The sequence below is a fragment of the Tinamus guttatus genome, unplaced genomic scaffold (assembly GCF_059628265.1).
Source record: "Tinamus guttatus ecotype Peru unplaced genomic scaffold, ASM5962826v1 Tinamus_guttatus_pri_ptg000140l, whole genome shotgun sequence".
Classification (NCBI taxonomy): domain Eukaryota; kingdom Metazoa; phylum Chordata; class Aves; order Tinamiformes; family Tinamidae; genus Tinamus; species Tinamus guttatus.
The window spans coordinates 900668-972756 of record NW_028288674.1 but is presented as its reverse complement, the minus strand read 5'-3'; the positions used below and the strand labels follow the sequence as shown (position 1 = coordinate 972756).

Sequence of the window (72089 nt, the reverse complement as noted above, 5' to 3'; positions counted from 1 at the left end):
TGGGAACACGTGCTCTGCCCTCGCTTTGGCAAACATCACCACAAATGTCATTCGTGGCCATAAAATTACCTGCCCGTTGAAAGGAATCCAAGCGTGGCACATGTGCTGGGGACTTCCCAAGGCCACGGATTCCCATGACTGATTGCACAGCGTTGCCAGCACTGGCTCCTGTTTGCCCTGAATTCATCGGCACCAGGCGCGATCGTGTGGGCATCGGATGTGAGCGGGGTCCACCCTGCCATGGCAGCTCTGTGCAGGTAGCGCTGCGGGGCTGTCATGTGCCTGTGAGTGCACCCTGCACATAAACCAAGGGTCAATGGCCAGAAACATGATGCCCTTTCTAATCTCCCATCTAGAGGCAATTCTGAGGTGATCCTTGGCACAAGAACCTTGGTGCCAGGGAACCTCCGTACTAGGGGCTGAAATGGTTGATTAAGTTCCAGCACAGGCCACAGGAATGCACCTCACTCGGAGACCTTGACCTGCACCAACAGCTTCAAGGTCAGAGGTGCTAAAGCCTCCTTGCCCCGTCTGTCCTGGGCTTCATCGCAGCCTGGCAGCCTGGGCCATTATTTGTACATCAAGTTCCTTAAGTTACCTACACAGTCATCTACTTATTCCCACTGCATGTTTTTATTCCTTTCATGCATCCTGCTGAAATGTGTGTGCTCTGCTACTGCACAGGGCAAGGCCTTGTCCTGGCCTGGCTTCTATCCCATAATCTGATATTTGAGGGATACCACCACCCCTAAATTCCTACTTTAGAAATTTTCCTGAGATAGAAAATTGTCCTATCTGAACAAGCTGTTCAAAAATAGCGGCAAAAAATGGCAAAAATTTACCATTTAAAGCAAAACAAATAAAACAATGAAAAAACAAACAAACAAACAAACAAAACCTTCTTGGTCTGCTTTACCCTTACTCCATCGTCAGAAAAGCAGATAATTTACTACAATTTACTGCAGAAGTGATAAGCCTATCTTGCTGTCTAAGGAATGCATTAGCTAAGTGCAGTTTAATAGTTGATGACTCAAGTATCCCTAGTTTCCTAGTTTCTCCATTTTATATGGGGCTATCGATACAAAAAGATTCATTACAGAAGATAGTGCAGAATATGATAGTCTACCATATTTTCATGTTCAGACTGCTGGCCCAAGGTAATAATTACATTAAGTCAGGGAGTTTCGGAATAGATATGATACTTACAAATTGGACTCCATCTTATTTCAGAGAAGTTTTCTTAGGTGACAAGGTTCCTATAAAAGGACTGAGAAACGGAAAAAGCAGTGTTACTACAGAACTATATTTCAACACAATCTGTCAGTTACCAAACTGGTAAGAGAGCTGACAAGAAGTGTGATAAAGATCACTGTGCTAGTAGCATCCCTTTTTAAGAACTTTATCATCTGCTTTTTCAGGGATCACAATGAGCAAAGAAAGGACCTGCAATGATCAGTAAAGCATTTCTGTAAGTTGGGATTTTTCAGGATGCCACAAAAGCAGCATCACTATAAAGTTTCCACATACTGACATCATCACAAATTTCACCCTTAAATTCCTGCATGATTTGTTCTCTGAAAGAAAGCAGTTAATTACAGTCTTGTACCGATATCCAGACACCATGTAACTCTTGACACAGTTGGATCAATTCATTGGAATCTCCTCTGTCAGATTCTAAATGTATGGAAAGCAATTATCATTTAAGCATCTTTGCTTCATCTTTGCGTGATTTCCTCGCTCTCACACATACCATCTCTCAGCAGGCTTCCCCACTTAGAAATGTCACCATCCTTTCTCCGTCCTCCACATGGAGGTCGCTTCTTTGAACAAAGCTGATACACATTTTAAGGGCCAATTTTCCAAGTGGCTATTTATCATGAGTAGTACTTTCCTGCACCGATGGATTCATAGTAAGTCAGATTCATTGCATCCCACAGGTCTGAGTATGGAATGACATGCCTGTACAATGCTGAAAAGTGGCACTGATTGGGCAATAGTGGAGCCTGGGTGTATTTCTGCTACTGGCCTGAATTTTAGCTGGGGTAAACTGGCACACCCAAGTGAAGTTAATGATGGATTTATACCAATTAGCATCAGCCTGTAGCCCCTAAAGTACTTTGACATTTCACGTTCTTCTTTACAGTGTGTGATAAAGATATTTGCAAATAGCTTAAGAATTTGTGCGAAAGGCTCACTGTAACTTGTGATCATTTAATGAGCATTTTAAAAGAATACCTCTATTTAAAATGTAAATGGCCTCAAGTCGGGATCGTTTTGTGCTTAAACCCTATTAATGTCAGAAGTGTGTCCTTTCCAGGTAGCAGCAGATTCTAAGCAGTGAAAATTTCAAGTTATTGACTGGACTTTGTTTTTTAGCTTCTCTATCATTGACAGTATAGAAAATTTCATACAAGCAAAATACCATTTCCAATTTAGAAAGGAAAATACAGGTAGAATGTACATTTTTTGGTGCTTGAGAACACTTTACCTCACAGTGATTTTCCGTGAAAGATTACAGCTGCATTCATAGTAATGAATTGTCACTCTGTGTATGCATTTTTAAAAAAACTATTGAAATCAGGTGTCTACTACTTACTTCAGCTGCTTTCTGTAGGACTTCTATCTAGTTTTGAGTCTTTTGAACCTGGAACAAAATCATACCTAGCATTTCAGTGAAGGCCCGGTCTTCTTTACACACACATACACAACTAACAAAAAGCAACATACCCATGCATTCCTGGAAAAGCAGCCACGTTTTTCAAACAACATGAATATATACTTCATCAAACGTTTAAGTGAAATCTTCATTCACTGCAGGGTATCTGAGATCCTCAAAAATTCTCTTGAAAAATGGATAGGCTGAGTGGAGTACAAAACATTAGACAACATTTTTATTTGAATTATGGAAGATTAGTATTAAGTATTAAAATCTTAAATGGCAAAGAGCACAGGACTTGCACATGACCACGAATGTCCTAAGAAGGGAGTGTGTCTAACTGGGATGCATCGATGAGTTAGTCTAGAGAGAATGGAAGAAGTGCCAGACTTCTGCCACATACGCAAGAAATGAATTAGGCCCAATGTTCTGCAACAACCAGGCTTTACAGTAACTATGAGAATTCAAAATGCTTCCCCAAGGCTAAAAGTGGCTGACCTCTTCCTGTAAATAATAGTAAAGAGAAAACCATTGGACAACACAGTTCTTTTGCTGTTAAAAACAAACAGAAAGAAAAATGAACTGATCTCTTGGCCAACTCACTGGCTTAACATTAAGTGGCATTTCAAACAGGAAAGGAGCTAATTCTCAAGATGGGAGTGAAAAGGCAGACAGAACTGCCAGTTCATGCTGCATTGCTGCCTACAGGGCAGTTTTAAAGCTTTATTCTGCTGGCTGGTATGAAATTTCCATTACTCTCCCCTGGGCAACTCCTGAATGGCACAACACATCTTGCTGGCATAAAGAGCTTTGTAATGCTCAGCTGGTGTTTTCCCTTTCCTAATTACACCTTGGTGCTCCATGAGGAATGATTTCTCAGCCTCCAAGGGATTTTGTACTTTTTTTCATTTGTTCAGCTTTTCCACAATTTCTGCCTTTACCTCCTGCTGGAGGCAAGGCAAACATTTTATTTGTAGCTGGGCAAATATTTTATTTGTACTCCTGTAAAGGTGTTCTCAAACTAAGTCCCTCCTGTACCACTGCCCATATGTCTAGTAATTGCCTCTCCTTCCTCCAAATGATTTATTTGTTGAGAAAGACCAGAGTGAATGAAAAAATGACTTTCCCCACAGCAGGTAGCAGGTGGCAAGCAAAGCTGGCAAAAGAACACCAGACCTTTGACTGTCAGTCTTGTGTTTGGTCTTGTTTGTCAATACGTCTTCAGACCTCATAAGTTAATCTGCTCTACAGTATTTTGCACTGATGTGAGATTGCATTGTCTAAAATGGCCTTCCATAAACGTAGCCCTATGCTTTCTTTGGACTGCGTTTCTCCAGGCACATGCATTTTAATCACAGGAAGACAAAAGTACATGTAAATATGATGATGACTGCCCTCCGTGAAGGTTCATGATGCTTACAGCTGGGTGCAGCATTTGCACTGCCTGACAGGTGGCCACTATAACCACTAGAGCTGGAGCACAGGTAATGGCTCCTATAAGCATACTGTTATCCTTTTGAAGTACCTTTTCATGACTGGAATGCATTTTATTTTTAACAGCAAGCCAACAAATTGTTATGTGAAGGCATAATCCTGCTTGCTGACCATGTGCTGCTTCTGCTAAGCAGCTCTGCCCTGAGAGCAACATCCATCTCAGGACAGCAAAATGATGGCAAGAACCACCATTGCAGGGACTGACATCACTCAGGGGACACTGACCTGCTCCTGCTGGACTTTCTGCATTGCAGTCAGTCGTGGCTGTGGGCTATCCACCAGCGTTTTCCTTCTCTCTGGGGGCTATCCACCAGTGTTTTCCTTCTCTTTGTGGGCTATTCACCACCGTTTTCCTTCTCTCTCCTCTATCTTGTATTGGGGCAGCTGGCACTAGACTGGAGAAGACAAAGGGAAAATACTTGGTACGTGAGTCTTCTTTGCCATCACCAGAGAGAAAGGAAATAACCTGCCCTGGACTGATCTACAGCAGGAATTGTAAGGCTCACACTAAAGACTAAACTGTTTCCATGTGCTTGGTAGAGCTCTCTGCCTCCTTATCTTCTTCAGCTGGGAATGCAGAGAGTCAGCTGAGCAATTATTCAGCCTTCAGCTAAGGTGGTCACAATCCCTTTGGCTTTTCTGGACAGGAACATCATGCACTCTTTCACTGAGGGAGGGGTGAAAGGATGAAAGTAGGTAGAAGGGAGAAGGAAAGCCTGAGGTGTGGGCTATTTCCAAGCCCCAGAGTTCCTGTGCTTGGCCTGTGGTCTTCTGTTTGTCTTATGCTTCCGGTCCTGTCCTGCCACTGAGATTTCAGCCTGCCACAGACTCCACATTTTGCCCTGTGACTCAGACTGCCAACTTCACACTGGCCGCACATTGCCATCAAGACAGGGCATTAGGAGCTGGGGCACCCTCAACATGAGGAATGTGTCATTGGGGATGATGGAGTAAACAACAATCCACCTGAAACCAGCTTAGCTAACGCACGTTCCAGAAACGGAATCTAGGAAAAAGCTACAGGCCGCAGTGTATTTGTTTGGCCTGGTAACTAGTGCTAGGCGCAGGTGCAGATGCAGTTAGTGGAATTCCCCCATCCACTAGCATCATGGGACACTCCTATTGCTATTATAATTACTGTTAATCCTTACTATTACTGTAGGAACCAAACAAAAAAAAAAAAAAAGAAAAAGAAAAGGCAGTCAGGATGAGCCCTTTATGGGGCTAGGTGTTGTCATGCGGAGGCAATGAGACAGCCTGCCCCAGGGAGCCTATAAACATGGGTGCTCAACTCATCACTACAGTCATATTTTAAACTAGGACACTGGGGTCCACGTAGAAGCTCCCCCACAACCTGAGTAAAAACAGAGCGTGGCGCTCGCTTGCACTGAGCTATGGGGCTCCTGTTATGTTGCATTAGGTAGGAGCCAGTCCATTGACACCATGCTTGCTCTCCACTGAAATTCAACTAGAAAGATGGAGTAGCTAATCAGGAATACTTTGGGATTGCAACACTTAATGTTTCTATTCTGTATTTTTGCTGCATGGATCCAACCTTCTTCTGTAATATTCCCTATTCTTTGGTCTCCAGTGAAGCAGCCATTACCAGCTCTTGGGAGACAGTTATGAGTCACACAGTATGCGGAAACCTCCAGGGTTTGGGTTGGTTTGGGAATGAACAAGAATATCTGAAGTCATCTTTCATCTTTCCCTCCCATCCATGGTCTCAACATCACCTGCAATATCCAGCCTCCCTAGAGAGATGGTCTCAAAGTCACAGATGGAAGAAAAGGATGAGCTGGCTTGGCCATGGGCTAGGGATCAACATGGAGCTGTAGGGAAAGATTGCAAGAAAGCTGTGGAGATTTCTTGGCAGGTATCTCCATCAAAGGGAGAGGTATCTCCATCAAATGTGGAGACCATCTGCCTGAGACACCGACTTTTCCTCTCACCCTTTGCAGATGTGGCTGCTGCCAGGCTCCAGGAAAGGAGGCAGTCTCCAATTTTTCTGGTCAGAGCTGGCTGTCTCACAGCCATCCTTGGTAGTACAGTCTAGATTCCTCCACAGGTAAAGGAACTGTTCAGACCCTGCGCATTTGCTCTGATCTCTGAGCAAGAAGTTGTGGGTTGGCCCAAGGACTTAGGAGAGCAACAGCCTAGGCCTGTGAGGTAGGCCTAGGCCTCTTCACCCATGGGTAGGGAGGGTGTTGGTAGCTTGTTGTGTGCGTGGGAGATGGGAGGAGAGGAATCTGCAACAATCAGCTGAAAGCCCTGAGGGTGAGATGCCTACGGCAGTCAGCTGACTGTGACACTTCCATGGAAAACTCCTTTGGGTGGCATCTACAGACTTGTTCCCTCTGCCAAGCAGTTTCCTGCAGCTTGATGCTATTTAAGAGATGCAGAAGACTTCCTTTATGATTCTCAGAGTGCACGGGTGTAAACGGAGTCAGCCAGGACAAAGGCCAGGGCTGGGTTTAATTAGACTAGTGCTGGTTATTAAATTAAGAACATTACAAACCTATGGTTGACAGTTCCTAACACTCCTGCAGCCAGGGAATGCAGGGAATGTCCTTTACGCATAAAAAGGCGGCTGTGGATAAGGCTATGGTAATTTCCATGTGAACTGAAGCTAAGAGTGAAATGCTCTATGTGCTATGCATCAGGAAAGGAGTGAGGAAGAGCCAAAGTTGCCAAACACAGATTAGACCTCGGAATTGAACTCCTACGTATCAGCCTCTCTAAGGAATTTTGCAGAAAACAGAATCCCTGAAGACCAATTTTTAAAAAAGAGCCCAAATAGAGGTTTCACATTCGATGTCCAAGATGAGACATTTGGCCACTGACTTGATGTGTGTGGCAGAGGTCACCCCTTTATACATATCACACTCGTGTTCCAGTGCCACATCAGGATTAGTTTATCTTGCCCAACTCAGTGTAGAAGCAACCTGCCAGCAGAACCAAACGTAAGAATTAGCACAGGGCTGGGCTCGTACTTAGGTGCAGTGTGTCAGAAATGCCAACTTGTGCAGAACACAGTCACATTCTTCTGCCTCTGCCACAACTTCCTGACCATTCCCCCCTTTTTCTTTGTGTACGGTTCCCGTACAAGAAGTAGAAGAAGGATTTCCAGAAAAGGCTACTATATACAAAACTAATGGCCCAGCTTTCCAAATCAACCATTTTAAAGGGCACATAGGTTAACTGAACTGGAAAGGAGGTCTTTATGGAAGTCTGTTTATTCTCTCCTCTAGAGCACTCTTATGCAATGCACCGCATACTGCGGTACACAGCCGATTACACTGGGGCAGTTTTGATTACCATCTGCATTAGCCATGTCACATAGCATTGGAGTTGCCAGCTGCATTGCAAATGTTGGAATTGTCTTTTACGTAGATCTAAGTAACTTTGGAGCCTTTGGGTAACTGATTGTTTACATGGCTTTTGTAAACAGGATATTAACAACTTGTAAATATCCTGTTGCAGACCCATCAGCTGTGGATTTGCAAGCCTCAAGAGACCAGTTTGATATATGCCCATCTCTAATGTCTACTACAACTTCACTGGCAATGTTGCACAACTGTTACTGACCGCAATCACCTCTAATTATACGTACCAAGGCTTCTACTTCATAACTTGTACAGATTGCTTCTGGAGTCAGGACATCTTTAGAATATTTCCTGGGAAACTATAATTCAAAAAAAATACATTATCATCATCATTTTACATACACTTGCACTGCACAATGATCAACACTCTCCTAGAGAGCAAGGGAACTGAATTGCTCTGGGTTCCCTTTTAACTAGATTTTAAAAATTTTAATAGAAACTTCTCCTCCAGATTAATGAAGAGGGTGATGTGCATGTACACGTGCAGACACACATACAAAGAAAAATCTATCCCTAAAAATTTCTTAGGTCTTCTTTCAGTTTTGCAGAATAGGCATTTTGATGATCAGTGACTAGATAACTGCCCATGAAACCATAAATTTTATTAAGTAACTTCTAAAAGACCTTTTGAGAAAAGTGTTAACACAACCCATCACTCAACCTCAGCAGAGGTAAAAAGAGAGGCAGGAAGTTCCTTTGGAACCAAATACTGTATTAAAAGCAATGAACACCTACCCCTGATTTGGGGCATGTTTTTTAAGACGTAGCTATCTCTGTGGGATGGAGGGGTTGCCTTTGTGCAAAGGGAAACTCCGTTTTGGAAGGTAGCAGAAAAACTGTTGTAAGAGAACACTTGGTGGAGAGCACTAGAAGCCCAAATTTGTGTCACTCCTCATGCAAGCGTGAGTAACCCAGTGCTGGCAGCGCATCGATGCAAAGTAGTCTGACAATAGCTTCCTAGCTCCAGAACAAGTACCTTAAGGAACTGTGACTCCAGGCTCCAGCTGTGCTAGTATAAGCACTTAGGAGATAGAGCTGGCTTAATGGGAACCTTAAATACCACTTGGCCAGGTGAGGAGGTCCTTGCAAGAACATGATCATTGCGGTCCCCAGAAGTGACCTATGTAGAAAAGGAGATTTTTATCTTAGCTACTTAGTGCTCTCTGAAGTTATGGCTATTTTTATAGCTATTTCTTAGCAAACCCTTGGGGTCTGTGCATTGCACATCTTCTAACACTAACTGTCTAGAACACTTACAACACTAACTTCTAACACTGTCCCTCAGGACTTTAGTGCTTCGGAAAGGGTAAGCAGATGCCCCTTGTTCCCACACCCTTTTATGTGTACCTATGCTCGCACGATTGCACCTTAGGTCCGAAAGCCTCTGTGGCCCCCAATCGGATTTGCCTGCAGAGACATTCATTAAACCTCCACCCTGTGGTGGCGGTTGTCTGAGCTAGTCCAGGTTACCGTACTTGCTTAAAATAGCTGTGAAGGTGATGAGGGCATGGCTTAGAGCCATAGTCTCTATTGGAGACAACGACAGCCCCTTAGTTATACTTCTGTCCATGAATACTGGCCTTGCCACCTTTTGCCACCTCTTCTTTGGGCCCATTCCTCTAGTGCTATGCAAAGCTGTAGCAATCCTTATCAGGTACTAGGTAGGCCCACTGTGAAAACAGATCTTTCTTTTCCCCTTTCTCCTGCTAGATGCTGACTACCTCCTCTTCCAGCCATATCTTCTCTGTCACAAGCACATTCCCGTTCTCTCCCCCTTCCCAAGTGCAATCCCCAAGTACAGCTGTGGCCCTCGCTCACTGTGTTGTCAGATCGCAGTCCTGAACGGCAACTCAGCAGAACTGCAGTCCCTGAAATCAGAACTTCTTGACATGAAGCACACACTGGCACCTGGTGGTCTTGTAAAGACTTTTTTTGGAAAGGTTTGGAAAAGTGTTTTTTTTTTTTTTTTAATCCCGTTCTTCCAATGGTCCTCTGTATATACCAAACAAAGGAAGGGAACTGATAAGTAACACTCTTGCTTATTCTAAACAAAAATCCAGGCAGCCTGGGACAACCTCTTATTTCATGGCATCCCTCTTTTGTGTCTCCTTCCCTCCCTATACACACTCCCCCATGAGCTTTGACTCAAAAGCATTCAAGTCCCACGCTGTGTCACAAGGTATGAAATGCTCAAACGTTTATCTCATTTCAGTGCATCTCCCCAAATGACTTCCGTAGTGACAGTGTCACCGAAGTCTTCTTAGAACAGAACCCCATTTCCTTCTGCTCTGCTCCTACACCAGTCACCTGGGCGAGAGGAGTGCGAGGGGAGAAGGACGCTCCGAGCTGTGGCCCTGAATAGCAGCAGCTTTGGGTGCACCAGTGTGGGGGTACAGGCTGTTCTGGTGTCGTTCCTGCTGCCACCACAAGTGGGAAACGTTGGGTCTACTTCTCCCACCTCTTCAATAATAGCACCTGAACATAAGACTACTACATCTGAATTTCATCTGCATTTAACTGCAAATGAAATGAACATAAACTTTTACATTTATAATAGAAAGGAAAAAGCAGGGTTATAAACTCCTCACGCCACCTGTTACAAGGCACATCTTGTGATTGCACTATGAACTCAGCTAGACTTCACAGGGAATATTTCCAGATTGCTTTGCAGATAAAGCACAAGGAAATTGTGTCACTTACACCCACTACAAGCATATTTACAGGTAAAGAATGAGATCGTTAAATGCCCTTGGGGAGATATGAGAAGCATTTAAAGCATAAAAATTGCTTACCTTTCCCTCACCAGGTAGGTAGATAACACAAATGTCTCTGTTCAATAATGCCTAAAAGTCTGATGCAAGACTCAAAAGCAAAGGAAATTAAGGCTTCTGGCCAGCCACGGTGTGAGGATGCACAACCCTAGGGACAGAACATTCCAAGCAGCTCAAGAATGAGTAGCTCTGGAGAACTGCACAAGTCTAGAGAGGCCAAGGAAAGGTGAGTGTGCAAGGCTCACACTTCTGTGCTGGACACCAAGGCCTGCGAGTTTCACAAGGCCATTCCCTGCCTACTGGGAGCTGCCTGTGTTCAGACTTTCAATCACGTGGCTGCTAGTATAGACACTGCTCACCGCACGCTAAGGGAGGGTAGGAGCAATTTGCTTTACTGCTCCTGCCAAAAGCCTCCATTAGTCTATGTTGTGAAAGCTCCAGAGAGGCAAAACATTCCTAAAACCACTTTATTAATTTTAATAACACCCTGAAACTCCCCCCAGTTGTTTATGGATGGCAGCGCTGAGGGAGGCAAGCAGTAAAGGCAGAGACAGAGCAGGATTCCCTTTCTCTGCGGTGTGAGGGGCCAGAGAGTCTCACTATAATTTCTGCTGGCTGCCAAAATGCTGGCTGCTTCCCCAACAGCTCATGCTGAGGGAGAGGCTGGGTTTAGATCTACTGATGCCAAATGCAACATAGCAAAACATTGTTTTACCATCTCCAGCACCTATGAACTGCATTCACAGCCTCTACTACATTTATTCCTATGACATCCCTGCAGCTATTTTGCTGCTTTTCTGCCTGGGAACGGAGACATACACAGTGTATGCAACTTACCCAGGCACATGTTGGAGCAGACTTGCCCCTGCACCTCCTGTGATCCAGAGCACTGCCCTTCTCATAGATCACTTCCTCCGCAATGTGACTCAGAGCAGGGCTGGCTGCCTCCTAGGCTCCTTCTCCTGGTGCTACAGCCCAGATTCATGCTACAGGAAGACAAACATTTAAAACTAACAAATAAGAGAGTTTTACAAGTGGTAAATACATCTGGCCATCAAAGCCAGATGTGACAACCACTCTGTCCCTTGTATCTTTTCACTCTTGCATGTGGGTCACACTGGATGCTGTGCGTAGTGGTTTTGGAGAACAGTGCTAGGCTTTCCTTCCCTTTGCTGCTTACCTCACTCACAGCACAGGCCAAGTACCCTGTAGCTCACATCTCGTACTCTGGTAACTTGTTGCCTTACCAAAGCAAGATGGGAATTAGAAGGTCCACAGTTTGAGAAGGCCCCACTGTTGACCTAAGAAATAACAAAATTAAAGCACAGAAAATATTATCTGGCTTAAAAGAAACTGTACATGTGAAAGCAAACAAGTTGAGTTCCTTTTTGTGGAGTATTCTGTTTCTTTTTCTTTTTTCTTTTTTCTTTTTTTTTTTGGTTGCTGTATGTGTTGCTCCAGAGCACTGTTTCAGATAGCAATAACAGTGTTCACAAAAACACACAAGTTAACATCTGAAGACCAAACTACCAAATTGCTTCTAACCAAGGATTACAGAACAGTTAACAGCTTCTCCTGGGTCACAGGAACCACGAGCCACGTGCAGTCAGCTCCAAAGCTTAATGAAGTTGATGGGAAAATGCCCAGGATTTCAACAGGCTCTGTCCAGACTCTGTCCATATACAGTCAAATTGCCTTGAGTTCTCCCCCTCGCTCAGAGGTTTTTAAACCTCTAATAATATAAGAACACAGCATGTTTACAATGATGGTTTGCTGTTATTGAATAGCAGATGTCTTCTACCTCTCAGCTTGCTCTCATGGTGGTACTTACTAAAAAACCAAATAGGAACTTCTAAGAATCCCATGGCACTCAGAAACATACAAATATTTAAATACTCTATGCATTAGATGATATAAGTAGCCAAAGTTTGTATTCACTGAAGCCAACAAAGGTTTTACTATAATCTGCATCAGGGCTTGGAGTTAGGCCAGAGCTAGGAGTCAGGCCAGCACTAATTGGTAAAATTTCAGATCTCTAATTTATGGTTAATTCTCTTTAAAAGCCTTGAGTATACACATTAACTAACTGTGCCTCACAAACGCTTAATGGTTTAAAAACCAAGCAAACTCACCCTGTGCAGAATTATGCTAAATACCCCTTTCAGGACTAACCAGGCTGTAGTTTGATACGGCCCCAACAAGGGTGCGCTGGAGCAGCTTAAGAGTGGCATTCCACATTGGGGCATCTTCCCTCTGCCTAACTGAACTGAGAGGAGGTGGGATGACTGTGGATGTGCCCCAGGCCGCAGAAGAAGAAAGCAGGAACAGCTCTGTCTCTCTTCCCCACCCTGCGAAACCTCCCGCAGTGGGGGACAGCTCTGTCCTTGGCAGAGCTCAGGACTAGGACACAACTGCTCATTGCACACTCTCCCAACTACCTGCTCAAGGGAGCTACTTGCCCAGAGAAGGTATTTTCCTTGTGCACCCAGGCATTGACTTGCGTTGGAAAAAGAGGATGCCAGCTTTGGCTAGGCCAAGAGACGGATCCAAAAGGAACCACGAGAGACAGGGCAAGGAGAGCATGCAAGGCCACAGACCTCAGCCCAGCTCCCCTCAAGCTCCTTGTGATTCTGCTGAGGTCATGGCAATTTCTGTGCAGACCTCAGAGCAGCAGCAGTGTGCTTGTGTGTGTGTGCGCGTGTAAGGTCATGCCCCATGCCTGCGTCACTCCCCATTCTTCTTTGGAACAATCAGGAAGAAACTCCTGGTGTTTCTTGGCTCAGGCACACATTTTTCATGCACAGGAGAGCACTCAGGCCATATAGAACATTTTTTGCTGCTGTAATCTTGATGGAAAAGTAGTTAGTGATGGAAGAAGGAATTTAGGAGATGGCTTAAAAGTGCCTAAGGGAAGAGAACTTTCAAACATATTTGCACATGAGAAGTCAAGAAAGTACCACCAAAAAAGCTACATATTAAAAAGGCAAGGGGAGAGGGCAACAGAATATCCTCTCTTTCAGCTCCTCAGGAGTCCTGTCTGCATTTCTGTATGCCAGAAACCCAGAGTGACTGAACAGACACCGCTCTGGAAATGCCAACAGACACAACAGAAATCATCTGTGGGCAACCAGATTTGTAAAATGACTTTTAACTGGCAAGTGAGAAGCCACCCTGCTTTAGCCTTGCTCTGTCTAACTGGGTTAGCCCTGTTCGGAGAGGGCACCATGACCTACAGGCCCTGCTGCAGCACTATCAGCTTTCAGGTCTGCTTGGCCACTGGAGCCAAACCAGATGCACCTTTGGTCAATTAGATCTTTTACATCAACAGTCTATCAACTAGCAGGGTCTTCAGTAGGTAACTGTGAAAACTTGTTCCACTGCTAGCATCTGCATTCACTTAACAGGGCTGCACATGTCCTGTAGGGAAATTGAGAGCTGCTGGTTTGGACCACGTAAGCCAAGTTGCATAAATTCACCCACACGTAAGGGTAACAACTAGCTGTTCTACTTTAAAATCATCATCTTAAAATCACAATACAGCTGAACCACTGAGGTGCTTGCAAGGAGAGACAGATCTACCACAGTCTTCGGGAGGACTAGTCAGTTGTCCCCAAACACATTTCTGGGTCTTGGCCTTCCTTTTGTTTTGAAGCACTAATTCCTTTTTTTTTTTTCTGACTTGTTTTACAGTATCAGGCTGGAAGTTACAGATGTGGAAGGCTCATTAGGCACTGCGCCTTTCACCAAGTTCAGCCAGCTGGTGTTTTCATGTTCACTGCTACTCTTGCAATTCGTGTTAGTTCTGCTCTGCCCCTCAGAAGCATCCTGCGAACAGGCAGCAAGAGCAATTAGTGCAAATTCCCGCTTACAGGTTTTCACAGCCACCACTCTACCAGCTACAGCCATCAGGTATCAAGGGCTGCTCTTATTCAAGGCCATGCACCACTGCTGGCATCAGAAAAGTTGTGTTCACTGAAGGCAGCCGACAGGGCAACTTCTCCTCTAGAAATCCCCCTACAGCGCCCGAGCTTCCCTCTCCTGTCAGCAGCTCCTACTCCTCTCCTGCCGTATCTACACGGGCAACAAATCACAGCCTGACGAGCTTTAGTGCTCACATTGCTAGACAGACAGAAAGCAAATGGAGCTGCTAGAGACCACCAAGAGCTGGACCAGCACTGCAAAGACTCATCTGCATTTCAAGCAGAGCCCCCAGCAGCTGACAACAAAACCCTGCTTTAAATGCTATGAGTTTCTGAAAAGAGCAGACACAAACAAGGCCACTTTGGGGGCCCTCCTTGTGTTGCTCTGTCCCAACAGCATCTCCTCAATAAAATAGCATCTCCTCCCTCATGCATGTGAGGCACTAACCTTGATAAGAGGGGGAAAGTCACTGATTATCAGCCAAATACTTTGTGTTCTGGCCACGTGGCTTGGCTTGTCACTCAAGGTCCCCACACTGTCCTCCGCCTGCAACTGAGTCACCTCAGCCTGTTTCCCCATCTGCAAGGTGGCTGCCAGCCTGCCCGGCCCAGAGAGCAGGGATGCGCCGCGGCGCCTGGATCCTCCCTCTTACATAAAGCTGGCCCGGCTACTCGCGAAGCCTATTTGCTGCTCTGCAACCTTTAAACTCTGAGGTAATATCTATTAGAGAGCTTCCTGGAAGGGTGGTCATATTCAAATCTGCTGCTGGGCTCTATCGAATGATTGGGAGCAGTCAATAAAATGCAGTTCATCATGGGATTTGACCTGACGACAGCACGCAAATGGACCAACTCTTACGTACAGGAAACATATCAAAGAAATTAACACTGCCTGCATTGGTTAGAAGCTCTTGCAAAGCATGGACCTGTCTTCTCATGTCTCAGCTCTGGTGGTTGTGCTGGTGCCCAGATGGAGCTACTGAGAGGCATCTTTCCACAGAATCTAGGACATGAATGACATTATTTATTTATTTATTTCTTAAAGCAACAGTGATGAAGCCCTAACACTCCCATCCTTGGGTTGTGACAAATAATTGTGGCCAGCTGTGTAAGTGGGCCTCAGTCTGGTAAGATTTTCTCTGAATGCAACAACTCACAGCTCTGTCTCAGCAGGGAGTTATCCTCTACTCCCTCTCCAGCCTTTGGTCTCCCATAATCAAAATACTTCCCATAAGCAAAAAGGCAAAACATTGGCCTGCAGATGTGAAAAGCAGCAGCCACCCAGGTCTTCCATGGGCAGAACACAGATCCAGGATCTGTACCAAGCTCAAGTTTTGTGTGACTCAGATCAGGTGACTTTCCTTTCCTGTGCCTCTCTTTCCTCTTGCATTGTCTCATCTGGCCTCCTTGAAAAGAGGTATTTACCTTTTCTAACTATAGATATAATTTAAAGGTCATATTTAGGAGCTTGACTGCCTAGGCAAGCAGTAGGCATACAGAACTGGGCCAAAACATCTCTCTCAGACAAAAAAAAAGGCTGTGTCCCAGCTTCTAGCTTTAGCAAACAGTTGAGCTGCCTAAAATGCTGTAAACTCCAAGGTGCCTCCCTCCTTGCATCTGTACAGCATGCTCCAAGCACCACAACAATGAATATTTTCCTCTTCCTCTTCTGCACAAGCCAGTAGTGCCGACAGTGCTATGACAGACACTGTCAGCTTGCTAAGAGCTGCTTTATACAGAGCCTCCTCTTGCTCTAATTCAGCGAGAGTAGGAGCAGCCCAAAGTCTGGCCACAGTGTAAGACTTTATTGCTGTCATGATTATTAATGACTACTTACACTGAGCTTTAATCAGTGGCTGCAAAGAGGGAGTACCAAGTAATTTACCAGATTTTTAGTACAATAGGGACCTCTACAGGTGTTTCCTTCTCCAGAACTAGGCTAATGACACGATGTCTCTTACATCTGTCACTGCAAATGCCCACAGAGCTCTGAAAAGCAGGCAGAGAACTGAGCTGTGCAGACTGCACTTGCAGTATTTCTGAAGGCAGGTCCAGTTACTCCCTCATGTCTTTGAGCCACCAGGCACCAGGATACACAGGCACCAGCCATTCCATTTTATCCCCCTCCTTTTTTTTTATGCTTACTTTTCAAATGGCTGGACTCAGCTCTCCTACTGCTTTGAAACAGTTCCTTTCCATGTCAGGAACCACTGAAATAAATAGGACTATTCACGACTCTACCAGTGATGGGCTAGAGTCAATTGTATATAACCTTCAGACTATTTATCTACACCACACAAACTGTCATTTTCAAGTACTTACATTTTGTTACGATCGTTCTCTGAACAGCTCCAAGAGTATTCAAAAAAAAGAAAAAAAAAGAAAAAAAGGAAAAAAAAGAAGAAAAAAGAAAAAAAAAGGCTTGTTTTCATGTCATACAAAACATAGAATTGAGGCTAATATTCAAAAAGGACCTTTTCTTTTTGCCCTTACAACTTTCTTCATTATCAATAATGGTACATTCTTTTCTTTCCTCTCTAAACACTTCTAAGGAGTCTTTTAGCCTTTTGCTAAATATTTCTTAATTTCACCTAGAAGGTGAAAATGGATGGTCTATTGGCTACAGCACTACCAGAAGGCTTAACAAACCTGGAGCCGAGACCCTGATGCCTGACATTCACATGACCTTAATCCTTCTAGGTCTTAGTTCTCCTCAGCACATCATCCTCAAAGTACTGCCTTGCTTCACAGAAATGCTCTAAATTCATTAAGGATTGTGAGTTTTGGGAGTAACTATGAGCTTAATTATTAAATTGATTCTGTGCAAAGTTAGGTTTCTCTATGCTTGTGGGATTTCTTACAACTGCAGTTTTATCTCATGCACCAGAAATGAAGTAAAACACAGACCAGGTGTAAAGAATGACAGAAATGTATGAAATAGTGATCAGAGTCAAATTACTTTTTCAGGAAATGAAAAGCCATTGGCAAGGAAACAGTTTGGTTCTTTGGATACAGCCCAGTACTTATGCTCTGGCCATGCACTAGTTAGCTTGTGATACCCACATTAACACAAATCATTTTTTTCCTTTTAACACACACAAGCAGCAGCTGTGTTGTCATATAAAAAATGGAAAAGATCAGAAATCCTCCTGTGTTATCATGCAAATTGTGCTTTTGGTTATGGGAAGACTAGGGAAAACATCTGGGGGAAAACTGTCTCCCACCTGCCTGCCTGTCCCCAGATCTCTCACACCTTCTGCAGAAGCTGCTGGCACTGGCTGCAGCTGCTGCACTGCAGACTGGGACATCACACATGTGGGAGGTCACTGGCACCACTGCCAGGGAAGAGCACATCCTGGCAGGTGACTGGAGAGTTTGCACTTCTTGCAGGGACTGTGCGTGCTCCAAACATCAGCAGCAGATCCATCTCCACCCAGGATTAAAAGCAGTTTTTTCCAAGGACAGCCATTTCTCCATAGTCTTGTGTTCGGTCATTTCAAAAGGACCTTGCTGAGATCAGGGAAACTGCAGGCCATGCAATGCACCTCATCAGAAAATGAAAGTCAACTTTGAGGAAGGTGCCCAAGACAGTCAGGCATTAGCAACAAATTACAAGTGGATGGAGAGGGCAGAAGTCAGCGAAGCAGGGGAGGGGATGGGTTGGTTAAGAGGAGCTATCTTGAGAGATGCACTGCAGGAAAACACATCAGTCTGGCTTCCAGCAGCCAGCGTGAGACACAGGGCAAGTGCTCTGTCACTCTGTGTCAGTTCCCAGTCTTTAGTGGCTCACCCTTAGCTCCAATTAGGCAGTAGCTCAGCAGGCCTGATGCAGGACTGCCTTGGAGCCAAACACAGGGTCTCCTCATGAAATTGCAGGGATTTTCTTTTTCATGTGCAGCTATTGGGAAGAACAACTTGTTCATTCTTTTTGTTATGTCATCAGAGGAGAAGTCTGAACCTGGCCACTGAGCCGGGAAAGATGATCCTGATCCTCCGACTTGCCAGTTCTGCAGGAAATTCTACCTTGTAAGCAGCAACACACAATAATAGTGCAGTAGCATCTGTCACTTACCAAGGCAGGGCTCAGCACGGCTGACTCCACGAGGCAACCTGAGGCGGCGCAGACTTCCTCAGCAGGGCCGCTGTATGAAACAGTCAAGTGATTCATTCGTGCAGCAATGCTTCAAACACAGCTTGGGCCTGATGAAATCCCTTAAAACAGCAATGATAACACTCTTCTCCCACACAGGCTACTGCCTGTAAACATGCTGGGAAGTGACAGAGAAGGCAATCATCTGTGTTGGTGCCACCAGCCCTGGGTGCCTGAGGAGATGGCAGCCTGCTCACATGGCAAGCGTTAGCACCCAGAGCATACAGCAACGAGGTGGGGAGGAACCCCTTTCTGAAAGCCTCAATACCACTTGGAAAATCAGGAAAACAAAGAAAAGACCTCTCCTCCTCCCATTCTTCCATTTCATCATCTACATGTGTCCTGTCAAATGCCAAAAGCTTTGCGGCTTTTTCTCATTTGGTCTGTCTACCTCTGGGAGATACACTGGGAAAATCTCCCTCCGGAGTTCTCCTGACTACAGGCACACTTCCAATAGGTAGTTCAGTGCAGCCTCTGCCAAGTGTGGGTGAGCTGTGTGTGGTCACTGAGTGTATGTTTTAATTATGGTCTAACTGTACTCTCACTACATTATCTATAACAAAGAATACACCAGCACAACTGCTGAAAGATGACCGAAAAAATAGGAAGAGCAGAATCTCAGCAAGTACAAAGAGGAGGTCAGGAGAACATAAAGGAACACAGAAATGGATCTGAAGAGTTATCTTAAGACTGAAAAAAAACCCAATAGGCTGAAAGCTGGGAAATGCATTCAAGGCATCTTGCAAAATACTTGTGTCAAAGCAGAGGGAAGTATTAGCATGCGCTCCCAGCTCCTCGCTAACACTCCTTACAGCGCACACACTTGCTGCTGGCTCCTGGCTGTTGCACAGGGAGTCTAACCACACAACGTGAGACATGTCATTATTTATTGGTATCCACCTAGAGCTGAGACAGCTCAACTACTGAGCAGGATGCCCCCGCGTGAAAAGCCAAGTGTACCAGATCACTGAAGTGCTAAATGCACGTTTTCCCTTTCAGCACCACAGTCATTCATGCACATTTCACCAGTACTGCAAAAGGCTCATGAATACACAGGTTTTTAAACAAACGACACTCACATAACAAACAAACTCAGTTTTACAGCAATGCACCTCAACTCAGGAGCGTACATTAGCCCTGAAAATTCCAAGGGTTTCTGAGGTACCCGATTGCTGCTTTCTTGCAGATGACTAAGCAAAGCAGGTATGTGTCTATAACATGCAGTATCTGAAATGAAAATCTCCTGGAGCCAGTCTCACAAGCACTGGCAAACACTCCAAATGTCAGTGACAAGCCACAGTCAGCGCCACAGTCTTCAGAACCAATTTTCTTCCTTTCTCTTAGAACAGCAAGTACTTTGATTTGGTTTTCCATAGGTAAGATAGGGGAAAAAAAAAATCACATACAGCCAAAATATTTTAAGTATGTAGTAAGTAATCTGTCAGGTCGAGGTAGAACAAAATCCTTATATTCATTTCTTTCTTATTTCAGTGGAGATATTGTGCACATACTGTGAAAACAGAGTGAGTTTGCTTCCTGGACAGAACCATCTTGGGAGTTCTATAACAATATTTCAGCTCCCTCAGCAACTGAGGTCTTAGTCTGAAAGCATGGTCCAGGAAGGTAATGATTTGCCTGAAGGTCTTGAGACTCTGATGAGCTGCTCTATGATGTAAAGGAAGAGTAAAGTTCTTGGCCTGTGTGCGCACTCAGTATCTATTTGGGTGAAGATGTCCAAGTTCTTTGCTTGTCAAAATTCAAAGGATCTGTAATGCCCTGAGATCTCATAACGTGATTTTCCAGAAATGGTGTAATTTTTATTCTTACTTTTACACAAGTCTCTGAGGATGATACGCTTTCCCCAGTCTCAAATGTTTTATAATTTCATCCAGATGGTAGTAAAAGCCTACGCTCTGCTTAGCCCACTGCAGATACCTGCAGTACAGGAAGAGAGCTGTTGATCCCAGCCCACATACAGCAGAGCTTGTGAAAGACAAACCCAGGTGGCTCCTTGTCAGTATGTGACATTCAAAGAACAATTCCATTGTGAGACAGGTTGCACTTTTCTGCCAGAGGGAAAAATAAAGGGAAGGAGGGAGGAAGACCAGGCCACAACACTCTGCTAGGGCTTGAAATGACTGAAAAGCAGCTGAAACGATCAGTCCTTCCCTCAGCAAACGTGTACTACAGGAGAGTGTTGAGAAGGCTGAAAGCATCTTTAGCTGCTGTGAGCTGCTCATACAGCAACCATTACTTAAGACAGGAAATCTTTCTTCAAAGTGAATGGAGCCGTCAGTTCTGCAGGAATTCCTTTATGCCCTTGCTGTGCCATTCCCTTTCCCTCATCTCAGCAGCGAGGCGGGAGTACCTGTGAGATGGCACGGGACAGCCTCCCAAGTCAGAATCTTCTCTAGTTTACAGGTAAGCTGGTAAGTGTCCCAGTTCCAGGTCTTCAGAGCGCGGTCTCACCCATGCAAACTTTGTAAGGCGATTTCAACTTTCTGCATCTGAAATGGAGAATGTGACATGATTTTAATAAAAATAAAAATAAAAACAAAAAACAAACAAAAAAAAACCTCTAAAACCACAGTAGTCTGAACAGAACTAAATCTAATTGCCCAACTCATTTAAGAAGCCTCAATGCAGCTCATGCCTTGGGCAGTCGGCACAATTTTACCTGTTTGTCTAAAAATGAAAATGAGGGAATCTCTGTATCAGCAATGTTTAAGATCACACAATGAGTAATAGAGGCAACAACACACTCTCAGTTCCCTGATAAAATTCTGCACAGTTTTCCTCCCCCACAAAACTCAGATCAAAGTATTGAAGAGGTTATCTATCTTCCATACCTCTTTCTTACGTAGCAGTAGATGATAGCAAGTATCCCACTGGTCAGTATTCCTATACCAATTCCCACAGCAATGTAGCGTTCATAAGAATTATGTGCATAGGAATTTAGTGTTAGGTGTTCACACCTCTCTCCATTATAGCCTGCAAGGCACCTACAAAATAAATACACACCAAACTAAATAATACAGAACTTCTTTTGCTTTATATTCCAGAAATACATTTTGGATTTGATCAGGTTTTAACAATTCAGAGCGAGTCTCAGGTAGGGAAGGCTCAATTTAGTGCTCAGTCAGAACCTCTTAACTCCAGCAAGACTACCAGTTGTACCAGCCCATCTAGTTTAAAGCTAGCTCAAACACTGTAGTCACAGCAGCAAACACAGTCTAAACATACCCTCATCCAAGTGGACGTGGACAAACGGCACTGTGCTCTGCTGAGCTTTAGCTGCTGTAGCATCTGCCATGGACAAACCTGCCTAATACGGACCTAGAAAATTCTAAGTATAAGGCAAGGTCCTGGCTTGGTAAGGGAATTGCAGCTGCTTTGTTTGGAACTACTGACCCCTCTCCTGCTACCTGTGAAAATCCAGTCCTTTGACTCTAGCACAGCCGTGACTTGAGATGATGTCAAACCATCCTTTAGGAAGATTTAGAAAGCTGTGTATTTTCAGTCTCCTTTCCTTGGTATTACAGTGCCATGGCACTACTGTTTCATCAACAGTCTTGAATCAGCACAGCATTTAAGCATGTGCCAAACTTTAAGCCTCCTAGTGTTTCACTGGCACTTAAAAGTTGCGCTCTGCTAAAAAGTAGTCGCATGACATGAATAATGCGTTGCAGACAAAGAAACTACTTCTCTAAGAAGTGTAATTATAAACAGTGTTCTTTACTTGCATATGGGCTTCCTCAGTTCACTGTGAAAAGCACAGAGCCCGTTAATACAATAGCTGTGGTGCTCCTCAAGACAGGCTTGCATAAGCTTCAAGAGCCTCGGCTGCTCTGTGTAGTCTACTGCAAAAGGGAAAGGAAATGCTATGTCATATTTGGGAAAAGTCAAATCATTTGAGAATATTTTCACAATCCAAGATGGGCAGACATTTCATGCAGAAAGATACTCAACACATAGGTTTACTGTGATATATCTTGCAAACCAGCTCAGACATTGCTAAGCAGAATGAGCCTCTCAGACACTCCAGCATGGCTTTAGAGAAAAAAAAAATGCACAAACTTCAAGTACTTCCTTTTCAGCAGTGCGTATAAGAAAGATGAGGTAAGATTGGCCCAAGTATAAGATCAGCATTATCCAACATGCAATCCATGAAAACATCAATCCCCTGGAACACCTTCAGGATAAAACAACAGTTTTGAATGAATCTCAGTGTGTTTCTCAAGCTGAATGCAAATGATGGATTAATTCCTTTTGCCTCTTCCCAGCCAAAGGACAAAAGACTACTTCACAGTCAAAGGAGTATCTGTTTGAAATGGTCTCTCTCCCCAGTTAGAGCAATCACTAATGGGGTGGGGTGTCCAAGCAATGCTTTAGTATTTCAGGGGCTTGATTTAGTGGTGTCTTAACTGAGCATAAGTCAACTTCAGCTTTCAGTTATCACCATGAGAAAAGTAGTATCTGGCAGGAAGGTGACAATATCTGCTCAGAGTGACTAAACAACAGCACAGTGAGCAGAAGCCTTCCTTTCTGAGTAAGCACTGAATCAAAGCTGGGAGATACTACGCTGATGGAATGATTTGTCAGGCATGTAAGTCTCAGGCTGCCCTGGCCTACTGTGGTCAACTCAAGGTCCCATTTAGCATTTTTCAGGAATAACAATAGCAATTGCCCAGTTTCCAGTCCAAATTCCAGTTGGAGTCATTTCATGGCAGGAGTTCCCTTTGGTTGTCCAATTAGGCAAGCTTCTCTTCTTCCTATATGCAAGCTGCTTCAAAGAGTTGACAAGTGATAGCAACCAGCTACTCTGTTTACCATACGACTGCATTTCAGGACGGCACGGGTCCAGTTGTGAATCAAATGGTTTAGACGCATAAGAGATTTAAGGTTATCTCTATTTGTCGTATCACATAACATCACTTCGAAAACAGTGGGCTGAGAAATAAGTCACACCCTCAACTCACAAAAGAACATACAGAGAACAAGAAACAATTCTAGTCTTCTTCCTGCAAACAGTACGTGGACTTCTCTTTTACAGCAAAAGCTATTGAGGTAGAAAAACATGCCTTGATTTAAGAAGTTTTGGTTCAACAATGCAGCCACAGTTTTTTGGTACAGTAGTCAAGCAGCAATCCAGATAGACTGAAGAATGTGCTGAGACTTAGGCTCCCAGATGCTGAAACCAGTGCCGTGTCTCTGTTCTAAGGCTGTGCCTGCCCAGTGCAGGGCTTTTTAGTTTGAATCACACACATGGCATGGAAAGGAGTCAGAAATACGTACAAGTGAGCTCTAGCATCAAGGCCTGGCACTCTGCTGGCTGCCTCAGGAACACTGCAGACAAACTCAGGAGACAGCTCTGCAGACACCAGCTTGGTACATTTAAACTTCACTACACCTCTCTTCAAGCACTCCTGCACCAATGGACCAACCCCACAATTTTAGCTCAATGAAGGTCAAACACTGAACTACACAATATCAAAACATAAGTGTTAAACATAACCTTTTACTGTATATTTCCTGCCACTCTTCTGCTGGGCCCTGAGAAGAGATCTATTGGAGGACTGAGCATTTCACTGACAAAGGAGAAAAATAATCAAAGAACATACAAATTTTCATGTCAAAAGGCATGGACTCCCCAGCAACGTCTATCTAGGACTCAGGCAAATGTATTTGCACTGCCTAAACATCCCTCTGCTTCAGTTTTGATTTACCCCATTTCTACCAAGAGATGGCAGCGTTTCACCTACATACTTGGAGAGGAAGATTTGTTTTGCATAGGTATGCAAGACCTGTTCTCCTGAGCATAATCAAAATCAATATTGCCATCTGAAACCAAGGTCAGCCTAGAGCAGAGGCCTGCCTAGAAAGCCTTTGGGACAAACACCTTGCCATGTAGGTCACAACTGAACAATACATTCCTCTTTTACCATCAGGAACGACCAGCGTAGGCTGCAAGGTCAGATCTGAAATGAACATGCAGTAATTTTAGGTGCTAAGTATTGTGACCCTGCATAAGCAGAAATAATTGTCTTGAAAAGAACTGAGAATCTTGAAAACAAAGTTTTTCCACCTAACCCCTTCCAAAACATAATACTAATCGTATCACATTATCCACCTAGATACTAAATAAGCTTTGAATAAACACATCTATGTGTCCTTTCAAGTCACATGAGGGGAAAAAAGCATGCTGTGTAAGCACTTGACAGTTGCCTGCAACTGAGTCATTCAAGCAGATACACCTGGCAAGATCTGACACGAGATCAAAACGACAGGCATCTGGAAACCTGGGCATGCTAAAACTAAACAACTAGTGGCAAAAAGAGTAACCCAGCGAGTGAGTGACAGCTTGGCATTCAAGCACCGTGTGTGGCGGGTGGGGGAACAGGAGAGACACAAAGGAGAGGCCATGGGTCAGCCCCAGTTCAGGGCTGCCACTACAGGCCACTGGAGGAAGCTGCCCAAGGCACTGAACGGATCACATTTTTCTGCAGTAAAACTAACCCCTTGCCAGCATTCCCAACTCCTACTTGACCAATTCCCTGCAACCACCGCCTCTTTAGCACGAACTCTGTCTTCTCTTTAGCAGAAAGGATGCCCCAGCTTCTTGATCTGCGATTCACCAGCCCCTGCCAAGCACCCTGTCAACACCTGTGCCCCCGCTGACTACACAACCTAACATTACCCCACCTCAGCAGTGACTGCAAGCAAAGCCTGTTCAACATATACAGTAAGGGAATAGAAGCTGATCCAGTAGATGTTCACTGATCAGAAGGTAACAGTTTTCCACGAACTGCACCTCAGGGAACCCCAAGGACCCCAGGGAACTTGCAATTCCACAAAATCTACCAGTTCCTCCAGTGATATTTACTTGCAAATTAGTTTTCCTAGAATCCTTTATTGCTGAACTTTTGTAACAAATTACAACTTATGCCTCACTGGTAGAGAAACAGAAGCTAAAATAACAGATTATAGTGATACAGCCATTTTCTTTGATGACCTTTTTAAGCATTTTTTTTCCTAATCAAATATCCATCTTGTTAAAATATGATGTGTAACTCATGCCTTCTAACTACAACACTAACAGGCTACTTAAGAAGTCACTAAATATATTTCTACTTCATTATATCACTATTTGCTCCATATGTAACTTCAGATAAATCCACTAAGTCAAGCCACAAGTCTTGTGCTAATAAATGAAATGCCTGCATTGAAAAATGACAATGATCTTTTACTTTAACCTTATATAAATGTTTACACTTATATATGTGCATATATATTATACATATATATAGCTTTGTAACACTATATCACTAGGACAAACTACAGACAGAAAAAAGGAGAACAGTAGTTTGACTTGTTTTGAATTATGAGGAAAATAAAAAGCTTACGTATCTACTAAAAAAGCTTGTAAGACATCCTAAGATGACTTACAATTAACAGAAGATGATTTGTATGCATGTTTATATACTTTCAAAAGTACAAAGAGGTTAATAAGTATCACGGTTAAAATCCTTTCCTCCTTTACTGACCTGCCAAAACCTCAGTTGCAGATTTCACTATTCTCCAGAAAGTAATGACATCACTAGCACCTGAATTAACATCAAGAATGCAGCTTGCAGGATAAACACAGCGCTCTGGCCTCACAACTTGGCAGGTAAACAGCTTGAGTTCACATTTCAGTCAGAAAAGAAAAAGAAAGAAAAGAGAGAGCAAGTATGCCGAGAAGAGCTGTGGAAGCTGTGATAGCCGAGAGCAAAACTGTAACAAATGAGGAAGCTATGGAGTAACAGTAAGGACAGGCATCATTTCACATTAATTTGCTGCATTCTCACTTGAACGTGGAAAGATTCAGACTAAGGAGGGCTAATTGTCAGAAACCAACCACTAGTTAGAAGTAACAAGAATGACCATCAAAAGCACACAGAATTTACCCGAAGTACCCCTAAAATACCTTTTTTCCACTTATGCCTGGGTTGGGTAAGTGGCTCTTTAGCTGGTAAGTGCTGAGCCTACTCCAGCTTCTTGACAGTCATGATCTCAGAGAGGTTTTCAGGACTCCATGAAAAGAGAACTGCTCATCTCAGAATACAAAAGGTACATATATATTCAACATTGTCTACATGGCAGAGGTGTTATGGCAGTTATCAGAGAAAAATATCTATCATTTTATTCAGTGACAATAAAGACAAAGATGACCAAAAAAGAAGTACCTTCAGTGTTGTTTTTCGTCCAGTTATTCCATAATTCTGCACTGAGGGATGAAACGGTAAAAGCAGACTCTTCACTCAGTGCCCCCATTGCTGTATAATGCAAATAGATGTTTACTGTAACAGAAAAACTCAGCATGTCTATTCAAGGTTCATTTCACCTAGAAAACATGTATTCACTTAACACAATTCTGATGTAATGCAGCAAAACAAAAACAGTTCTTTCTGCAGTGCTCTCACCTCAAACCTCCTTTTGTCAGAGCATAATTACAATTGTGGAGAAACAAACTGCCATTTCCAGAGTTCCAAAACACACATCCTCCTGTTCTCATTTCTACTACCTTATGCCATTTACGGCACAGGTACCAGTAATGCATTACAGACAACATTACATCTACTTACTGGTCAAAGTAGTTTCTTTCAAAATAACCTAAATTACATCCTATTGATTAAAATTTCATCCAGGCTTAAAATTGCTTAAATAAGTCAGCTTAATAATTTCATTATATCTTTTTCCCAGTCCCTCCTCTGCTTTTTTCAGGAGTGAAGTGCTATTCAGCAAAGCCTTGTAATTTGTGACACAGAAAAATCTCCTCCAGACCTACCTTTCAGCAAAATATAGATTAGCATTCCAAATGCCATTGCAAGCAGCTGCTTTAACACCTTCTCAACTCTTCTTTCCAGGTGACTGGCTTGCTCTGCTTATCTGTGCTCCTCTGCTTTCTCTTGCTCTTATATACCATGAAGCGTCATCTCCTGTTCTCACCAATCAAAAAAAGGTGCATCTGGCAACAACCTCAAGCCTCGAGGCAACCACACATTTATTTAGGAAACTGCTATTATCTAGCAATGGGATCAGGTTTTCTCTTGAAACCCTAGTTTCCTATTACCTGTGGGTATAATCGTGCATGCAAAGATAGAGTTTTAAGGACAGACCTGGTATCTGCCAGAGCAGATCTATAGAAAACAGCAAAACAGAAGTTGGCAAAACCAAAAGTGATGTATTGCAATGAATGTGATCCATCTTTCCCTGGTCCATGCAAGTCTAAAGGGACTTCTAGAAGGACTATCAGCATTCAGACTGGAGCGGAGGGTCCCGTTTTGCTGAGGTTCCTTCCCTGGTCCTCCCCTGCCATACAGAAGAGGAACTGCAAGAACAGCTAGTGCCAAGACTAAGAAGTGATCAGACACCCAGATAATGGGCGACATTCTCCATCAGTGACTGCCAGCAAGAGGCCTTTGATCCCAGGCTCTGGAGAGCCCGAGGGGCATGCTAACTACTTCGCGTTCAGATCTCCCGCGCACAGAACATCTGAAGCAAGGCAGGCTATCAAATCTGGGCAAGGCCTGGTATCGCTGGCTGGGGCTGTGTGTGGTTGTGCAGAGCAGAAGCTGAGAGCTGGCAAAGCATGGGCGCCAACAGAGAACGCTGGCTGAAAAAGCACTGAAAGAAATGATGAGAAAGAAAACTCTTATGTTAAGGGATACCTTCAATACAGCGGTTACTGGCATGCATAATTAAAATAATCATATCAACATTTATTCGCAGCTATAAAATATACTATGTATATTATTTTAATAATAAATCATCTCTCACAGCCCCAAATGCTGTCTAGCTTTTTGGTCACAGGTGACTCAGAACAAGTGAAATCATCCCTCCAAAGGGTACTGAGGTCCAGATCCACTAGGATCAGAAAGGCTCAGTTCAGTAACATACAAATACAGGAACAGCCTCAGCATTTTCCATTCTCACCCATGCCAAGTTAGTAACTTCACTCCACTAACAACCTTCACTTTTCAACTGTGAGCTCCAGGCAGTAAAAACATTTCACAATATATTTATTTTTTTAAGCAAAATCTTCTGACAGATGCTCTGAAAGCTGGCTAGCTCAATTTATCCCTCTGTGCTGTACTCTCCTCAGTGATCTAACCACTTCACAAGTTCAGGAAAAAAACACAAGCTAGTTATGCACGCTTTAATTAAGTGCTCTCCTGTTCATGGACTGCATTCCAGGAGGCTTTGCCCTTCCTTAGGTAGCCCAAGTTACAGCCTGCCAGCGGCACCCTGCTGGTACGCAGCTTCTGTTCTCCCCACACCGACAGCAAGGCTCATGCCTACCTGCACAACCTCTGCTATCAATCCCACGAGGAGCACCTCGCATGAGCCCTGCTTTCAACACCCGTAAACGCACAATGGGAACCTAATCCTACTTGAATCTGAGAGGAGGCTTCACCATTGGGCAACAGGGCTGGGTGCGGTAGGAGCTCAGTGGGGGAGGCTGTGCCGCCAGCTGCCACAGGGCATTCCCGCCTGGATGAGAGCTCCTGGGCTGCAGCTTGCGAGCGGGGCATCTCAGGCTGCCGACAGGCTCTTCCCAAGGGCATGTTCAGCCAGCGGTGTCCAGCAGCTCTGCACTCAGCATGCAGCTGCACGAAGCCTCCATCACATACACCTTGCACCGGTGAGGGGCGAAAAGAGAAGAGGAGCTGCAGGTGGACAATAAGCTGTTTGTAGGATGTGGAGGAGATCAACTCATTCAAGTGACATAAGCAAAATGGCATAAATGGTTATTCTGCCAAAAATGCAAATATTTTCATTAAAGCAAAACGAACATGACTCTAAGGCAGCAATGTAAACAGATGGAAAAAACAATAATGATTGACTATCAAATGACCTTAATTACTCCACTCCTAACAGAGCAATAAAAAACCCCACTGTATTAACACATTTCTAACAAAAAGATGAGCATAACAGTGATCAAGTTTTATTCCTCCTTAGTCAACACTGGACTGACCATTTAGTGTATTACTTTCATACACGTTGATCCTGCTAACATCTATAGCACTGCTTAAACAGACAAGCAAGCACCTGCAAGATTGGGCCCGTATATTTAGAAATGATTCGGTTTCTTCTGCAAAATCTGCATTAAAGAAAGTCTAAGAAAGACCAACAGAAGAATCAGTACAGAAGTAATGCTCCATCTTTTTATCATAGCACGCACTTTGTTGTTGTTGTTGTTGAATGGAAGCATTTAGACACACTTCATTTTTCTTTCTTTCAGGAAACGTATAACCTACTGGCAAACACCAAAGTCTTTTGTTAAAATAAATTAAGATTATTCCAAATGAGATAAAAAATTGAAAGCAAGACCCAGGCTCACCCCTCACTACCTTCAGTGGGAACTGCTGTGGGGTCTTATGTTGACAGTATATATACTGTCAACAAAACTGGCTTATGACCAGTAACTGCAACTTTTATATTGCACTAAAATCCTAGGCCCACCTTTGGAAATAAATGCTTAGGTGGAAAAAAAAAAGGGGGGGGGGTGGAGAAAAAAATAATAAAAAAAAATGTCAATGATCAATCGTTTTCCCAAGTTTTTATTTTCTTTTTAGGGTAGACATCTCCTTATCCCTACAGTCCTCTGCATGCAGCAGAATAACAAGGTGAGGACTTGCAAGACCCAGTCTTGCAACAGGAGCAAAGAAACCTTAACACGGTCTCAGAAGACAAAAGAGTATACGACTTAAAATTCCAGTATGAATATTTCATTCCGGATCAACACTTGCTTTTTCCTTCCTATTATGCTATAAAAAATATACTTCCATAGTACTTGTAACTATATTCTAATTAATTAAGGTCCTAATCCTGCTTGGTAAAATACTTGCAGGTTTTGGATTTTTTTTTTTTTTTTTGGGGGGGCGGGCGGGGTGGGGCAGAAGGGAGCAAAGGAACAAGGAAAACTAACACATTTTGCCAATAATAACTCTGGATATCAAAATAACAGTTCTGGCTTCCATTCTAGCCCCTTATTCATGCATAACTCTTGTATACATTTATGGCTAGAATTTAGCGCATGGTGTTTAAGCTTACATGACCATTTTAAAATGTGTACCAAACATCTGCCTTCAGGTCAACACTCCTGCCTTGCAGTTGAAACACAGACTCCAGTTTTTCACTCCCTACAGATTCTAGATTTCTGCTGTTGAGCATCCTGTTCAGAGGAATTAAAAATTACACATCATACTCAAGATTGCTTCATGACTGAGGAACCCAAATCATATTTTCAGAAGAAAACTAGCATGTTGAAACCTAGTTTTCATTCAGCTTAATCAACATGGAGGGCCCAAAGGGCTCAAATCATTTTGTAAAGATACACATGTATATTTGTAAACTATGCTTTGTTCTTCATTTTCACACACACAGTTGACAAAAAATAGCATAACTGTAAAGGCTGCACCCTCCGATTCATTTTTGCTCACAATAGATCAGTAGGAAATAAAACAAAGTGTTTTAACGTTTTGTAAACTGTCAGGTTCAATATACTTCACATTAAAAATAAATACAATGTAGAAATAAATATCTTTGTAGTAAAAATAAATGTTTTGTGTATCAATAAATAGAACAACTTGGATTCTTCTTCCAGAGTAGCCAGTCAGCTTGCTTTAGTAAACGAGCTTTTTAGCAACTATGAGTGTGTTCTTCAGAAGCATTGCAACAGTCATAGGTCCTACCCCTCCTGGTACTGGAGTGATAAAGCCAGCTTTCTTCTTCACTTCTAAGAGAAAAGAGAAAAAGGTATTGACAGAGAATGTTTCCAGAACACATTTCTCCTTCACTTGCCCACTTGCACCTAAATGTCCACAAGCATAAAAGACTAAGGGTTGGAAAGTACTGGAGAACACAAGAAAATATATTACAGCCATGATAGTTTCAGGATGCAATCAGGACTGGGACTGCAAGGCAGTGTTGAATGTTACCACCAGTGGGTTCATTTTGAGACTTTGTTTCACAGGCTGATCCACTTTCAGAAGGCTCTCATGCCCTCATGGGAGCACTAATGTTCACATGGCCTGTGATCAGCCAGACCCAAAGTTAATCCCACCGGGCTGCTTTAGTAAGGGGCAGAATTTGACCTCTTGATCTGGCTGATCAGATGGCATCTCTAAATGCCTGAGCGATGCACAGGCAGGACTGTCGTAAGGGGGCAATACAGACTTGCTTCACCATATGCCAACTGCTCCACCACACCTATGGTAACCAGGAAAACTATGAAAGCTGAGGAATCTCATTCAGAGAGTAAAGACACAAACCCCAAAGCTGTGTGTATTCTGGAAGAGCAGCATTAAGAGCAGGTAACTACCACTGTAACTACCGGAATTAACAAACAGCACAACAGTCAAGTCCTCTCTTTTCCTCCCTCTGGCTTGAACCTTCTAACAAAGATATTCAGCAATTGGAGAACTGCAATGGGAAAACGCACATTTTCCTGGCTGACTTGTTTTCTGCTTCATAGTCTGGACAAAGAGCAGAAGATACGAGCTGTATCTAAGGAAAAAGTGATTCTAGTGAAAAAATCTGACTTTGATCTTTAGTCATAAATATCCAGCACCTTCACTGAAGGCTGTCTCAGCATGCTTGACTAGATCTCACTCAGCCATTATCTTTTCCTTTCAGAATCTTTGTTTCAGATAAAAGAAATTACATTCCCAAATCCACTTTGGGGCCTTCCCTCTCGTGAGCCCATGGAGGGAAACCCTTTCAATGGGAGTCCCCTGAAGCATGCAGATTTGAGTCCAAGCTTCACTTGGAGATACTGCATCTTTGTCCAGAGCGAAAATTCTCACGCAGGTAAAGGAAATATTCTGTCTTACGCATAAAGTCTCTTGATTCTGACGGTGTTTGCCTATGTAACTGGTATGTTTGGATCTGGAGGCACAGATCTTACTAAATTTTCCAACCAAGGAAAACTCTAAGAAGTAAATTAGCCTGAAAAATGAACTATGTCAGACTATCAATAGAGATAAGAGATCAATATGTATGGCATATTAAAAAAACAGTAGGAAGACAGGACAAACATAGAAAAAAGGGATTAAGGTCACATCTGTCTAATTTACTTCTTTGTGCTAGGAATTAACATAATGCAGCAATAAATCACAACTTGATATTCATATCTCTTATGCAAAATGTAATCAACTGGAATTTCAGGTTAGCTGTAAAAGAACTAGATGTAACTGACTGGGAATTCATCATCTGACAAAATGTAATGAGCAGTTACTGCCAATAAAGGTTATTCTCAATGGCACATTATTAACCAGGTTACTACCGAGTTTTCTCTAAAATGCCACCGTGAGAGATTTTTTTCGTTTGCCTGGAGATATTTTCCTAGAAACTTACCCCACTTATTGTCACAAAGTGTATGAAAAGACGTGGGGGAGCCAGGTACAAATTTGCAATGCAGCTGAACCTTGCAGTGCGCTTTTCTATTTTCAAAACACCATTTTAAAAGGATGCACATGCACAGAGTAAAACACTGAACAAGCATAAATTTGGCACAAGCAGACATTTTTCCACACAAATCATTACAAAGCTGAATCTATAGCTGACCATAAGAAGTGATCAATGACCAGAATATTAGGAAGCTGGATCTTACAAACAAGATTTTTGTCATTGCTTTAAGTATACTCACTTTGCATGAATGTGATGCTTTATTGTTAAAAACAACTAGCTATGCAAGAAGAATTACTAAAAGAGATTTGGAAAAGCTGGATATTATTTTATTACACAGAAGAACTAATAGATTCTGGGTTTTTTAACGGAAAGCATACCACCTCCAACAAAGGGGGCCATTAGCTGCTGAAGTTAACAGCATGTATCTCACTGAACTGAGCAGCAGAAAATTAAATCTCACTGACGAGGGCTGGTAATTACTGCTGAGAGGGTTTTAATTACTTAGTTCACTGGTATCACCAGATATGCTGTTAAAATATATGGAAAGGTAAACAAATCACAGTGTGGTTTTTTACATTTAAATCGTAGCAATAAATTAAGATCTCACATGGCAGTTATTCTTAATATTCTGAAACCCAAATAATTTGTCTTTTTATTAGTTACACTATTTTGAACTTCCTACCATTTGAGATTGATGTTTATGCTGTTTATGGTTAATATAGTTACTACAAATTCCCAAGGGAATGTCATAATTACTAAAATGTGCCCACATCTGAAGTAAAAACCATAATAATTAACATACAAAAATATTTTAGGCATTTTAAATGGAAATCATTGTGGGTCAGCATGGCGGAAGCTGTATTTTGTATCAGTTAGCACACAACCACCTGGATAGTTTACTCACAAAAAGCCATCTAGGGCCCAGATTTTTAAATAAACAACAGGCATCTAAGTAGGGGAAATACCATGAAATAAGTCTTCATCTATAATAGTAAATATGGTGAATGTAATTTTCAAGGATGAATGTCTGGGACCAAAAAGGAAAGAAAAACCTGGCCCTCAAGAACATAAATAGATTTTCTTGTCTTTGTGCAGTGTAACAGGCCAAGCACAGTTCTATGACAGCGCTCGAGTGTGACGGAGCTCATGCTGGCAAATAAGGTGGTGCACTATCAGTTCCTTTAGGTCTTGTTTATGCTTCTCAGAAATGAAAATATCTTAGTCTTTAGCTTTAACTTAGGTTTCTGGAGACACATTTAGTTGTTTCAAGCATTTCTCTGGCTGCCCAAAATGCTAATATACAAATTAGGTGCCTATGGGGGAGGAGCTGCCATTTCACAGCATCTTTAGAACCTTAAAATTGTCCTTTGATTCTTCAAAAGAAATGAAATGTAGATTATTTCCTTGAAAAACAGGATCCACTGCTTTGCAAACACGCTTCACTCCTAGGTTCCTTTAAAGCTAAGGACATCAGACACCTAATAGGGTTAATCATACAAACTAAGGGCAAGTCTCAACCTGAAGGCAGGTCTGGGTCTTGTGCATTTGCATTAACTGATGCAGAATAATTCCTGCCTAAGCACTGTTTCCACACAGTGTCATTAGTCTCTGCAAAGCTACTTGGGAATTGCTGCACCACTGCAGGACCAGCCACAACAGAAACCTCATGCTGGGCTGCTCTGCTCTGCATTTTTTCCTCACTATTCACTGGGGGATGCTACTATCAGCCAACAATCCCCCAATGTCTCCCAGTTCCTTCTTTTTGATAGTATTACTCCTGTTGTTCTTATTAAGGTAAATTTGAAAGCATTGTAAATGGAGTCCTCATGCTGTAAATGTAAATCCTCATAGAGCTTTCCTTGAACAGGCTGCTGCAAACAAATCTTTCCTCATCCACAAGAGCATCTCAGAGACAAAAACAAAACAAAATTATGCAAAACAGTAACTTTTGCATTCAGATCCTTAGCACAGACAGCTGGATGGGATATTGCCATAGCTTTTGGACAATGAGTGGTGGCAGCAGAAATTCAACTTAGTAAGATAAATGAATTCCTTAAACCCCTGCACGAAGTACTCCCCTCTGTGAAGAAGCACCCAGACTTTTCAATCCAGAACCTGGCTGCCACCAGTCACCTATTAGTCAGCCAACCTTTCTGACAGCCACAACCAGCTCTACCACCTGCTTTGTCAGATATGGGAAGAATCAAATTCATAGAAGTCTAGGTAGCAAAATCTCTCTTGTTCCTTAAAACAAACCACATTACATTACAATACACTGTGGTTTTATGGGTCTTGCTAGTTCAGCTTTATTTAGTATTAGTGAAATTTACTTTTGACAACGTTTTTGCCCTGTGCCAGGAAGATGAAGAGCATGACACAATTCTGCAAGCACCTATGGAAAGCTCCTCATAAGCTGCCAATATTGCATAGGAATTGGAGTTAAAAGTACAGAAGCTCCTTCCTCATTGCATTACCAGCCTCCATGACCTTGTCTTTATGAGTCTAACAACCAGGAGTAGGATCACTTATGGATGATGCCAGTGCACTTGGCCTTCATACTGCAGAAAATCTTTATGCTGGTTTTTGGTGCACAGCTCAAGGAAGAGCTGTGAATGCGGAGCCACTGCCACCCTGCAGGTACCGCAGGAGCGCTGGGCAGGCAGCAGGGGCAGGCAGCGCTCCGACGAGGCACGTCCATAGCAAAGGTTGGCTGCTGCTCCAGCGCGGAGCTATCCTGCTCTACCAGTCACTTCTGGAAATGGTGCTCCACCCAATGAAGCCATTCTGGTTACAGTCCTCTGTAAGCTGCTGCTTTATTTTATGCTCCTGGTCCTTCTAGCCCTCCTTCCCTCTTTTTCCCCCACTTTTATTGCTGTGGCAACACAAGTCCTATAAAATGGGGCAAAGTACACCCACACATGCATTATCCTGTTCATAGAAACATTTTCTTCCTTTCTGGGACTGCAACTTGCTACCTGAAAGTCTTGAAAAATGTCGCTGGCAGTAGTTGAAGGATGAGACCACTTAATTCTACCTCTTGTGGTTCCCGGAAGCTATAGGGCTCCCTTTCCAGACCATGTATTTTGGCAAATTCCCAACATAAATAGGGGCACACTCAACACAGTGTGCTGCTTTTTTATGAGGAGATGAATATTCAGTCTGAGGTATCCTAGAAATGTCAGACTTGGGACCTCAGGGCTTCACAAGGGAATGCCACATGCACAATGTTTTTTGCCTTGTACTTTTAGGTATCTTGGAGGTACAGATATAGGTAGTTTAAACAGATATTCCTACTTGGAAACCTGGAAAAGTTTAAAGTGGGAAGAAAAAGGAGAGAACATAAGCAAAATGGAAAATCCAGTATTTAAAGGTACTTCCCAGTATCCCACAGCATGGGATTTCTGCCTGGAATGAATGGTTAACCCTGGCAAGCACAGAGCTGTATGGATGCCATGACTAAGAAGCCAAATAATTCAGCAGCTAGTAAGGAGTGACATGTACAAATGTGCTTGTCAGTTTTAAGTAAACTTAGCAGTCTTAGTGCTCTTTCCCGTGTAGTCAGGCCTAAAGTACTGAAGCACGTTCCTGTCTTGAGTGTGCAAGCACACACACAGAGCAGCCCGCTGCAGCAGGTGCTGCCAAGGACAAGCTCTTTGGCTGTGAGTGAGCACGTGCAGCTCACTCGCCTACAACAGCAATGCAGGTAACTCAACAGATACAGATTTTAGAACATTGACTTCATAACTTGAAAATTTATTTTAGACAGCTATTGAATTGCTTTGCCTGCAGTCGGAATTTATTACCAGGTAATTTCTGAAGCAAGAAAACCTTGCCTTGATTTTAAGAACAGGCCACATAAGAACAGTTGTCACCTATCTAAAGAAGTGCATTTCTATTACAGGAGACTTGCAGTCAGATCACCTGGTCAAGTTAGCCATACTAAGGTACTTCTTATAAATTAAGTTTAACCAACAATGTGCCAGTTAAACATCTGCTTTACCCCGATACACCCTGAGACATTTTTTATAATTATAGGAGGGAATTATGAGAGAACAGATATTGGCAGGCTGAATTTTGTTAAACAGGTGCTCTGTGTCGTGCCAGCCATTTAAGCATCTAGCCTCAAACTGTAAAAATAATTATCACTTCGGCTTAAATATAAATCCAGTCCAACGACGAGAAGGAGGAAAAGGATATAATTATTTAGGACACAAATGCACTAGCTGGTTACCTTCTGTAACTGCTTTGTCAAGTATTTCACAAGGGTGATTTACTTTTTGGTATTCAGAACTGTATACACTGGAATTTTTGTTGCTAGTGATTTAGTGAAACTTTCACCGATACTAATGAATGACAATTTCCCTTTGGCAATGCACACAGAAATGCTATATGGAACTGTAGTGGCATAATCCAATCTTAAGTTCCTCCCTCTTTTTTGGATCTTCCCTCCCCCCAGGTAAAATCCTGAGAACAACCCACAGAAGACATGACAAGACACATAAGTGCATTGCCGAAACTCTGAATCATGGCCTGGCCATTGAATTTAGGCCTATATTACATTCAGAAGGTCATATATAATGAACAAACAAACAAACAAAAAGTAAATATAATGAAGTTCCTGAACGTTACATTTTGGTTTTTATATCTGCTACAATAAAACAGAAAATCCTGAAAAATCCTTCTACTTCAGTTTTGTTCAGCTCTGAATAGCTTAAGTAACTCTTATCTGTGATTGTACAAGCAGGACATAACTGAAATACTTCCTGCTGTATTTTAAAAGTATTTCTCTACCAGGAATCTGTTTTATCTGGCAATTACTGATTTCCAAAGACATGCTGAGACAATCACTCAACTACACTCGTGCAGGTAATTTTATTGACTTTAAGAGACAGGTATCATGTATGAGCAAAATGAGCAGGAACTGAAGGAGTGATGTTATTTCATGTATATGCACCGGGCTGGAAATATTTTGAATACAATTAAGCTTTCAGACAGAATGCCAGCCAAGATTTTAATAACCATGGAAAAAAAATGTGGGTGATTTTCATACTTATCAAAATAAGGAACTGTTGAGAACCATTAATAATGTGGATAAATGCTGTCTAAGCTTCCCATATGCAACACTGCCAATAAGCTTTAATTTTCAGCTGCAAGAATCCTGCTATTCCAGTCTGCAGCTTCTCCAGAGCAGAGATATTTAATCAAATTACATTGTGAACTCGCTCTGCAACACATTAAACATAAAAAGATCAATATGTAACATGATTTGTTATCTCAGTTAGGCTTGCCCAGACCAAGGTTTTCAGGAGCTTAAGATCAACCCACATTAAACCTTAGCATAAAATAAACTTCTGAAGAAGAAGTTAAGATTTTAAATGCAAGTTAGAGTGAAAACCTAAAATGATGCATGAGATACTGTGATATGATAACACTTGCTGTGAGCAGCGGGAGACCCTACATTTGGGAAAGAGTAAAACCATTTTTATAGCTTACTCCTGAAACAGTAGACTGATTCACAAATCTCGAAGTCTGAAGTTTCCAAGTATGGAAACTTGGAAACAAGCTTCTCTGTGAAATTGCTACCACAATAGGGCTATCACATATAACCTCCATCTTCTCAGTGTAGCCTATCATCTGTGTAATTAAAAGTAACATCTTCTCTCTTAAATATTTCTTTAGAGCACTTACGTAAATATTAAAAAAAACTCTGAATGAGATGAGCTGTTCCAAACATTTACCATCAGTGAATACCACAAAGCACAATACATTTACCCAACAGGCTCATATACAAAGTATTTCACTCACCTTCAAAGTCCACGTCCCCTACTAACTTAGTCTTTCCTGTAAGAGGATCATGGATATGGTTGATGCCTACGTCAATCACAGCTGCACCTTCTTTGACCATGTCAGTTGTAATCAACTTTGGGATACCTGAAACCATCAAGACATACTCGATTAACACGGCCAGATAGTCTTAGGTCATCGGTTCCCAATTACAGCCAAGGGTGAGCGTGCTCACACGTGCATGAATGGAAAGAGTATTTTTTCACTGACATTTTTACCTGTAAGTTATATATATATAAGCTTTATATATATAAGTTTTATATATATATATATATATATATGTTTTCCACTTTTAAACAGTTTGCATGTTTCAAAAGAAAAGGTAATGTTTCTTTAATATGAGTATTTTAGGTAAACCTGTAATCATCACCACAGTCAAAAAACGATCATGATAAAAGATACGCTGCTGGTTTGCATCAGAAAGTCACCTCCATAACATTTCCAAAGAAAAACGAATTATAAATGTGTTGTGATCCACAAGAAATGGTTACTCTTGTCAATGATACAGAAGTGTTGGGAACTACTAAAAGAAATCATGTATTATGTTATCTCCAAGGATTTTTTTTTGATCTTTTCTATTTTAATACCTGCACTGAATTTGCGTTACTCTCCTTGGCTTTCTGATTTCCTGTGTATTTGTTATACGCAGATCTTAGACAGTTCGAGCTGTTGAACAATGTGCAAAAACTACATGAAATACCACCATTACAAATCAAATGCTAGCCTAATGAGAGAATTTAGCTATGCTACTAGTTTATTTTCACTTCTTGGAAAAAAATCTGGAGCAATTTACAAGTGCTAGAAAGCTAACAAGGAAAAAGGCTAATTCAGATTTACCTTATAATAAACAATGTCAAAGCAATTGCTTTTCCTTTTTTTTTTTATTTTGAAAATAACAGGTTTTGTTTATTGGAGAGAAAATATCTGTCTTTTAAGTAAAACTTCTCCCACATATACTTCTCACAAGATAGCTGAGAAAACATACTTGATGCAAAAACTGTGTGATAATTGTAGCAGGATAACTGGCGCCAACGGATTATTATCAAAATGAAAGCATGTGTTGAGAGGGTTCCACAAGGACCAGGTATTAACTTAAAAGGTCACTGATGTGGTGGATAGCCTTATTACATGTGAGTAAGACAAATCTGGAAATTACTTGAAGCAGCGCAAGTTAGATTTGAACTGACACTGTCAAAAAAGAAGAAAAGCACTGAAAATGTTATGAAATTCAACAGAAATGAAGGCATATACATTTACATACAAATACTTATCTTGCACAAAGGCAAGGTAACAATCATCCATTTTTTCATGAATTCATCCATGTTTCAGAAAAAGAACTGGGTCTTGGAACACCAAGTGAATGTAAGCAGATACAATTAAACTATTGCAAGAAACAGAAATCCTGATGTATCCAACAATTTAAAGCTCCATGTGGGACCCTGCATTTTTATTGTGGGTGTCAGATTTAGCTCATTTATCTGTCTCCATCTCTACAGAAGGCTCAGAGGAATAGTCCAAGCACTGTACTGTATTAACAAAAGGGATGGCACAACACTTTTTTTTTTTTTTTTTTTTAAAAAAGAGTAGGCTAGGACCATAAAAACATTCCACTAAACATCATTGCCACAGGCTTTTCAAAGTGCAAGTAGCACCACATATTTACTTTTTGAAGGTCATTCTATTCTAGCTTTCCGAATGTGCTAAAGTGAGAGGTAACTGTTTTACTGCATGCTCCTCCTGATCTACAGAAAGGCCTTGTTCTTCAAGAATAAAAGCTTAGTAGGAAACCTCTTTGCAAACAGTAGTTTTAATTACTATAAAAAAAAATCTAAAACAAACACATCAGTAGTGCTTTACAACCAGAGCCATGACTTGTGACCAGAGACCTGGAAAGACACAAAATAAACAAAGCATCTCCTTAAAGGCAAAATAGTATGAGACCAAAGCAACTATATGCTATTGAGATTCAAGAATACAAGAGGCTTATACTTCACCTGCATTAGCCTATCACAACTAAAATGCAACAGCAATCTTCACTGCATATCCACTTTATATGACCTCCTAAATTTCTTTCCTGCTATGCAGCCTCTAACTTGACTTTGAAGTTGGCATTTCCTATCACTTAAGCTCTGTTTATTTTGCCCTATTTCTTGTGTGATCCCCTTGGTTTTATCTCTCTGCCTTGAGAGGAATGGAGACACACTCTTATTACCAGGTCAAACAAAACGAGAATCTAAACTGTCTCCTCCCTGTCAGAGATTTACCTTGAGGAAAATAAAATAGAACAATGCAAATCCATATGTTTCTGAGAATGCGTAGCCTCATTTGGGGCAAGTGTTGGTGTACAGGAGCTTTCATTTAAAGTGCAGATTTGAGCCAGTTTTTCATCTGGAAATAGATGATATAAGACTGTTCTTGCTTTCCCTTTCTTACTCCCTCATAGGACACAAGCTTGATACACTGCTTGAGCAAGCCAAGACCTCAAATTCTTTCCTATGCCATTTGATAACATCTGGCTGTGTCTACTTCATCATACTCTTATGCAATCAATTGCAAGCTGGCTGGCAATTGGATAATGCTTTAGTCTTATGGGGGTAAATAATCTGTGGGTGATAGGGATGGAAGCATATTAACGGAAGTTACACAGTTACACCCTTTGTAAAATGGTTTGATAATAGGCCAAATACTTTACAGCAACAAATAAACTAACCCCCAAACCAAATGAGCAGATCTATTTACTTAAGCCTACTTTACATACCAAGTAGATTGAGATAAGCGTCAGAGACCTATTCCTAAAATGCACTGATTATAAAATGTGGGAAAGAAATCTTCCATTAGTAATTTCAGTTAAAGAAGCTGAACTAGACTTTAGACGAATAAATACACTACTCTAGCTCACGTGCAAGCAGTGTAAGATAGCAGATCCCTAAGCAATTGCTTGCCTAATAAAAAAAAGTTTGGCAAATCAGCATTCCCATACAGAAGGGCCACAGTTCTCATCATGAGGGGCACTGCAAGGAGTCCCAGTAGAATTTAATCTAGCATTTGGCACCCCTGGCCTTTCCTCTCCTTGCTCTCCCCTCCAAAATTGGCAGGAAGACAAGTCAACTCTCCCATATAAGGCAGACTACAAAGCTGTGACAGCAACAGTAAAATCATAAGGTAAAGACTATCTAGCCATAGCTACACAAACACCACACAAAAAGCTGCATTTTATCTTCTGCTACAGGCCTGAGCTGATGGTAATGGAGGAGATCCCACTGGAACAGCAGGAAGGGATTGAGATCCATGGCAGGATCCCAAGGGCTGGGTGTGCTTATTGGAAAAGTTATGCTTCCACTGGAGAGACAAAAAGCTTCATGGCGTTGAAAGGGTTTAGGAAACTCCGTCTGGAAGACAAGATGCAGAAGTGGGGAAGGTCAGGCTGGATGGGAGCAGCACTGTTGGAAGCCGTGATGCAAGGAGTTGGGAGGGAACAAGTGGTTAAGGAATAAATCGCATGGATAATTATACTCAAGAAAGCTGGGGAACAGATGTGCAAAGGCTGAGGGCAACCGAGAGGGCTAACTTAAAGATGAATCTTTTTAAAGTCAAAATTAAAAGCGGAAGAGCCTGCATTTGAGAGCCCTGAATGCAAGGAAACCAAGAGTCCCCTCAGTCGGGGTACTGCATCTGACTGAACATGTTTACTCCAGTAAGTCACCAAGGCAGGGGCCATACTGCAAGCAGGCAGCTCTTCCCAAAACACTCTATGGGAAGAGCAGAACAGAAATTCTCCCCTTACCCACACACAAAGCTTTCCCCCACTCGCCCTACTTGCACAGTGCTCCATGACAGCAGCTGCTCTAACCAGCAGGCTAGAAGTTACCTGCCTTGCGACTCTCACTGAACAGGCCCCACACATTTCCTGGGAATGACCCACATTATCCAAAGGGTGCAATATGCACAGTTGGCACGTAACAAGGAGAACTTGAAGGGATTCCACTTTCCCAAAGTGTACTCCTCCCCTGAGTTCCCACTGGGGCAGGGCTGCCTACTCTTTGCACAACCTAGCCCTAGGTTTTTTCATCATTCCAGGTATATCTCATATTGTGTAACAAGCGTTGTACCATGCTGCTGTAAACAGGTAATAGGAAGAAAAAAAATGTCAAGAGCAAACATGGCTGAATCGCTATTAAATGGTTTTAACTGCAAAAGTAACCAATGACAAACTTTGTTCAGTGCAAAACCATAAGTTATGATTAAATCAGAAGCATAGATTTTTGATGAAATGTTGCTCACTTGTTTTGACTTAGCACACACATTATTGTTTTTTATTCATAGTGTATGTATTCTGGTTAGACCAATAGTTGAGTAATCACATGTGGGAGAACTGAGCTGTTTCTTGTTCCTGACCTGGCATGAGAAAGAGATGGTGCAGTTAAGCCCTAAAGGAGAGCAACATCTCACTTCAACAGGAAATGAAGAGGTTAGAAATGTACTCATCTTTCTTCATCTAGAAAGTAAGTTAGCACGATTTGGTCATAAGGATAGTGAAGAGGGAGGAAGGGAGGACAGAAGAGCTCTACCTGTGGTCCTTCAAGCCATCTGAAAAAAGCAAGATGTTAGGAGCTGCAAGGGAACCTAGAAATTTACTTTTTTTTTTCCTTTAAGAATTTAACATTACATTTAAAAAAAATTGTTTCAGAATAGTTCTGCTTCTCTTGGATATAAGCAAGTCCAACCGCCAATATTTCACTCTACATTCCTTTAAAAACATTAACACAGTGATCTTTCAAAGCCCTGCCTTTTGCAAGTATTATTCTCTTCCTCTTTATATGATTATTTCAAAAAAAAAAAAAATCAGAGATGAAAAACATGTTACTAAAACTACCATTAATTTATCAAAACTGCCTTAAATTTAACAGCAAAAGAAACATATTGTTGCTTTATGAATGCAGCCTCCAGCTGATTTGAAGAAACCTTCCTGTCAACATTTAAATGACTCATGATTTTTGCACTGTACAGAGAATGTTTTAATTTACATAATTATACCTGTATAAACTAAGCACTGACTGGTTCCCAATCTTGAGTTCACTCTGAAGTCTCCCTAAGGGAAAGGTGTCACATGTGATGAGAACAGTTTATGAGTCTGCAAATGTAAAGGGCAGGAACAAAGAGACAAATCACTTGCCCTTCTTACAACAAGAAAACCTACACACTGCAACACCCTCAGCAGGCATGAACACCAATTATTTGGCGAGACAAGTAAAGTAGCTGGTAGTGTAACCAACACAGACACTGATCTTTTCAAGTTTTAAACATTATCACTGGAGTATTAAGGACAATTATTATTACCTGCAGCTACTATTACAATGTCAGCTAGCTGAGTGTGGATCTTGAGCTGCTCCTTTGGAGTGTATCTGTGAGTAATAGTCACTGTAGCATCACCTGAAATTTAAGAGATGGACAATTAATCAACACATAAGATTCCTGCATGGCATTTATTATCAGGTACAAACGAATTATCCCAATAAGGACATTTTGTGCATCATACAACTAAATAGTCTGTGACAAAATAAAAGACCAAGTTCAAGATGACCATGATACTGTGGTCCTCAACCACTTTTGTCATTCATCTGTCCTCAAGCTCCCTAGATGCCTCCCTTGACATTATTTCATACAGTTAAGAAGGAAGACCAAGGTCTTCACTGCCTCTCTAACACACCTCTGTAACAGAGTTACCCTGGAGACAAAGTTTTTTCTTTGTCCCGTGTTTTCGGCATGCTTGGAGTATTCAAGGACTAAGTGGTAATTCGAATCAAGTGAATCAGCATTACTTATTACTGCTGTTTCCTCCCTCAAGATTTAAGACGGCTAATCATCTGACCAACAGCAAAAGATGACAACCAAGGCTCTTTGTAGAATCTAATGGCTTTGGGAATTAGTCTAGTAGCTATGGCAAAAATGGTAATCTGGGGCCAAGGGTCTTTTCTTGAAAACTTTGTGTACCAATATTTGCATGCAAGGAGCAGATAGTGAAATACCTCTGCTGATTGGAACACACAGGGATTGCATTGACAGCAGGCGTTCTTGAACATACATGTGTAATACAATTAAGAACGGCATCAATATTTAGATGATCTGTATAATTCTAACTTGATGGATCTAAGAATGGTTATTAGCATAACTATGTAAATAATAAATATAGCAAACACACATGTTTTTCCACAGACTTGAAATACAGTAAGTAGTTGTTCTAAATAGCTGAAATGCAGCAACAGGAATGGAACAGAATGGACAAAAAGGTGATAGATTTTTGCACATGTCTTTCCGACTCTTGTATATCCTGATAAAACAACAGCTGCTGAACCCTGACTTTATACCATAGTAGGAAGTGTTTGAAGTAATCAAAAATGGAAGCCCATAACCTTTTTGGCAAATTCAGAAGTTCTGGGACCTGCTCCTGAATGGCAAGAAACTACAAAGGAAAAAAAACCACCTCCTAGTAAGTCATGAAAAACTTTGTTTTGGAAAGCCTATTTGATGGAGGTAATGAGTTGAAAGCAATACACACAAACTGAAGGCTCATGGGCTTAGTGACTGAAGTGTCATACTGCATCCAAAATCAAGTGTGGCGATCCCTTGACCTGGAAAACAGCAAAGATAACAGCTATTGAAAGAGTTTCTGATGCCAACTCTCTCTCTCTCTCTCTCCCTTGCAGCTATTTGTACCGCATAGTGTTCACATGCTACACCCCTAATCTCCATCTGCTATACACCATAATCTCCTAAACTGTATTATTAACCACTAAAAGCTTTTGCCATCTCAGACATTGCCACCATGTTTGTCTCCTCAGGAATGCATCTCACTTATCAGATCGGTGCTTCCTCTCACTAACACTCTTCCTCAAGCATCTCACCTTCAACCTGTCTGTGCTCTGACTACTCTGCCCTTTCCCTCATCTTTGATTACTCTTCTCCTTCAGGCACCACCTCTCCTCCTTCAGTCTCTACACTTAATATGGTCTCCCTGATGAGTAGTTGATGAAGACATTTTCAGTTACTGGCAAAAGGAAAGTATAAATGTGCATGAACAGTTCCATGAATTTAGGGGAACTGACGTAAGTCTTTGACCAACTTCGAGTAACTTCTCATTGATCCAAGTTCATCAAAAGTTTATAGAGCTCACCATACTAAAACATCTTCTCATTAACCTTTCTTCAACAGCACCATCTTAACCAATACATAAAGCCTGCACATCCATATTCCTTCAGCCTTCGCTTTTGCTCGCCTTTGGTTATCAATAAACTGTAGCCCATTCAAACAAGAGGAACAGGTTCTCATTCATACTCTTCACTTTGTTACTCTAAAGCATTGTTCCTCAGGTTGTCAACTTGTTTGTCCATCAGCTATACACACATGCTCTTATGAGTGAGATGCATGCATGCTGCACAAACAGCTTACATTTTTTTCTTTGATGGTCTCCAGAAAATAAAGATACCTTGCCTGAAACCACCTATCATAACTCCCAAAGATATATACACAACAATGTACTTATGACTGCACTCAGTACAGAGACTGAGAAGAAAATATTGACCAAAGGTATAAATATTCCCAACTTCTAGGATATAAAAATCAGTACAACTTTCCCCTGGAGAATACGTCTGTAGTCAGCTTCTGTCAACTAATAGTTGCTCTCACTACCCAAAAAGATCATCCCTACCTTTCAAATAGTGGTCCAGAGGCTTACAGATACAAAAGAAAGTGTAGCTTGTTCATTTATTTGTGATCATGTAAAAACAGAAAATATACAGCTATTTTTAATACTGCTACTTCTGCTGAAAGAAGACACAGGAAGATATTTATCAAGTAAAATTAAGTATGATACTGCTGAGTCGATCACTAGTTCAGAGAACAGAGATGGTCTTAATGACCTGTCTAGACAGGGGAATTTGTTCTGTAAAGGTACTGTTTTCCTATGTGACTAGATACTGCCATCTGCAGGATATTAGGGTTTCTACAAGCAAAACATTTACAGCTGAAGACAGACCTCCAACCTCTACATTTTATCATTTGGAGAAAAAACACACCAACAAAAAATCCTACCCTCCAAGTTTCTTGTACAACTTTTTCATAAGTGTGATTTCATCAAATCACTCTCAATTTCTGATATAACCCTATCTTGGCTGATAAAGCTGAGAATGTTCTTTATTAGTACCTAAAATCTCTTGTTTGGTGCCCCACTCGTCGTTTAAAAAAGGAAGCCTCCACTTTACTTGTATTACCAGCTTTAATCTATTCAAAATACTTTCCTAAGAAGAAAGCATTGGTTTAATAGCAAATTTAAAAAGTGTAATTCTGACTATGATAAAGCACAAGGCCAGAATACTAGATACATAATTCACTTGAACTGCAAAATGCATGCATCTAGAAACATTAAAGGCCTGCCAAAGCTACCCCTTCTTATGTTCCTGACTGGTCTGTGACCGTGACATGCAAATTTTGCTCTTATATTAGCTGCTAAGAACACTGCTGGAAAAAGATTAGTCTATTTAAGCTGTTATTTTGGTTATGCTCAGTTTTCCGAACTTGCTTACAGCTCTGCCTCCTTGACCTAATTAAGTGCCAGCAGTATGTGTGCTCTGGCTCAAATTATCTTAACTGTTTCATTTTTTTTTTCTATCGTGATACATAGAAAAGTTTTGACAACAACTGCCAAACAACTGAAACCAGTGCTCCTCTTGCCAAACAATACTGCCTTCCCTTCCCACTACATCCAGGCTTGCCTCTCGGGGAAGTAGATCAGACCTTCAAAGACAGTCCAGACCAGGAGGCAGGAACAAAGACTGCACTAGAGTTCCCCAAATTCAAAAGGATTTACAACACTGAACACTAAACATACCTACTTATGCTTGCTTCTTATGAAAGAATGACATGTGTTCTTTTATTTTCTCATTGTCAGCTGTTTTACACTGGATACCACTACTTGGCTGCTTGAGGCAGGGGTGGGAGGGAGAGGGAGAAAAAAACAGCTTAAGAACAAAACTCTGTCTTCAAACCATGCAAGCACTTCACAATATCTCTGTTTATCAATTTCATTACTTCTGCATTATATAAGTCATATTCCACAAATTGCATTTCCAGTAATATATGGTACCTAATGCTTGGAATAAATAGCAAAAATCCTTGTGAATTTCATGGGAATGGAAATGTACTCAAAATTATGCACTGATGGTAATTACAACTCAAACATGAAGAGAAATTTGAAATAGCAATTTTCCCACAGAGGCTGAGAGGAAAAGCCAACTCTATGATTAGTAAGAAGCTTTTAGTGTTTCATTATATTAATAATAGATTTCATTCTACTCCTATTAAATATACTTGGAATTAAACATCCATGTTTACCTCATTTGCACACATAACCTTTTAAGTTTCTAATATCAGACTAAATTTGCAGGAGGACAGTGTTCTATTTAAATTATATTTGTTATTCTTTCTACAGCACAATTACAGTAGTACATCCATGCCTGCAATTTAAAAAAAAAAGTCACTACAACTCCTAATTTCCAGGGGGATATGAACTTAACCACAGAAAAATGCCACAGGCCAAGAGATGCCATGATACAATTCACACTGAGAAGTTACTTTCCTGGTCATTTAGCTATTTTCACAACTACATAGTTTCATAACTACAACCCAACTAACATAGTACAAAACAGTTGGGTTGTAATTATTTTTGTACATAGTACTATTTTTGTACACAGTACAAAAATAATAACATATACACACACATATAAAAGTATATATAAAACACTTACTATGTGTATATTATATACATATATATAAATATATATTTTATGAGTATGTGTGTATGCATGCACACATATGACTAATTTGAAATTACTATTACCTAAGTGTGGGGATAAGGGATAGAGCTATTAGTTTTTATAAACATCAAATGAACTTCCATTGCTCTTTAAGGCCACACTCTCAGGTATTATCCCAAGTGTTCGAAAAACTATTAAATATCCGCAAATATTGAGTCCAGTTGGATATTGCCTCGGCCTCCTGAGAAAATATCAGGAGATATTATCAGCAAAGGAATTTCCTTATCCTTCTTGCAAATATTGTAGAATAGAAAAAAAGCCTTCTCATTTTATCTGAATCCTCTCCTTAGTTTTATGTGGACACTTTCATATATGGGAGCATTAGAACATTGGACAACATTCCTGGACTTACCTCCAGGCCTTTCATGTTCTCCATCAGTGTGTAAAAGCATTGAAATAGGCATTCCAACATTCTTGGACCTTCCAACTACAACAACATTTTTACCAAATGTTTGTATTCCTTATAGGGGGGAAAAAAAAAAGAAAAAGAAAAACAAAGCTGTAGCCTGCTGTTTTGAGATACCTAAGTCCATCTTCCCAACTCTAAAAATGTAATTATTTGCCATTGTGGATTGCTGACCTCTACCTTACATGAAAACTCACAAGGCTGAACTTGTGGGATGAATCCACATCCCAACTCTCAGCTTTTACAGTAGAGAAACAAAATTGGCACTTAACTTAGTTGATCTGAATCATCATTTAGATTCTCTTCGCTGAGCATTTGTATTATACTTATAAAATGAAAAAAAAGCATTTAAAACATCTATTCTTTTCCCCCTACTAACATGCAATTAAATGTTCTCATTTACTGTCACTTTTGTCTGTGTTTCTACCCCTTCTCCATGAAGATCTTCTATATTATTTAAGCAAATGACTGCCTGCTCTTAATGAATAGTTCTGTTCTTGAGAAAGGATCTCAATTTATTTGGTGCCTCTGTTATTTAGAACAACCTTAAATCCTTGTTCTTTTATTAGTTTAATATATTAAAAGGGCCTGCATTTGTTAACTTACATCTGCCTCATACTGTATACCCCTCATTCACATTTTGCTTTTACTTAAAAAAAAAAAAACAACAAAAAACACGTCCTTGCCTGTTCGTTTTATGATTTCCCACACAGCAGCTGCAGTGGCAGGTATTACAGAAGGCTGATCAAGACACAGACGTCCAATGTTGATAATATGAAATCCATCCACATCTTTTTCAGGCGCAATAGCATTACAGACTGTTCGTTCATCTATGTGATCTAGGAAATAAAAGAAAAGTAATTGAAAAGCAAGGCACCTACCAAAAAACCATCATTGCTATCCAAATCATTTTACAGAGAAGCACTCTAATTTCACCTTCTAGGATAATTCTATGTCATGTTTGGCTATACTTGGCTGTGTAAAGGTGGGAGAAAAGAAACTAATTTACATCTTCAACTTTCCAAATCATCTGTTGAAAATAAAATGATTCAGTTTGTGACTCTGCTCATATGACAGCTTTTGTCACAGCACTACAGACTGATACTTCACTGACAATGATGTTTATTAATTATGAATGATAAATATTTAAACAAGACTCTTGAATCCCTTCTCCACTTTAGAAATGTTAATAACCTAGTGGCTTTAAAAAAGCATTCTAGTTTTCAGCTTCTATTATGTAACACAATAACGATTTTTAAGAATTTGCTAATCAATGGGATAAAATATAGCTACTTTCATTGGAAAACTTGGATACAAGATAAAATTGTGAGATATTTATGAGCTCAAAACACCAAAAATGTTTAAATGATTATTACTGCATACACATGGATATTCATTATGAAACAATATAATCATTAGCTAAGACAAGTTACAAAACTAAGTATAAAATTGTGCTGTGAAGAGACACTCCACTTAAAAAAGCCAAATAAAGCAAAATGAGTGTTCAGAACGAAATTCAGACATTCTCCGTAAACAAGTTTTAAACTGACATATATATGAGATTTAAATTTAGTAATTAGCTTGCTCTTTCTATGTACTGTGGGATTTTACATAAAAAAGGGAACTAGATAGTTAAAGAATTTATATTAGAAAATTTAAAATGTGCTAAATTCTTGTTAAAGGGTACCTTGTTAAAGGGTTAAAAAGTATAAAATTGGTGTTCAACTGCATTGTGCCAAACAGGCATTACTAGAATTTAACTTTCCATTTTCTAAAGGGAAAAAGTTTCCTTTTGAATCACTATGCAAAGGGCCTGTGGAAATCACAATTGATGAAAGAGTCTTTATTTCAAAAAATCAAACAAGTCTAAACTAGATTGAAGGAAAAAATGCTGTAACTGTAACTCTACAGGCGAGAATAAAGACACTTAAAGTAGCCTAGTAAACAATTTTTGCAAAAGGAAGCAGGCCAATCTTGCCCAAAACAGTTTTTCAGCAAACCAAACTTCGCTGCCATGCTTTTCTTTGAGCCTGAGATATGACAAAACTTTCCTCTGACAAAGACCTCCTCATTCCTGTTCAGCTTCTCAGAGGCAGAAATATAAGATATGCTCATGTATAAACAAAAGAGAATACCAGTGAAAAGAACCCCAGCTGCTTAGCTTGCCTGTTCTTGGGTTCTTTTCACTGATATATGCCCTTTTCTAAAATCCTGCAAAACACTTCTGAGTGGAAAAAATTCACGTAAAGCAGTGAGGGTGAACGCTCCTCTCTCCTCGTCCTTAATCAGTTATCTCATAAAACCCTAACCTGGGCGAGAAAGACAAAGATGCCACAAAACTGTACCACTTGTATAAATCATTATTACATCAAATGTATATTTTATTTCTCTTCAGAAATCTCTTTCTCTGGTTTTGTTTGCATATGACTACAGATCATATATTTTTTTGTGATGAAAAAAAATCACCTTTTAAGTATATTACTGTCAGTCTTGCAGAACATAATTCACCCACTTAACCTTCTTTCTACAGGTTATCATACATACACACCTAGAATCATCCCAAGCTACTCTTCACCTCAAGTTTCTCTCCTTATCTACACTTTTAATTATTAATCCAACTTGCAAGAAGATGCTGATTATGGCTTACCTGGCCATATCCTTATTTACCAAACAGCTGCATTAAATGTAGATAAGCTAAAAATAAAGGTGCATTTTCAAAAGGGTACAGCGATGATAATAAAAACATGGAGCAAAGAGATACAGTCCTAGGAAGTAAAATATACAACCCAAATCAAGAAATACAGAGTGAGGAAGCAGCAGCTCAGTAAGAGCAGTGGGCTCCCTGGAAACCCTTTTGAAAAGCTGTACTGTGACTCTGCTATAGTCATATATCCAGTTGCACCAAATCAGGCTCCATTTCAGTTAGCGCAGTCTTTTACAGTGTGGAGGCATTTTATTCTTACGCAGTTCTTCCATACTTCATGGCTGCACACTTGCAGGAAAAAGTTGAGTTTTTAGCATTCTATCTCAGAGAAATACATAGCATTTATAGCCATACCCCAAGCAATTTTAGAAGATACAGGAAAATGCCCACAAAATCATTACCACATCATAACTAATGCACTCAGAAGGTGCACAGAAAATAAGTCTTCCTCAGGCAGAGATAATAAACCTTAAAGTTAAGTTCTTCCAACTCATGAAAGTGAGAAAGAACAAAGTTATTTTCTGCTTCTATTTTTAACCTGATGTTAAGTCAAAAGCCACACCTGTGTGTTGTTTAAGGCTCTCCCCAAAACCAACACCATTCCAAAACAAAACAATAAAAAACAGAAAACAAACACAAGCAGCCATTACTGATCTAATGTCTACAGCTTCTAGGCTTTGTCTCCTACCATCACAATGCAAGTTAAACTGATTTTGGGAAAAGAGCTAACACAGTCTTCTACAATCACATCTGCAAAAGTTACTTTGAGAGAACATGGTATTTCTGGTGAGAGAAAAAATATTATTATTAACTAAAAAAAAAAGCAGAGTTATATCTGGCCTTCATTATAGAAAGAACATCTTGATTTTTAAAAATGGTTCAATTTTTAGCCTTAACCAATATCTATACAGTCATGTAATACTGAAGCAGTTCTGCTGTTCATTTAACTATGGAAAATGTTTTCTGAAGGTAGGCAACAGCCAGGTCTCAAACTGGCAAGTTTTACAAGTTAAAGAAAGACTAATTACTCTTAATGTAGTTACTGTGAGTACTGTACTTCTTGAGAGAGATGTTTAACCAGTTATATCAGAGCTTTAATGATTCAAGTGTACTGGCATTAGACATCTGAATTGACAAATCTACAATTATCTTCAAATTGTTTTGTTGAAATGTTAAATTCACCACGCTTTAAATTCACCAAGTTTCAAGGCTTACATCCATTGTCAAATTATATATTACTGTGCATAACGAAAGCAGAAGACTCAAGGGGAAGAGTGCAATGAACTGATAGCCATCTGAAACAAACAAAAACCATCAGCAAGGTAGCATTTCTTCAAACAGTATTGAACAAGTTTGCAGAACATCAGCCTAAGTAAGTAAAGTGCCATATCACATCTCCCATTTATATCGGTAACATAAGAGTGAATGGAGCGTCCAGAGGACAAGCTTGTTTCCTATGCTAAGAGTGCAATTTCCATCCCTAGGCTGCCAGTGGTAAATATTTTCTGGAGTACTTAAAAATGGTGAAAAATAATTAAAAAAACAATTCATCTATTTTTACTGGAAGTTCCTTCAAACTAAACAACCAAGTATGTTTAGGCAACTCCCAAAACTTTGTGCTTCTTACCTGCATTATGCTTCCATCTTGTGGCCAGCTTGCTTCAGTGCACAGCAAATTTGGAGATAATATTTAAATACTACAAAGTGCAAAACTTTCAACCCGCAAATCCTGAATTTATTAGCAATAGGAACAAAACAGCCTTCCTTTCCTTAACAGTCAGTATCTGTCCCATTTACTCACATCTTTTTCGAGTAGGAAATAAACATAGTGAAAACTGTCTAAAAACAAAGAATAAGACTATAAGTAAGAGAGGAAATGAAAAGCTGATGAAAAACAAACCTTCTACTTCTTAATCATCATTCCTAGAACAATAAACCCTGCATTTCCAGCTAATGCTAGAAGTCATGCCTTCATATGCCAATGACAGTTCTTGCCTGTCGGAGCTCACAGTCTAAATACATGATAGCTGACAACAATTGGAAATGAAGAGATAGGTGAAACCCAGCATGCCAGTCAATTTATTACAAAGAATCTAGTAAGTTAGGTCCACCTTTGCTAGAAAGCTTATGTGGTTTAACTCAATAGACAGATTTGGATGTAGAGTTTTAAGCTTAATCAGTGCCAAAATACTATCCTTTTACCTATTGCTAGAAGTGGTTTATAAAAGGTCAAACTGGTTTGTTTTTAGTACACACTGCAGAAGGCGAGGGGTAAATAAGCACGAATATGGTAAAGGCTTTTAGGACGTTAGCACAGAGCTCACCTCGAGCAATAGAAAACACACAGAAAATACCAACAGATGTTTAAGGAGGAAAACTGGAACCACGATGAGAACAGCAGGGACATCATCTGCTAGATAGCACACATAACATGCTATAGTGAATGAAGATACAACAAAAGGTCTTGATAAATAAGGCCAACCAGTGAAACATACCAAAAAAAAAAAAAATAGAGTAGCAAACTGGATGAAGTGGCTAAAAAAAGGAAAGCAGTGTTTTCACTGATTTTTTTTTTCCCAAAAAGGCAGGGTTGTTGAATCCCAATACTTACTTTTTGTTTAATAAGAACTGTGAGCTAGTATGCAATAGAAACGTATCATTTCATTGATTCATCTTTAATTATAAGTGCTGTTAAGTGTAAGTGCTGTTAAGAGCGCCTCATGTAACTAAAATACACTCGCAATCAAAAGTTTTGCCAAAAACTTCCTCCTTATATTGGCCATATTTGAAGAGCAGGATAAGAGACAGCACCTACCTGGGAGAGGTAGTTGAACTAATAAACCACTAACTGTTGAATCCTTGTTGAGTTTAACTGTCATATCTAAAAGTTCCTCCTGAGAAATGTCTTTGGGTCTCAGTATGAGCTCACTAGAAATGCCTGATAATTAACGAAAACAGAAGACACCAATATTAGTATCAAATTACTTATCTCAGATGCGCTAGTCTTTTTCTCCAAAAATGTATCAGATATTCAACAACTGCCTTAAATAAGAAAATTCCACGGTCACTGACAAGCCTTTAACACTATGCTTTGGTGTCATCTACCATCTTACAGTGAAACATACAGGAAAAAAAATAATAGTTTGATTAAGTAGCATTAGAATTCACAAATGTTTGGAAAGTAAGGCATATGATAACTTTTCTACAAATATGCTCTTGAGAATCAGATCAAGCTAGACCAGCAATACTGCCAGTGCATATAAAGACTTCAACACTTATCCTACAAGTACGAAATTGTTACTAGAAGAGATAATTTTTCAAGTCACTAGACAAGACTGCAGTTCCACTGACAGCAACAAAATTCAAATTTCCTATTTAAGCTAGGACACTCTTTCAAGAGGACATAAGATGCTGTACTGACTGAGCCTTACTCTGCCTAATCAGTTATTTACATTTGTCATTTGATTTTATTATGCCTGAAAATCTGGCCTTTGTATCCAGAGCTGTGACACCTTGGTTTTGGATTGTCTGTCTGGCTTTAATGTGGACAGACAGCATCCAACAGGACAAATGCCATAAAATACTGCATATATACATGAAGAGTTTATTATTCAGACTATGCAGAAATACACTCTTATTTTTTCTTTCTGTAAGAGTGATTCATTTATATTCTGTGCCAGGGTATTAGTATGGTTATTATAGTTGTAAGTGGAAAAAAGAATCCACAGAAATGTGTGTAATGGGTGTTGCGAAGGTAAGCTCCTAAGCATACGTTTCACATTTGAAAATCATCATTGATTGCAAAGACTATTAATAACTAAAAGCTCATATAATTTCCCTCCAATTACCTTTATTCACCCAGCCTTTCACTCAGCCTAGATACTTAACTGTCAAAATACCTTCTACAGTGTTTCCTTTTAACTTCCAGTTTCTAAGGCTAAAGATGAAACTGTTTGCCAACATTTTAAGGTACAAAATCAAAGCTTAAAATTACCATTTCTATGTCATGAGAAAAACTTTTTGCACAACAGTGGAACTTTTTCATTTTATGCTCCTCAGGAACAGCAAGGAAGAAAACAGTGCAAAGCAAAACGAAGATACAAACAATCTCTCCATTGTTTCTACTTTTTTAATAATAAAATGATATTGTGCTTAACATGGAAACACTTTTAATTATGTAATACATACCTACAGCTGCAGCTGCTTTTATCTTATTCCTGACATAGATATGACTAGCTGGATTGTCTCCTACTAATATGACAGTGAGATGAGGTCTCTTGTTTCCAAAGGATATCCATGATTCTACATCCCTTTGAACTTCTTTCAAGACTTGTTTAGCAAGCTTTGTCCCTGAGATAATGGTTGCTTCATCACTATAAAGACAAAAAGATACACAACATTTAGATCTAAAATACCATAAACAAAACACTTAACTGTGTGATCTAGTGTGTCAAAAATTTTCAAACGCTTTGATCAGTAAATCTGATAGTATTTCAAGTACTATTTGAAAGATGTGAACACAGTACAAACCCATTTGGGCAAAGAAAAGAACCCCCCTCTCTGATTTGAGGAACATGAAAGTGCCATGAGTACATACAAAAGAGAAGCTCTCCTGCCACACCCCATCTTCCCAATATATGCAGTCAACCTGGTTTTGGTGAACATCTATGCATTCCTATGTGATCAGAAACAGAACATGAAAACATTCTTATACATTTAAGATTTTGCATTGTAAGAAATTTTTACTCCCTCCCTTCTCAAATTCCCTCCAAGAATTTTTTTGGCATGAGATTATTCACAGTAATCTTTTATACAAACCTATCTGATAATATTTCTTATTTTTCTCGGGACCTATCTGAGATAAGTGAATGATAAATAACTAAGCAGTTTCCATCATCCCTTCCCTTCCCACAAAAACCCCTGGTTCTGCTTTTGACTTTCTGTCCCCTTGTCCTTCCAGAAATCTTGTCCTCCGCTCTGAACAGCACTATGGCAGGCAAACATCCTCTCAGGCGGGGCGTCCACCACCATCACCTTGCCTGTGTAGAAAAGCAGAGGAAGAGTGAAGGAGGTCTCTTGTTCCACGAATGGTTAGTGAAGACCTCAGACCCACTCTGTTGTTGCTGTGATCATCAACACAGCCACAGATGGGGGAAAATGGAGAGAGACCAACCCATATGTCCACCAACACGAAACAAAAAAGTCACACAGTAAGAAATTCTGTATTGACCTCATCTGAAGCAAAGTGATCGAGATGATTCCACGCCATCACTTTAAGCAGCACAGAAGAGCAAGATGCATTTTGCCTGTTTCAAAGATTTGTGAAACTTCACTCCTTTCCAGCAGATTTGGATGACCAAAAAAAAAAAAAAAAAAAAAAAGCTAAGGGCAGAAGGAGGCCATCTATGGTCTTACATTATATATATATATATATATATATATATATATATATATAAAGTCATCCAAACTTAACTGCTACATCTGCCTGATAGAGCAGAAAAACCAGTGTGCATTTTATTTAACTGAAAATAATACCATCAGCATTCTAACAGATAACCCTTGGTAGAAAATGGCAAGATATATGAAAACACATCTTTCTGCACCAGACATAATTGTATCTCTAACTTTCAGTAATGTTCACTCCCTCTAATAAACACACAATCTTCAAGAAATGACAACATCAAAATGTAGTTTCATATGAAGTTTATTGCTATTACTATAAAGCATACTGTGTGACATATCTTAACAGCACTTAGCAGAATGACTGACAACGAATTCAACGAAAGTTGAATTCTTCACTTAATCTTATTAACACTACTCTCGCAAATAATAATTCTGTGACAAAGACATTCACCAAATTTACAAATTTAAGAACTTTACTGGTTTCTTTAATCAACTTCTTGTGCTCAGTCTACCAGCTAACAGCTCCAAGATCAAGTGCAGCTCTCCTGAAACAGAACTTGGCTAATTTCTACTGCATTCAGATTGCCCATGTGCCAGCTTTGTCTTACCTTGTTCTCCCAGTCTCTGGAGTCTTCTCCATCTTCCTGCCTGTCTGCTCGCTGTAAAAGTTAAGTGCTTCGCACTTTGTACACTGCATGTGTGACATAATCCACCACAGCTGAAGCTTTTTTCCTACACTATTTCCTTCCCCATCTCACCACTTCTCATCTCAAAAAAACAAAAAATCTTAACACAATACATGTTAATGGTGTTGCTTGACTGAAATAGATGTTTCTACTCCAAGAAAACAAACAAACAAAAAAAGCAGTGAAATAAGTGAAATAATGCCAACTCCCTAGAAGCAGAACAACCACAACAGACCAAAAAAGTTCATTCTTCTTCTACTGAGCACAACTGTTCAGCATCATAAGGAAAAATAAGTTTATGGTTCATTGGTTCCTGACGAAAGACTCTCAACTTACTACTGTGCCTTTCTCACTATGAGGTAAGCTCAATTGTGAGAAAGCTTCCCCTCTGCAAAAGCACTTCACTTCCTTCTTTGAGATGAACAGCTTTACATACACACACCGATTGCAGCTCCTGCTTTGAATTGAATAAATTAATCCAATATGACTACCATTCATGACCAACAGAGTTTAGAAAAGATGACTTATAATGACACTAAAAAAAGGTGACTTATGATTACACCAACATGGAACAGACTGGGAAAAACACAAAGAAAGTGCCTAGTATTAAAAAGGAAAAGAAAGAATAAAAAAAGAAAGAAAATTACATGATTGTTCTTCAGTAAAGCAACAAAGTATTACAAGCATACTGAGCACAAACAAATATAAATATTTGGTATCTTCTCATTCTACACCAGTTTTGATACATCTTAATACAAACTTCCATATTGTTGAAATACTATTTTTAAAAAGACTACAGATATGGTTTTATTTTTTACCTCTATAGACTTGCTCTGTATATGAACATTTTCATATAGCTCTCTCTAATCTTCATTATTAATGTTTTGGCTCTACACACCTTTGGCACAGGACACTTTTCTCCATGTACTCATTATATGAAATAATAATGCTCACCTGTTTAGCAGTGATACATATATTTGAAGATAGAAGAATTTGAAAACATTCTGGTACTAAAAGCTGGCTTCATTTCATACGAAAGCCCAATCACATTTTTGTGATATTTTCACTCTAAATGCATTGCCAGAGGATTCTTTCTCCTATTCTTTGGCAATAGATTTGAAGTGCATACTTCTTCCTTAAAATTTAAACACAGAATTTCATCAATTGATTCTACTGATCATTGACCTGCCCTTATCTAATCTGACCTTACTCACCCATTCACATTCAATCTCAGTTATCTAAGGAGCAGGAGAACCCAAAGCAAGGGAACAGAAATACAGTGCTATAAAAACAAAGGCAGAAATATTTCATTATTTATTGCTACTTATCTGTATTTATTTTTATCTATTTGCACTAAAATGCAAATTAAGCACAATACCTTTCAAGCTAAGATAAAATGCATTCTAATAATATATCATAGCCAGGATACAGTGTGATATTACTATATAGCACTGGAATCTTTCTGATGGCAATATCCAGTAATTTTTATAAGCACAGGCAAAAGTCAACTGTAAACGCAAAAAGTTTCCAAGGCCACTGCCATTTGCGATGTGAGCTGCCTTCGATGCCACTAAAATGCCTTAGATATTTTCAGCAGTCTAAAGACATGGTCTTTTTTAAGAACTAGTGCATTTTAATGATCTCCTTAACATCATTATTTCCACCATTCTCTTTAAAGAGTTTCTGGAAGTTTTCTTTCCCAAGTACAGCAGGAGAGTAGCTATGAAATTGCTGTTGAATTTTAGCAGAAATTAGTTTAAGAGTGGAAAATGACTGCTTAACAAACTAAACAACAGACAAAGCCCTGGACTGGAAGCAGAAAGATTTCAAGTCAAGACTAATCTGCACAATTGATAATTTGGGCACACAAACTATAGAAGATCAAAATGATTTGAGGTTAGATCAAGCACATAGAAGAAAATAAGTGCAATTATACCTTTGGAAGAAGGTATAAGATGGCCCTACTTCAAACAAGCTATCCTCTTGGCATTCAACAAAAAGGCTGAATGCTACAGAGGCACTTTGAAGACATTAAAGAGAGAAAAGACTAATTCAGGCATGGGCTCTGTTTTTCTTATTTCCTATTTTCATATTCCAGAGACTAAAAATAAAGGTACTAGGGAGGAAGACTAAAAAGAGTATGCAAGTTTATGGTAGATGTTTATGAAAATGGCTCAAGGAGATTCCACTGTAGACAAGTAGAAATGAAAGAATGTTTTTCATAAAAGGATTCAGCCTTTTGCTTTGGGCACTGACCATGAACTGCAGACCAAAGAAAAAGGTGACCTTCGCATCTTGCAGAATTATAGATTGAAAACCTAGGAAATGAAGGATATTGGTTCCTTAAAAGAAAGGCAGAACAGTAGATCTTATGACTTGGTTCTCTGCTAATCTTTCAGTAAATTTTAACATTTGGAAAGGGAAGGAAAACTTTCTCCGTTCAAAATACACTCATAACTGATCATCATACACCTGAGTCAAGCTGCACGGGCTCAACCACTGCTGGATTACATCTCAGTAAAATGTAATTAACACAAATCTTTAGAGAACAGAGCATAACAATTTTTATAATGGATCAGAAACCAAATGTTCCAACTGCCACAGTAGTCCCAAGCTATTAAAAACATCCCTCAAATCCACTAAGCGAACTACAAATTGAAAAACATTCTAATTGGAACCAAACTGGAAAGACTGCTGCTACATGAACCATTATTTGCCTCCAAGTGTTTTTAATTTTTGCATACTTTTCCTTGCAGTTTTCCGTTTGATTTGAAAGTTTATGTCATCTTCACATATAAAGCAAATACATTGTCCTTTTCGGCTTTCGTTGAAGATCATCTTGATGCCTAAGCAACAAGTAGAACTTTCACCCTAGCTGAGCAAGCACCTAGGCTTTTAGGCATCTAAGACCAAAGATAAACACTAATTAAAACAATATATTACTTGAATTTTAAAAATTATTAGTTTTTCTATTTCAGACTCAGACATTCCATGATTAGCAACAATTCATAACTTAATCATTCTGCCAGTCCATTTTATTAAATGCAATTAAAAAGCACACTCTGAATTCACATCTAGCAATACACAGCTCAGTAAACAAACTGAAATCTCAAACCTGCTAAAACTGATACAAAAAAACCTTAAGATAAAACAAATATTTTAATATTTAAAATAGATTGTCTCTGTTAATCATCATTATTGCAAGGCCAAACAGCATGCTTCATACGAAAGTTTTATTAGATTTAATTATCAGAATTAATGGCATATTCATACACTTGGGAATATGCTATTTCTCTCTATGAAGACTGCAATACTTACTATTTTCAATCATTAGTATCACTTCTAGTAGTTTTTAATCTAGGATTCTAGGATCTATTTACCTAGAATTCTAGGACAAGTGTACAACAGTATACTTTGGAAACATGCATTATCTTTCATTTGAAAGTGTAGTTTTAGTTCCAATGAAATACCTCTCTGAGCAAAACAAAAATAGAAATACTTGTAGATTAAAAAAAAAAACACACACACAAAAAAGACAAAATTTTCTTAGCTACTATAATAGAAGCTTGTTGTCCTTCAACAGTAATAACTTGGTTAGCCTATCTACTGCATAAAAACATTTCAGTGCAGTTGATAATTTGGGCACACAAACTATAGAAGATCAAAATGATTTGAGGTTAGATCAAGCACATAGAAGAAAATAAGTGCATAAAAACATTTATAAAACATGTATAAAAACATTTCGGTTCCCTTGACAAATATGTGCACTTGAAGCACATAATTTTTATGTATTCAGGCATACATTTAGCACCAGTGTTTAACATTTGTTAACAATTTAACATCTGATGAACATAGTTCTAAGCAACTTAGAAAAAAAAGGAAAGACTGCAGGTCTGAGAAGCTTTACTCTTTCTGCACCATATTATGGGAAATGAGCAAGTCTGGCACTTGTACTTTTGTTCAGAAAAAGCTGATCATCAAAACAAACAAACAAAAACCCTGCTTTAAGAAACTACACAACTAGAGTAAAATAACTGATGGTGAATATCTCAGTATGCCAACACGTATGTCTGTATGTCAGCACAGACAAACATAAAAAATAGTTAATAATTCAACACATGATAAAAGTAACTAAAATCCAGCTGACATCAGATGTGTTCAGGAACTTTTATGTTCAGACTTTTCATATATAAAAAATTCTTCATGTTCTACCATGCATTTATAACTCAACCAAACACTGCCCTGTCATTGTTAAACGCTATATGATGAGAAGAACTTACTTCCTCTGCTAGCCTGGAGGACGAAGAAGAAACCACGAAGTGTAAGCGTGCTGCCTTGTCTCCTGATAAATATAACTCAACACCATTCTCTCAACAGCTTAGTTCACCGGTAAAGTGCTTGCCTTCAGTAAGATTATACTGTAGCTGTCACCACCACTTTTGGAAAAACAAAATCAAAATAAGGCTACTCATTTTAACTGCAGCTAAAACACCAAATGAATCCTCTAGGTAAAACCTACCAAATTCCTAAAAGAAACTTGTTAGAATACCAGTAGCTAGTAGAAGGACCTCATCCTGGATACAAATACTAACAATAAAAGGCAGGAAAACTTTGTCAATTGACAATCTACAAGAAGATGGTTCTAATTCTCCTTTCAAGATTGTTCTCTCTTCTTTGTGACTCCAGCAACCTTTCTCATAAATGTCAGAAGAGATGCACTAACATCACCTTAAATATAAAATAAGTCATTTATCCAGTATTTCATTTTTATTAAGTATATTTGCCGTTATGAACCAGTTTTCTACCACAAAGTCACTGTCTATTCATACCAGATTTAAAAAATTGTCTGAATTTATACAATGACCCTTGAAGTTTTGAGTGTACCTCCAAATGTGATACAAACCATGCTGTGAATGTTTCAGGAAAAGATAGGACAGCTGCATACACATATATACCTGCTATTTGAAACATATATAACCTGTTCGCCTTCTAATACTAGAGATGTATTGGACTGTGTGTGTGTGTGTGCACACATGTAACACTTAAGCTAAAAAAGTAAACCAAAAAAATCAACAGAGTATTGGATATCTTGAAAAACTGAGAGTTTCTGACTGCAAGTGTCATTTTTTCTTTCCGCGAATCATCTCCAAAATTTTCATAAGCAAAATAAATACAAGAAGAACACTTTGCTGTAAATTCAGCAAATATCACATTTATTACACTGGCCTTCAAAACTCTTATCTCACTCAACTGCCTGGTTACAAAATTAACTCTGGCAGCCAAAAAGTCATGCTTTAAATATATAACTTACAATATGTTTTCATTTTCCTTAGTTTCACTAAAGTATTTTTTTAGTTATAGATTACAAAAATACTGTATACAATCTCTTCAGGGAAAGAAAACTTCAAAACTATCAAGTATAATAACAGCAAATATCATGATACGTTGAGGCTTGCTAGGGATAGAATCTAGCTAGTTTTACTTCTTCAAAGGAAATAGTATTCAAGAAGTACCCCAAACAATAAAACACCAGTGTGCTAGTCAAGCCATTGCAGTAAAAATTAAGTAACTACTTTGAACATTATCTACATGGCAAACTTGACCAGGGGTAATGAAAGAGTCTGTGAGCATTACTATGCCCCACTTATTATCCCACTCACCCATGCAGGCTCCTTGCTCCAACAGAAGCAGAACTAGACATTCTTAAATTAGGACTGTCTGCATCAGATGGTGACACACCAGCATAATTCTAGTGGTTTGAAATCATAATTTAGATTATTATTTATGAGGAAATCGCCAGCCCCTTCTTAAAAGGGCTCTGCATTACAAAGCTTTTGTGATAAGACAGAATTCTGCAGACAGACAGAAAAGAAAAACATGCACCACTGAAGCCCACGCAAACTGATAACAGATTCACATACCACATCTTTATTTTTACTGCAGCCAGTGACCAGCAGGACATTACAGAAAGAAAGATGTGATCTGCTCTTTAAGATACATATATTCACTATAAACCCAAGATCATACAATGTATCACACAGAGATCTTCTCAGTCTTCTACATACTATACTTTCCAATGAAAACCTCTGTCAAATCATTATTATAGGAGCATATACATTTTGCAGAACTGGAAAAACAGTAAATGGCAGCTAAGAACAGAAGTAATCTCACAGTTTCAGAAATCCAGATGTTTGTACCAAAAAAAACCCCCAGCAAAACCAAATCCTCTGCCATGCAGACCACTGGAACATAAAGAATACCCATGTGGCATCACACACAGTTGAATTATCACAGAGCTGTGTACCATGCTTTCTGTGTTTGAAAATATAAAGCAACTACAATGCTTTTAGTGTAAGCAGTGTGGTCTGCTACACAAGGTGATCTCTTAGGACTCAGTTGCATGATAAATCAAAGAACTGACCAGTAAGAGGCGAAACCCTTCCTTCCACATCCAGACAAGTGTTTGGAGTCACCATGCTGCAACCTCAACATCAGAGATCCACCCAACCAGCATGTTAAATGAAATGAAGGGTGGCTATGCTAGATTGCATCTCACTCCCCCAGAGATCCATTTTTCTACGAACAGTGGCAGCTCCCTGCAGTGCTACGTGAGACATGCAGGGTCCACACTTTTTATTTTTTCATATTGGTGCTGAAGAACAAAGCAGCACTCGTGTTCCACACTACCTGCCTCTCTGGGGACAGAGAGGTGCAATGCAATGGGCAGTCACCATTGCACTTCTCTTTGTATACAAAGTAAAATTATTTAGCAAAGTTGAAAAGATGCATTCACAACCTATCAGCACAAGTAAAACCTAGACACCGAAAATGTCAACATGCAGGTATTTACAGTAAAAAAACAACCCAAAAGGTCTCTTAACTACCAAGTGCACACACATTTTAAAACTAGATTTACCTCGAGGGATTATGGGTGCGAGTCCTAATTGCAAGGGTTCCCTGACTTCAGTTTACCACTGAAATCCCCCCTGCAGCAACATCTCGCAATCCGCCCTCGCAGGACCTTAGCCGCCAGGCACGGTGCCGCACAGAGCCAGGGCGGCTCCGTTTTCGAGGGACTCGGCTCAGCCGTCGAGGGGGTGCGCGAGCGTCCAGCGCGACCGTTAAACGGCTGCGGCGCACGGCCGCCTCACGCGCTCGCGGCGTCCAGTGCGACCGTTAAACAGCCCCGGCACGCGCGGCAGTGGGGGGCGCCTCGCGCGCTACCGGTGCGACTGTTAAGAGGCTGCGCGCGTGGCCATCTCACACGCCCGCGGGGGTCCAGCGCGACCGTTAACGGCTGCGGCGACCTCACAACTCGCGGGCATCCAGCACGACCGTTAATGGCTGAGGCCGCCTCACGCGCTCGCGGGGGTCCAGCGCGACCGTTAACGGCTGCAGCCGCCTCACGCGCTCGCGGGGGTCCAGCGCGACCGTTAACGCCTGCGGCCGCCTCACAGCTCGCGGGCGTCCAACGCCGATCGTTAACGGCTGCGGCCGCCTCACGCGCTCGCGGGGGTCCAGCACGACCGTTAACGCCTGCGGCCACCTCACAGCTCGCGGGCGTCCAACGCCGATCGTTAACGGCTGCGGCCGCCTCACGCGCTCGCGGGCCTCCAGCGCGACCGTTAAAACGGCTGCGGCGTGAGGCTGCGTGGCCCCGTGCGCCTGGCTCGCCCTTTCTGAGGATGCTACTTGTCACAGAGGCGGAAGGAAGGAAGGAAGGCAGATGAAGACGCCTGGAGCGCTGTTGCCTACCTGGCGGCGCTGCGCGGGGAGCTGCTGGTGCTGTAGACAGCCCCGGGCGCTGGGTGCGAGAGGACTCGCCATCTCCTGAGCGGCACCAAGCCAGGACGGAGCACGCAGGAAGAGGAGAAGGCAGCGGCCGCCGCCATGTCGATCCCACCGGGCGGAAGCGCCGCCACCACCGCCGCAGTTGAGCGGCGAAGGGAGGAGCCAAGGCGAGCGGCGAGCCCCGACCACGCCGGGGCGGGGTGGTAGGAAGGCCCCTACTGGGCGCCGCGGTGGTCTCGGCGGCGCCGGTGTCCGGGAGTTGCCGCCGATGACCGTGGCAGGCGAGCCACGATGACCTGGGGCACGATGAATACGCCTTTCAGCAGCGCTCAAACTGCACGGTCAGGGCAGGCGAGCCTGTGGGTTTGCCTACTGGAAAGGCGAGCAGCTCGGCTCTGTTCCTCTGGGGCACGCTGTGATGCTTTGCGAGACTGTGGCGGGAATTCCTGCGAATGATGTCCTTGGGCGGGAAAGAGGGCATCGTTCCTATCATTGACCCCCGTGAACTTCAGTTCCCGCTCAAATGTGGCATGGCCTTTCTCTCTACGTGAGAAAGGGAAAAAAAAAAAGAAGGCTTAAAATGTCCTAATCAAAGTACACAAAAGTAATGACAGCCTCATCTGCAATATTGCAGCAAACGAAAATTGATAAATTCCTTTTTGAAGCTGTTGAATGCTTTCCAGAGATGCAATGGATTAGCGAGTGTGTAGTTTCTGCTATGGCATTTTTTTGATGAGTGTTCAGGTAAGGAACATGCCTTTGGTGCTTCCACAGAAACTGTGCATGTGGTTTTTAAATAGTTTTTCCTCCTAGAGTCTTATTCTGTTCCATTATTGTAGATACTACATATGTTGTCCCCTTTTGCTTGCCGCCTCATATTTTATAAGTAGTAGCATCACTAAACTTTGCATACTCTCTGGCATGGACTATCTTAATTTTAAAGCCTTGTCAAAAAATATTTACCCAAGATTGATTGACATAGCTACATAGAGTATCCTTTACTCTCTCAATTATTTCTTACCAGTATCTTGTTTCAAGAAGACTTTGAAGTCCCATGAAAACTTACGGTCCTAAGCAGATAAATTGTCAAGATAGAAAAAAGTTATATCTTTAATTTTAAATCTGCATCATCTAGTATCTAAAGGACTGAAGATTATAGACATAAATTCAGTATTTGATATCATTCATTTTTTAAAAAAGTTCACTTTTTTGAATAGCTTTCTTTTTAGGACTACCATCGATGGTTCTATGAAAACAGAGATATTCAAGTATGGGTAGATTTAAGTTACCATTAAGTCCAAGTCATCATATCTATTATATTAACAAGTGCTTTGTTTAGTCTTAATACTTAGCATTCCAAATTTATATTCTGAAATAATAATTTAATAAAAGTTCCTTGTATGTCGTTATACCGATCTTAACTCCCTATTGTTAAACTAATATTATTATTACTATATTATATAATATTATTATTATTATTAAACTAATACACACACATATATATGTATATATATATACATATATATATATACATAGCCTATGTCTAATGTTCCATTTAAAGCAAAAAGTTAAAATGGTTGCAAAGCTAGAGTGGAAAATGAGACATCATTCTTTATCTATAGGCAGCTTGACACTATGAGGCCAGGTCATGAGAATTTCTCCAGGTCAGGAGAACATATATCCTAAAACACAATGTTGATGCTTTAAATGTCAGCATTAAATGTTCTGTTAATTAACATCCTCATATTAATCACTTTAGCAGATGAGATGGGAAAATGAATGAAAGTAAGGAAGTAGAGTAAGGAGAAATATATCATGTAATGATGTTAAGATAAATTAAAAAAGAGAAAAGTTGAAGAGGATCACAAAAAAAATCAGCATGAGGCGATGAAAAATATTGCAGTGGTTATAAAAATCAGCATGACAGAGAAGAAACTTCCATCAAAAATTTTCTTTTGTCTAGGATAAAACTTTTGCAAAGCTTCTCTTTTTTTTTATACGACGTGTACTTGATTGCAAACCTTTGAATTGCTGCTGCTGGCATTTCCCACATGCAAAATGTCTACCAAATTCTTTTCTGGCAAATCAATACATTAGAAAAGGCAGTTGTTTTATAAATAATTTTTTATAAAATTTAACATGCCAATTAAGACTTGAAAACAGCTTTATTTCAAAAGTAAGTAGGTCACTTGTGAATTGAAAAGTATAAGCAATCCTATTCTTCTACTAAGTGATGCTAAACTCTGCAGAAAAGCATAGTTACCTATTAGCTTTAATGCAAGCATACCTTTCCTGTGAGTAAGACACCAGTTATATATATTGACCACTGCAGATAAATATAAATAGTTTGCTCCTTTGCTGTAGTATGAGGAAGAAAATGTTTGTGTGTGTGTGCGCCAGTGTTCTAATTTTCATCTAGCAACCCTCCATTTTATATAATTATTGTTCAGACAGAGAACAAAGTAAGACTTTTTTAACATACATTAATTACTTAAACTCATAAAGAGCTAAGGAAACAAACTAAAGCAAGTGGGTTACAGGACATTTATAGAATGTTCAAATACTGCTTAATAAGAATATCTAAGCAGAGATAATCAGGCCATTTTAAGAGTCATCAGTGTCTTACCCTAAGGCAATGATTTTATGAAAATTATTTTCCCAATACAGAATAGAAATCATTATCAGAAATAAAATAATGGATTCTGCATTGAGAGTTCACTGCTTAGCACCAAATTGTTTTCTGTATTTGCTGTATTCTAAAATACCTAGTAGCGATGCACTGAGTCTCTAAAGCTGCCTATGTGGAGATGCTAAACCCTGTACAATGTCTGGGAGTACGTTCTGGTAGATGGTCATGCCCAACTCAGTAAAGAAGAGATTAAGAGCTGAATTAACTGCGTAGGTCTTGGGTCCTGGTTGGGTCTGGAATCAAAATCTCAAAACATTAAAAAGCTCATTTTAAATTAGATTTCACAAATATCAGTTGCACCAAAATGGCCACCTCAGCTTTGCCCTAGAAGCTACTGCGTCTAGTAAGGTATGTGTAATAATGCTATTTCACTGCATAGTAACATACTGCTCTTCCTTACCATGTCTTAAAAAGAATGTAAGTAAGTGCATCACTGATACAGGAATATTTACAATGAACAGCTAGCAGGGCATAGCCTAGAAAAAGTGATCATATTACTATTGCTCAAGATCCACCTAATATATTACATAAAAAAACTTACAACACAAAAATGCACCAATGAAATTGGAGCAAAGAATAAAGCTGAAAATATGAGGCAATTCAATTTATGTAACAGTTAAGGTGTAGGGACGAAATAGTTAATGTAGAGTGTACTAATAAACTAGTCAATACTTAGTCTCTAATTGCAAGGACTCTTGATAATTGGCAAGACAGGTGGCTCTGCATGGAGGGGTTGCCTATCTACAAGGTCTCCTGATATATGGCAAGTCAGGATGTTCTGCATGGAGGGGTTGCTTATACAGATGTCCCAGTCAGCAATAAAATACAGATAACATTAACATGAAAGCAGAACAGGAAAACGGGAGGGGGAACATTTTTGGGGTAAAAACAGTGTAAAAGAGGGACGACCAAAACAGTCGGGGTCCGTGGTATGACCCCTGCGTGGGAAAGCCCGGACCCCAGCTAGCTGGTAATACTTATTATCTTTCTCTTATTATTAAAAGGCACAAAATATCGATGGTGTTTGCCTCTTTCTCTGTCAATTCAAAAACCGGACCTAACAAAGGGAAAGCTAAGCATTGATTATTGTGAAGAAAGTGGGTTTTCTTAACAGTTTCTCTTTGAATATATTGTGCTTTGTGTATTTTTTTGCAGGTATTGTAAGGATGTATAACTTGAAAATGCTACTTTGGTCATTGGCAAGTTCTTTAAAATTATTTCTTAATTATATTTTGCGTGAAAAGGAATTCAGACATGGCTGTTTGAACACTCACTCTTGTCTTGTGGAAATCTGTATTAGGAAAGGTTCCTTTACAAAAAAAAAATATTATGCTTAGTTTGTGAGTAATTTCTTCTTATGCCCTGAGAATATTATTCCTTTCCATTCACTACTCCACTTTCTTCTGTCTTTGTTCTTCCCAGCTGCTAGAAGATGTAGATTTGTGTGACAAGGAGGTTTAGAATACAGATGAACTGCACTATTTCTTAAACTCACTTGAAGAAAAACAAGAGTCTGTGTCTTTGTTTCCAGTAACCACTAGATAGCCTATATTTTAAGAAGCTTTTTTTTGCTATCTTTTAACAGTCCTTTTCTATATTGTACCATATTCTGCTTCCCCCTACCCAATTTTCAAAATAAAGCAGAAAAGCATGTAGCAATGTATTTTAACAAGTTCTGCCCAAGAAGCTGTGATTGGGCATTTGCAGTGCTTGCTGCTGAGTCTCCACTACAGCAGCAAGCCAAGGAGAAATCCTGAGGTTTGGCTAGAGAGTAGTAGCCATTTTTAAATGGAAGTAAAAGTGGGAGTCAAGCCTATTGCTGACATCAGAAAAGATAATAAAGGAAAAAGATGTCACAGACTTATTTAAAAGATGCGTATTTTGAAACCTGGACCAACAACACTTAGCCTTGGAGATTGAACAGGTGTATATATTAGTCAAAATCACATGGTGGCCTGGAGACAATGGTGGCCTGTATTTTCCGAAGAATATGGTGGTGACGTGTGTCCTTCAAAGAGTTCTTGCACTGAAAAATTCTTAGAGTGAATCTACATTAAGGTTTGAGATTAGGTTTTTTTTTCTATTCATTTTCGAAATGACTTTCCCAATCATTCCTAGTACCATACTAGATTTATAGTGATCTTCTTGTTCGAGGGTGTTCATCATCTTAAAGCAGCTTAAGATTTAGTGATGTTGCCAAATATCCATTAAAAGTCCATCAGTGGGTGGTCCTGATGTCCAAAATCTTTTCTCCTCTGCGCTGTCTATTGTGACTGCTCTCTCTAGCTGAAAGAATGGAAGAAGTATGGGGAGCCAGAGAAAAAGAAGAGCGAGACAACTCATGCAGAGATGAACACATATTAATGAAGAACTCTTCGGCCCTCAGGAAATGTTTTTTTTTTTTTTTCCGAGAAGTACTGATCTGCAGGAGGAGCAAAGAGAAGGCAGTACTGAACATTTCATAAAGCCTGAAGACTTCTCTTTTGTTAATACGTGCTCAACTCCCTCTTTATATGTACCTGTATGCGTTTTATTATGTACTGTGATGGTAGCTTGCCTGTCTTAGTGTCCTATACTATCATCACCATCGGAAATCCAGACTGTGGTCTTTATGTTGTGTTTATCAAGCCTCTAAATGTATTAGGATAATTATAAATGCAAGTTTTGCTTCTCTTGCTTTCAGTGTCAAGTTGCAAGTTGGTCACTAGGTGGCAGCAATGCCATACGTTATTCCCCCTTATGCTGTTACTTGCGGTCTGCTGTCTTTGTAAATACAGTATTTTTAAGTTCGGTTCGAATGTCACCAAGAACATTATCGACGACCTTGACTATACCTTTTTCTAGGTAGTCTGTAGCAGAAAAATCATAGCCTATACATTTATCGAACACACATTGTTCTGCAGGAAATGGAAGAGAAGGTAAAGACTGAGGCGTAGAGTCTCCTTCCTTGGAATATTCCAAAGCCGCCTGGTTACAATGGTGGACAATGTGCTGTAGGTGATCCTGCTAGAGCAGGGCTGCGTGGAATAGATGATCTGTAAAGATCCCTTCCAACCTCAATCATTTTGAGATTTTGTGAAATACATATTATATCATATGAAATATGATTTGATTTAAAATGTCAAAACAGAATGTGTTATAGCACAACTGTTACTAATAATGGCAACTATTCCTAAATCCCAATAGCTCTTTCTGTATACCATTACTCTTTATAGATCTATGCACAAACAAAAACAAAGTATCTAGTAGGTGCTTGAGCTCTTTGCTATGGGTAAAAAGGACAGGGACTATACATTTTCACCTTTGGGAAGCATCTCTCAAGTTTGATGACGTATCTTGTTTGAGTTTATTTTCTCCTTTAGATTATTTTTTAATCATTATGAAATGAGAACATTTCCAAGACTTTTAACATGTAGTCTAACCTTCCACAGATCTTATGTTACAGATTATTCTCAAAAAAAGGTCAAGGGAAATTGTTTTTCTAATAGCATATCCTAGCAAAACGTAAGAGCAGCTTTGTGTGGCTCTTACTCTGTTATGCAGATATAAATAGCACTGCTACTGAGAGAAAAATGAGAAAATCTTTGTTCTTGTGACTTGGTGAAACATCTCCAATTCATTTGCATAACTAAGAATAAGGAACTTAAAAGGTCAGGTCACAATTTTCAACATGGCATTCTTGTTAAGAATTTAGATAAGGCTCTACTATATCTAAAGGTAACCATGAGATACACTTGCCCCCAAGCTCTTGGCATTTTATTTATTGAAATAACCTTCCTGAAAAAGATGTATAGATCCCAGAATAGCTGTCATCTGCATGTTACAGCTGCTTATACGTCTGTACAATTTCATCGTTCTTTATTTTG

General features: G+C 40.2%; 1 protein-coding gene across 3 annotated transcripts; it reads right to left on the bottom strand.

The window, feature by feature from the left end:
* Positions 1-20672: 20672 nt before the first annotated feature.
* On the bottom strand, positions 20673-65676 carry LOC104565064 (methylenetetrahydrofolate dehydrogenase (NADP+ dependent) 2 like). 3 transcript variants are annotated; one of them, XM_088521967.1, is made up of 10 exons: positions 65499-65676; positions 55843-56027; positions 54470-54592; positions 49637-49789; positions 48897-49004; positions 44013-44105; positions 38637-38762; positions 22117-22237; positions 21227-21379; positions 20673-20884 (listed from the first exon to the last, which is right to left on the bottom strand). In XM_088521967.1, the coding sequence occupies exons 1-10, from the start codon at positions 65633-65635 to the stop codon at positions 20830-20832; spliced, it is 1254 nt and encodes a 417-aa protein (XP_088378093.1). In that variant the 5' UTR covers positions 65636-65676; the 3' UTR covers positions 20673-20829. The 3 variants fall into 3 exon arrangements, with proteins under 3 accessions (XP_088378093.1, XP_010210017.1, XP_088378094.1); XM_088521968.1 differs by lacking the exons at positions 20673-20884; positions 21227-21379; positions 22117-22237 and adding an exon at positions 30646-31158; XM_010211715.2 differs by lacking the exons at positions 38637-38762; positions 44013-44105; positions 48897-49004; ... (2 more) ...; positions 55843-56027; positions 65499-65676 and adding exons at positions 26603-26692; positions 27205-28029.
* Between the last annotated feature and the right edge of the window lie 6413 nt (positions 65677-72089).

What these genes read in the sequence shown, in the direction of transcription:
- LOC104565064 (XM_088521967.1), bottom strand. Translation starts at nt 65,635, where the DNA reads ATGGCGGCGGCCGCTGCCTTCTCCTCTTCCTGCGTGCTCCGTCCTGGC. An exon ending in AGTTCAACTACCTCTCCCAG is followed by an intron (nt 49,790 to 54,469) that starts GTAGGTGCTGTC and finishes TTTATTTCCTAG; the next exon opens with ATCACATAGATGAACGAACA. An exon ending in TACTGCTACGTAAGAAAGAG is followed by an intron (nt 20,885 to 21,226) that starts GTATGGAAGATA and finishes TCTCCATTTCAG; the next exon opens with ATGCAGAAAGTTGAAATCGC.